We start from the raw sequence: 70,902 nt of genomic DNA, 5'->3' as shown, positions 1-70,902 counted from the left end.
GCTATGTGTAATCATCGAGTCTAACTGTTGCAGAGTGTGGGAATTAACTATTTGTGAAGAAACACCTTTGGGCTGGGATGCTCTTGATAAGGTCTCCTCTTTTGTTGCTTCATACCTTTTTTACAGACTGTTGGGAGCCTAACTGTACCCCCCCTCTGTCTAACTGTTACAGAGTGTGTGAATATGTGTTTTTTAGAAGTATCACAGTTTATTTCTAAAGGGATACATGTTGTTTGCGGTGCTCTATTTAAAACTATTGGCCTGTGAAACTTTTAGAAAAGTGAAATGCCCCTAAAGTAGTTAAATCATCTATGTGTAATCATCGAGTCTAACTGTTGCAGACTAGTAGATAATTATAAGACTAGTTGCATTAAAGCCACATTGAGGCTGATACAGCGCTAGTGCAAATATGTACTTTTAGAAGTATCACAGTTTATTTCTAAAGGGATACATGTTGTTTGTGGTGCTCTATTTAAAAACTATTAGCCTGTGAAACTATTAGAAAAGTGAAATCTTCCTAAACTAGCTAAATTAAATGCTGTGTGGGAATACAAGGTTTTTAGAAGTATCACTGTTTATTTCTAAAGGGATACCTGTTATTTGCGGCCCTCTGTTTGAAAACTATTTGCTCCTAAATACCACTGAAGAAAATGCAAAAGGCTCCTAACTAGTTAAAATACCCCTAAAGTGGTTAAATTAAATCATCTATGTCTAAATAACAGAACTCTGAGACCTATACAATCCTTTAAAAAGAGTTTAATTAAAACACATAATGGTTTCATTAAATAATACGCTATTAAACACATGTGAACTCATATGACCCCCTGGACCCACATGCACGTGCAAAAAGTCCGTTCTCGCGCACGTGCACACGCACATGGACGCGGAGGGGGATAGGGGAGGGGGGAAATGCCCGCGGGGGTGGGGGGCGAGGGGTGGGGGGGTGGGGGGGGGGGTGGAATGCCCTCGGGGTGGGGGGGGCAAAAAAAGCAATAGGTATTTTACTACTTTTATGTCTCATCTGGCCTGAGATCTCCTTGGGATCCTCTGGAGGATCAGGAAAGCGTTGCTGGGTAGAAGAAAACATGGTGGTAACAAAGTAATAAATCAAGCCAACTGCTACTGAAAACAAGAAGTAATTGAAACATGAAAAACAAATGCATGAACATGAATGAACTGATGAAGAAGCACTAACACTAAAAACCCCAAACAGAAAAATACATTTAGATAACTCCGTTAGTTCAAACTGTATTCATGTGTCTAACCTGAAATGAAACAGTGCCATGCCTTATTCATTACAAGGCAGTCCATTTTGGACTATCTTGTAATCCAATGAAACCAGAAGTCAGAGCGAGATTTCAAATTTAGAAGTTCTCTGCTCCAGTCCTCTTTGTCTTGTGCTAGTGCGCAATGCACAACGCTAGTTTTTGATCATTACTAATGTGGCCTTATTGCTTCGTAGCCGATATCAATCTGGGTCTGGGTACGTGTTTCATCAGGAGAACGTCCAGGAAACCATGGACAACTTCAAGTTCCTGGTCAAAGACAGCAAACCAAAGGTGGTCAGTGACAACGTCTTCCACGTCCAGTGGTCCCTCATCAGCTTTGAGCACAAAAGGTCTGCACCATTTCCCAAAAAATATACATATTTTATATTGATTACCTGTTGCCCATATTAGGAAAGAGACGTGTTTACCTTCACTGATTATGCAATTGTCTGGCCTCTTTCAGTGTGACAAATGAAGAAATAGGGTCTGCTCCTGAAACTGCAGGTTTTTCACAAAATTAGAAATTACAACAGAAAAAAAATAATCAGCTTCATTTTTTTACCCACCTCGTATTTAACTGATCAACTTTGCCTTCCATTATCTACAGTATGTTATTATATGTAAACAAGGAAAGCTTTTCCCTCATGAAGAGGCAGGTTATTAATGGATTACAATGAGAGTACAGGCTGTAGGCACTGATGTTTTGGCTGGTTCATTGTCCCATTAGAAGTACTCAATACTGTCACATTGAGTCTTGGGTGCTGCAGATCAGTCAGCTCGAGCTCTTCTCCATCACACGGGAGTTTTTCATAAACACGGAGGTGAACATATTCTTCATCTCCAACATAGAGCTGCAAGGAAGTACAAGAAAAGTTAAAGGAGATCATGTGCACATAGAAGTACTGCTGATCATTTTAACACAGCTGTGGTAAGTCACACTAGCCAAACGACATGCTAACATGTAGAAAAGGAGAATCTACACCTTCATATATATAGAGTGCCTGATGGCTCACAAACAGAACGTTTGTTGGGCTCTGTTCATGGCTGAAACAGTATGAAGTGCACATGAATTTTCATTTTATTTTGCAGGTTTCTCTCAAATTTTGCAGTGATAAGTAACATTTCAGGCTAAAAAGTCTAAAAGTTTTGTATGAGCCTCTGCATAAATGTAAAACCACATAAGCGCAGAGTGTAGAAGCAGTAGCTGAAAAAAAATCCAGTGATCATCGCTTTAGTTTCCCCTGAGAGATCAGATCATCTACCATCAATACTCTTATTGATGATATGTTTTTATATTGAAGAGATTTGTAAAGTTGCCACTGTTTACATTACAAACATTACCTTAATGAAGTAGTTGGTCCCAGCTACGACCTGTGTTTTGTAGCTCTGTGCAATGAAAACCTCGAAGTTTCTCTTGGCTTTCTGCTCTGCGAGAGGTTTCATCTAAATAAAAATGACAATAGCATCTACATGAAGCACAGGCCCCGTGTGTGCATAAAGATGTGAGTGTAAAATCTTTGTCTTCTACTCACTGCATCACAGATCTTCTGAACTTCTTCATCAGCCTCCTTTTCCTCGGTAAGCCCTCCGCACATCGGCATTTTGACACATGTGGATACCCCTTCGGCGCCAGCTGCGGTCGCAAGGCTGGAACCGACAAAAACACCCTGATAATGGACTGTGTTTAGACTGTTCCTTCCCATTCCATGCAAGGCCACCTGGGTTGGCTGGAAGACTGTTTACTTAGCCTAGCAGGGCGAAGGACACTGTCTCAGCTGAACTCTGGACATGCACACACATACATATACACTGATATGCACACACTCATCCCCCCTCCCTTTCCAAAAGCCTTCGATGCTTGTTCCCTCCTGGGAACACGGTGGGTCTGAGCCCGCGCTGGAATGGTAGCGCTGGGCAGGATGGCTGCTGTGTTTGCTTCGGGGGTTCCTAATTCACTGCAGGGCAACCTGCACGTGGCGAATAAAGCCTTGATTGATTGATTGATTGATTGATTGATTGATTGATTGATTGATTGATTGATTGATTGATTGATTGCTCAGAATTACTGTTATTCATGCCTTTATTTCATCATGTCTAACTTATTGTAATTCATTGTTCACTTGTCTTTAAAAAAACAAACAAACCTTGAGCTCTGGGTGTTTTTCCACTTATTTTCAGACCAGTCCTTATGCCTGAGCACTTTCAGAGGAATAGTTTTATTTGACAAAAAAGTACCATTTGACATACATAAATCAGTATTTTTGCACCAGAAGGTGATTTCCAATGAGCTGTTAGCCAAAAAGCTGGTATAACTTAGTATAATCTACAGTTCTTAAAAAAATGAAGAAACTGAACAACAAGTGAGTGGCAGACCTAAAGAAAAAACAACAACAACAAAACAAAAAACAACCTACAACGGATTAACTGTATCTGAAAGCATTGCCCTCAGAAATGAGAAAAAATATCTGACACAGTCGGTCCATCTACCGTTTACCATTTTCAAGGAAAGCTGAAATATGTAAAGTTACACAAGAACTGCACTGAATATCAGTGGCCACAGGTCTTATGGAGAGATGAAACCAGATTTGAAGTTTTTGGTTCAAATAATTCTCTCAACTTCTTACTGAACAATATTATAGTTATGTTATGGACACAATGTCTCTCATCTTTCATTTGAGGGTATCCACATTCAAATTGGATGAAGGGTTTAAGAGTTTCAGCTACTTAACATATGCCACCCTCTTTTTAAAAGAACTACAAGTAATTGGACAATTGACTCAAACGCTATGTGCTATGCAGATGTGGGCAATTCATTCATTATGTTATTATCAATTAAGCAGATAAATGGCCTTGAGCTGATTTGAGGCGTGGTGCTTGCATTTGGAATATTTTGCTGTGAACAGTAGTGTTGTGCAGATCAATATTGAAGTTTTTGGTTCAAATATCAATTCCTCCAGTTACAGTTATTAATGTTTTAGAATCGATTTTCATATTAAAATATCATTTTTTTAGTAATTTGGAGTAAATTTGTAGTTTATCACTAACAGGATATGGGTTAGGGTTAGGAAAGAAACTATATCATTCGGATCATCTAACTTGGAAGGAACTACTTCCTCTTCCGACTTACATAGTGTTACGAAATCAGTTTCACCCCGGTTCTTTTTTATTCAGGCATCCAGAGACGGCACCAGACTCAGTAGTCATTTTCACAAAACCTTTATTCATCTTCATTTAAGCATGCATCTTCTAGAAGGGGAGATGTGCAAGGCCGGTGCAAATCTTCCCTCCTTTGTCTGTGAAACACAGTTTTGTAGAAGCAACCTTATCATAAAACCCCCCATGGTGTCCTGCAAACTCTGTGTGTCTGTGTGTGTATGCATGAGTACATGAGTGAGTGTGCATGTAGGTGTGGGTGCGTCGTACATCCTGGGGGTCATAAAAGTAATCTCCTCACCCAAGCTACACCAAATTCCTCTAGACAACATACAAAACACAGTTAACATATTACAAACACTGAGACTCCCACTCTGCATCCACTGGGCCATTGGCCTCTTGTTGTCTTACCTTACAGATAAGGTGGAGAGTCTCCTGCAAACCTACTTCTAAGTTATAACAATTATGACCGTTTATTAGATTCAGGTTAAAGCATCAGCATCAGCAACCCCCAACTGTAGCTTCCTGTCTCCTTTTATGACAGCAGACCCCCAGTGTCCATAAATTCCTTTCCCTCTAAACAATTACACACACTCTCAGGCCTACAGCTAATAGTCTACAATAGTCATATGCAAAATAAAGCTGTATAAATGTCGCAGCCCTTTGGCGTGCACACTCAACAATGGCCAAGCGTAAATGGAGTCATGTATGGATGTATTTTGCTTCCACAAGCAGCCAAGACGTGGTTTGCGATACATGTGGCAAGACAATGAGGTGTTGTGGCAACACCACTAACCTCATCAAACACCTCAGAGTAAATCATATCACAGACTATGACGAGCTTATGTTGAGGGGAACTGAAAATGAGGAGAGGAAGGTGCAGCTAGGGCGAGACAGACATCTTGTAAGAGTCCTTTAGTGCTGCAGGCAGGCAAGTGTTCAAATAGCACACAACTTCAGGGTTGTTGTTTTTTTATTTCTATATAATTCTGCATTATTAAGCAATAAGAACAAGTAGTCTGATGTCCTGTAATCATTATGAAGCTATAATTTGAAATACAATAAAACATTACATTTTTGTACAAAGTATCGGATCAGTATTGTCGATGCCACCCTGAATTTTACTTAGTATTGGATCGGAAAGGAAATCAGTGGTATCGCACATCACTAGTGAATAGACAACATGCAGTCAAAGCAGCTCTCCGTGTAGGTGGAGCAAGCCATCCTCAAGCTGTGAAAATGGGAAAATCCCATCCAAGAAATTGCTACATTATTAGGAGTGGCAAAATTTACAGTTTGGTACATCACACACACAACCTGCTGCTTAACACCGAGAAGACCAAGGAGCTCATCGTGGACTACAGGAGGAATGCTGACCCACATCCACCCATCCACATTAAGGGGACGGCTGTGGAGCGTGTGAGCAGCTTCAAGTTCCTGGGAGTTCACATCTCTGAGGATCTCGCCTGGACGACCAACTGCTCCAAGCTGGTCAAGAAGGCTCACCAGCGCCTCTTCTTCTTGAGGACTCTGAGGAAGAACCACCTGTCCTCAGACATCCTGGTGAACTTCTATCGTTGCACCATCGAGAGCATCCTGACCAACTGTATAACAGTCTGGTAAGGGAACTGCTCTGAAGGCGTTGCAGAGGGTCGTGAAAACTGCCCATCGCGCCGCCGGAGCACCACTTCCTGCCATAAAAGACATCTACAGGAAGCGGTGTCTGAAAAGGGCTGGGAAAATCATCAAAGACCCCAGTCACCCATCACATGGACTCTTCACCCTCCTGCCCTCTGGGAGGCGCCACAGGAGCCTCCGGACTAAGACCACCAGGTACCGGAACAGCTTCTTCCCCACAGCTGTCAGACTCCTGAACTCTGCCTCCTGACATCTGACCCACGTTAACACACGGACTGAACATACACACACCCACAATGGACAACTGTACCCTCAAACACACAATAATAACATGGACTGAACCACCACTCACAACCACCAGCACTTTATATAGCCTCTGTAGGAATTATCCACACCCTCACTTATCTTAACTGCACTACTGTTTAGCTCTGTGTAAATAATCATTCTGTACATACGATAATTTTTAACCCTACAACTGTTTACAACTTGCACAGTTCCCATTTCTGTATAGCTGTATATCTCAGATTTCTGTAAAGTTATTTATTTCATATTCCGTATAGTTTTTCATATTTATATCCTGTTCATAGCCTGTACATAGCTTGTACTCACTACAGCCTGTACATACTTATAGTTATAGAATATTCACAACATACTTCATACCGTGTACATTATAACATACCATAATAGACCCATTTCTGTAATATACTTACATAACTATTGAAGGAAACTGTTTCCAGGGCCTACTCCGTGGATCGGCTTCCTCCGAGGCGTGGACGTCTATCAGCAGAGAATGTACCTTCACCTATCAGCAGAGAATGTCCCTTAGTCTGTAACACAGTCAAATATATTCTCAAGTAATATTCAAGCATGCCATTCAGCGTGTTAGTACGAGCAGCTCGGGAGCAGCTTGGGAGAACAAGAAAACAGAGACTGCTTTAGATTGTCTTCCCAAAGTGACTCAACTTTATTCACAAGTACAACAGTTTATATAGAGGGTAAAATTCATGAGACAGCAGATTTATCAGTTTAAACCAGTACAGACCAAGATAAGGCAGCGTCTTCCTGCCCTTGGGTGAAGAAGCATCCTTTGTGTAGTTTATCAGTTCAGCTACAATTGTGATTATCTCAGCGACATATTTTCAAGGCACAAAACGAAGAGTTCTTACATTAGTGAAATCTGAAACAAACCATTTGGCCTTCAACAGGCGTCTAAAAGATTAAGAAACTAATGTAGCTGAGGGAGTGATCTCTGTGGTATTTCAACCTTGTACCAGCCTGTGATTCTCACACATCAATTCTTGGGTCAAAGAGAAAAATAACTAAAACAAAGGGGCCTTATTGAATGACAGAGTTTTCCTGCATAATGTCACTATAAAACAATATCCAGTAAATGCTACCATGGTACTAAAATACCTAACAACTATATTATTGCTAATATATATTGTAATATATCTATATCACTAAAGCACTTCTGGATGGATGCAAACTGCATTTTGTTGCCCTGTACCCGTGCATGTGCAATGACAATAAAGTTGAATTCTATTCTATTCTATTCTATTCTATCCTGAGAAAGAAACAAAGGATTGGTGAAATCAGCAATGCAAAAAAGATCTGAATGTCAAAGAAAGACAACCGGGGTGGATGATCGCAGAATCATTTCCATGGTCATGAGAAAACCCCTTTACAACAACCAGATGGCTTCGTTTTTCAGTGAGACGATGATCCCAAACACACTGCCAGAGCGATGTCTCAATACTGCTGGGTTACAGCACAGACTATAGATGTCTCTGCCACGGCTAGACGGTCCTCACCGGTCGCCTTGCCAATTTTTGTTGTGTTTGTGTGTACTTTGTGGTGTTCTCCTCTCCATCCTGTGTGCGTGTTTGTATCCGGGAACATGTACTTCCGGAAGCCATGGCACGGAACGGCAGCTGACCCGGGGGGAGCATCCTGAGCTGGAATCGCCGCACCTGTGCTTAATCACTTCGCCGGCTGCTACTAATCCAAAGCAGACCTATTTAACAGTGCGGTCGGGTCACAACCAACGCTGGAACGTTGAGCTAAACCGGGTAGCGTAGTCGCGATTAGCGTACCTAGTTTGTGAAGGAGAGAGAACGTTTAAGTTACCGTGCGTGTGTTTTTCTCATCTGCCTCCAGGATCCAGGGATCGGAGGAGGAGCGGGCACAAGAACAAGTAGTTTTGGATAATCACTGCACTGTCACCGCGGGGACAAGTCACCGTATCACTGCACTGCCCTTTTGGATTACAGACTCGAACTGTTGCCTTATTTTTTTCACTGTGAATAAATTCACTGTCACTCTGCAAGAAGTCTCGCACCTGAGTCCTTCAACCCAATTCACCATGACAGTCTCACTATTTTACAGCTCTTTTTAAAGCATAATGTTTATTTCAAACGTATTATCTGTTTCACTATGGACAAAAGTAGATGTTTTATTTGTTTCTTTGAAACTGCGCTGGTTATCCTTGATGGCATCTCTGAAGTGAGTCACATAAGTGGTGAATTGTGAGGCAGTTCAATTCCCCAACCAATCAAATACTTTAAAAATAGCCCATATGACCACAGAATGTATCTTACAATAACACACACACAAAAAAAATTCTGCTTTATTTATTTACCCACCTCGTATTTAACTGATCTAGTCTTATTTCCATTATCTGCAGTATGTTATTATATGGAAACAAGGAAAGCTTTCCCCTCATGAAGAGGGAGGTTATTAATGGATTACAATGCGACTACTGTGGGCACTGATGCTTTGGCTGGTTCGTTCTCCCATTAGAAGTATGCAATAGTATCATGTTGACTCTTGGGGTGCTGCAGTCTGGTCAGCTGGAGCGTTCCTCCATAAGCCGGGAGTTTCTTGTAAACACGAAGGTGAACATATTCGCCTCCTCCCACATGGACCTGCAAGGAAATACAAGGAAACTTAAAGGAGATGCTTAATGTGCACATAGAAGTACTCCTGATCATTTTATCACAGCTGTGGTAATGTAAGCCACAGCTGTGGGCCAAACAACATGCTAACATGTGAAAAGGAGAATCCACGTCTTCATCTATATAGAGTGCACAATGTTTCTAGTGTTCACAAACTAAGATGACGGAGGGCATTACACAGCAGTAGTTTTGTTTGCTATCAATTTTGACATTTTGACCACCCTATTAAAGATTAATATCAGTTTGTACATGCTCCAGATAGCTTTTCTTCAAATTCTTTCATTCTCACTCACTTTTGCAACTTTGTACTTTTGTGTTACTCGCAGCAATAACTCCACCTCATTGTTAGTCCATTTAAAAAACTCGGTGCTTTTCCTCAACATTTTGCTGCGAAGTTTTAAAGAGCTGGAAAGTAAATAAACTATCTTACAATGTGGAAAAGGGGCATCCACTTCTTTGGCTACATAGTGCATGATGGCACTAGTGTTCACAAACAGAACATTTTTTGAGCTCTGTTATGGCTGTGACAGTTTTAACCATAACAGTTTAAGTTTTGTATGAACCTCCATATAAATTAACACATAAACGCTTGAATTACAAACATTACCTTAATGAAGTAGTTGGTCCCAGCTACGTGCTGCGTTTTGTAGCTCTCTGCAGTGAAAACCTCGAAGTTTCTCCCGGTTTTCTGCTCTGCGAGAGGCTTCATCTGAAGAACAATAACAGCAACACCAACATGAAGCACAGGCCCCGTGTGTGCGAGTGTCAAATCTCACTTTTCTACTCACTGCATCGCAGATCTTTTGAACTGCTTCATCAGCCTGCTTCTCCTCGCTCAACCCTCCCATCATTTTTACTCCGACAACATTTTGTTGGTAAAAAACGACCAAAAAGGTTATAAACACACGCCAATTCACAAGACTCCGCATTTTGGACCAGCGCACGGAAAAAGATGCGTTTCTTTGTAGGCTAAAAAAAAAAAAAACCCACATAAACACATTTTGGACCGTACCATCATCTTAGGGAGAAGGGGGTTGTGGGCGGGGCGGTATTTGCCAACATTATGAAAAAAAGAGAAGCACACTTACATACGGAAACAATTACTTTTGTCCATTTTTTGTCCGTTTTTTACTGCATGTGTGGGTTAGTCTGAGCTGACGCTCGAGTCTGTCGGTGTTGTACCAAAAAATGATCGTCTGCCAAAAACTGATTTCCAGTATTTACTAGAAACTGATTACTGTACTGCTATAAATAAATTGTTGCTCTATGCAAAACATATGTCACACGTATCCCTCACGCATCAGTGTAACTTTGTGCTGAACATTGCCTTCACGAATAATATCAAGTCATCTTGAGCCACAAACAACATTTCTGTAAGAAGGTAGAATCCGCAATCAGTTTTTGGCACTGACTTTTATATATCCTTTATTTATCCAGTTAAAAATAATCTCGCATTGACATTAAAAGTGTCTTTTTAAGAGTAATCTGGCCAAGAGGACAGCAGAAACTGCAACAAATATAACAATAGTTCTCTAAACATAGTTTAAGTGGACACATACAGACCGGATTGGTTACAATGTAAATACAATAACACAGAGTTATACAGATACCTGAAAAACAGGCCATTTTTACATTTTATATATAACCCCTATGTAAACCAGGTCTCTCTTGAAAATGAGATTTTTAATCTCAATGAGATTTTTTACCTGGATAAATAAAGGACTAATAAAACCCTGTTCACCAAAGTGTATTTACAAACATACAAATTACGCATTTTAAAAGCAAAACAAAACACGGAAACACTGGAAATTAGTTTTTGGCACAACAGGTAGTGAGTGGAAGTAAAGGGTGTGAGGTGTGATTGTATAATTTGGAGAGGATCAAACATGAATCATGGCCTAAAAAACTGCTTTCTGCTCTTCCTTTCAGGTTATCCTACTTCTGACACCCAAACCTCAGCATTTCCAAAAACTTTATCTAATGCAATTCAGTTATACCTACTGAACTTAAGGGGATAGTAAAAAAAAAAGATTGATCCAACATGCTAGTATCGATCCAATACAGATACCAGAGCTGGTATGGCAGGGCCAACCAGAGAGACACACACATGCCCACATTCACATTTATAGCCGACAAAAAAACACTGATAACCTAACATACAGGTCTTTGGGTCGTTGCACCACTGTGCCACACAAGTATCATTTACACCTATAAATGTATAGTTGTCATACTAAACTGTCAATTGGTGTGTTTATTATGAAGACTTGACTTATTTTAAACATATTTTCAGTTCAGCCATTCTGAAAGTCAGCTGAAATAAATAGAGGTGTCAATTTTCTGGTTTTGTGTGACTCAAACATACTGGTGCCTCTCCGAGTACATGTACTGGATAAGTGACCTGGAAACTTACTGGAAGGTGGCTCTAACACATGATAGGTGGAGCAACATGTGTAACCACAGACCCTAAATGTTTGCTTACGCTGTCTTCTCCAAATATCTACTTGTGTAATTGCGTCTTAAATTTTAAATGTCTTTAAAACAGATAAAACCTAAGCTTTTATATGAACTTTTCTTTAGATGACTAAAAAGGGCGATAACTAAGAGGTGTTTCTTGCAGTCCTGTCAGTCTGTAGTCTGATATAAATGTCTTACAAAACTCCATTATGTGGCACAGCTGTGTCTGTCAAAAAGTATCTTAAATAAACAAAATGAGCTTTGCAAATTCTTTAAGCTGACTGTTCGAGAGATAAGCTATCAAACTTGACTCAGATCAATATGCCAGGTCTGCAGGTTTTTTTTAACTGAAGGGGTGATTGCAGAGACTTGCAGTTTTGCAAAGAACTCCAAAAACAAGTAAAGAGATTGATAAAAAGAATAATGATAATTTGTCAAATCCTGTCTGCCACCAAAGAATCTTCTTCTTCTTCCTTCATTTTTAATGGCAGCTTGCATCCAAAGATGTTGCACTGCTGCCATCTCCTGGGTTTTACTGTTACATCGCTTCCAAAACCTTAGATCCTCTTGATGAGTCCAGTATTTCTCAAAAAACGAAAAACCACTCCTTTTCCTTCATCATGACTTAACCACTCAACTACCTTTCAAACTTTTCTGCTCTGTAGTACCACCCATTTCTACCCTCAACACTCTGCTTTGACTGGCATACTTCCTGCAAATAATAAGTACATGTTCAACCGTTTCCACCAGTTACATAAACCAGTCGAATGTTTCCTCATTCTAAGGAGAGTGCCATTCGGAAAACAATGACCTGTTCGTATTCCCCTTATTAATATCTCCTCCTGCCTATTTATTCCTCTACTTCTCTTAACTTCTATTGCGTGTTGTACCCTATATAAATCTCTCCCTTTTACTTTGCTATGACCAAGTCAGTTTCCATAAATTCTTACTTTCTTTCCAGACTATACTTTTGATATCTGCACATCGACATCTACTTTTTTAACAGCTTCTTTAGCCAACCTATCTGCTCTTTCATTACCCACAATACCTATATGTATACCTATACCTATAGTTTTATTTATACAGCGCCAAATCACAACAACAGTCGCCTCAAGGCACTTTATATTATAAGGTAGACCCTACAATAATACATTCAGACAAAAACAAATAAATAACCATTCCACCTATTCTAAAGCCAACAGTATGGCATATAACCCTACTGCATATATACTCAGAAGATTTGATGGTCTTTTTGCAATTTGATGCGGCGTAGGTCTGCTCCAAGCATACTACATTTAACTGATGTGGATAGGGCCTGTGCCACAGGGCAACTTCAAGCTGATGTTTCACAAAACCAATATGCAAAATTATTCTGAGTGAGCCTTAATACCATCTCCAGACTGAGTTCTATGTCAGAGACAAGCAGAGAAGTTGGTGTCCTAAGAAGACGGCACTACAAGCAGACCGTTACCGTACTGTCACTGTCAGCACTTAGAAACCGTAAGCAGTCTGCTACAGATTTGCAAAGTTTTGGTTGATGCCACTCTACCCAGACAATCTGCAATGATATTAGCAACACATGCACCGAACATGAACATGCTGAGAGATAATATGTTTTGCAGTGAATCCAGGTTCTGCCTATGGCAGCTGGGTCGTGGGATTAAAGACCAACAATTTCTACTTGTCACATTTCAACTCTGAGGAATGTAACTTCTGGTTGTGAAACAGAGACTCAACAGCAGTGCTCACATGTTTCAAAGAATAGTTTGGACATTTCTCAAAGAACGTTAAGACCTGAAGACGTTTTTTCTCTTTTTTAGAATGTTTGGAATCTGAGGACAGAGACGGACCTGCAGACGGTCTCAGGATCAGTGGAGGCTCTCTTTGCACTTTGCTGTTTCTTTGTCTCTTTAACTTGTGACTATTTTCTTTTGTGTAGCTTTTACCTAGCATTTGGGGGAACATCCATTTGCTTTGTCTTCGCTGTTGTTTTTTCACACACCTTGACTCTTTGCAAATAGTTCACAACAAAAATATATGTCGTTATGAACAAGAGAACTGAATTAACTTTATTATTGAAATCACAACGAGTCTGTTGTCAATGAATACACAATAAAAATACACTCTGATATGTCCAACGTTTCAGTGAGATCCAGTACTGTGACATCCTGCTGTGATTATTTTATTGCAGTGCCGCTTCTTTTGTCATATTTGTGCTTCTTTTAACAAGAAATCTTGCTGACTGTTCATGACTTAATGTAAATGTATAAAGTGTGAATAATCAGTGTTTTTTAATGTAAAATCCATCTGCACCTAGAGCTTTGTAATTAAACACCCTCTACACTTTTTTGCCAACAGCCCTCTGATTTCTTGCAAGAAATCCAACCAATGTGGCAAACAGTGTCACAAAGCATGTGCAAACCTTCTTTTGTATTTTCTAGTAGAGGAACAGTGTGATTTTAATGTTTTCCACAAGAAAATCAATCTAAAGCGTGTCATTTCAATCTGATGCATATTTACAATATGTTTGTAGACACAGACTGCATAGACTATGGTGAAATATCTGCAACTTGAGTCATCAATGGGATCACATTGCGTGTGATTAACAAAGATGAATGTCAGTCACAAGATAAAAACAATCACAGGCTGACTAATGCCAAAGTCTGCCAACAAAATACTGCTGACAACCCACTGACCACCTTTTTTTTTCCAAGTCAGAGTTGGGAAGTGTGATTTGAGGTTTGCCCGACAGTCTCGACATGTTCAAATACAGCATGTGACTTATTGTCATTTAAGATTGCTTAAATCATATTTTCCCTGTACACTGTTGTGTGTTATGTACAGTTCATTTGTGAACTTTGGACCACTGAAAACTTGAATAACTGGAAATCTTAAAGCGAAAGTTTTTCTTTACCTATGCTATGGAATAGCATGTCATGGTAGCATGGGTCGTCTTACATTTCAAATGTACGATGTTGGCTACCACACGTTGCCAGCACAGTTTCACCTTGATCATGAATCCTCAAACCTACAGAGCTCCATTGGAGGTTGAAACACCAGTCTTAGAAGATCATTTCAAATAATTTGGGGTTTTAACAATGTTTTTGGAAAGCACTGTCAAGATCCACTTAATGTATAACAAATGACTGATAGTATTTATGAACTTAAACCATTCAGTGACCCTTGAGCCTTCTAGATGTTTAGACTATTGCACAAGGATCACTCCCATCAGGACAGAAATGTTTCAGCGCTGGAGAAAATTGAGCAACTTTCTATTGATTAGTGTAAAAGAACAAAACGTATCCTAAGAGTAGAAAAAGTTGATTAAAATCAATGAGACCCCTGCCTCATATCAGACTCAACTGTGTATTATGTCTCTTTCATGTAAGCATTCAAAAAGGAGGGCAAGCTAGATGAAAGAACTCTCCAAAAGATGTCATTTTAAACAAAATTGTGTTCAGAGTTCAGTCTGACATGATTATTGCTACAAAAATGTTTTTGCAGGTCTGAACACAAACATTGTGTGCTAAAATCCATCAATCACTTGTGCAAGACATGTATATAGCTGCCACATTTACTAAATATACTGCAAATGTGTCTTATGTTAGGAAAGAGAAATGAGTTTGCTTTCAGATAATATGCAGGCATTTCACAAATCAGACACCACAATAGAAGAAAAATCTGCTTAATTTATTTATGCACCTTGTATAAAAGTGTTCCACTTTACCTTACATCTACCATCTACAGTATATTGTTACATATAAGCAAAGGAAACTGCACATGTTTGTCAAGAGGCAGGTTATTAATGGACTACTACAAGACTACAGCCTGAAGGCACTGATGCTTTGGCTGGTTCGTTCTCCCATTAGAAGTACTCAATACTGTCATCGTGACTCTTGGGGTGTTGCACACTGGACAGCTCGAGCTCTCCTCCATAACACGGGAGTTTCTTGTAAACACGGAGGTGAACGCATTCGTCTCCGCCCACATGGACCTGCAAGGAAGTACAAGAAAAAGTTAGAAGAGATACTTAATGTGCACATAGAAGTACTCGTGATAACATAAGCCACGCTGACCACACAACATGTTAACATGTAGGGAAGGAGGCGTTCATGTCTTCATTACAGAGTGGACTATGGCTCGAGTGATCAAAAACACGGATGAGTCATTTTAGACTAAGAAAATAAAGTAAATCTCTGCTTGTGAGACTTTATTGAAGCCCTGAGGGAGTGTTGTGCAAATGTGTTCCAAGCCATCATACACAAGTACTGGAAGCACTGGAATGGCTTGTTTTGCCCATTAACACCAGGAGTGTGAAGCACACATGTACTTTAATCTTCCTTTGCATATTTTTTCTCAAAATTTAAATACATTTAACCAAAACTTGGCTGGAAACTTAGATTAAAAGCATCAGCCGTGATGAATGACACTTAAGACTAGAAAATCATCAGTTTAAGGTTTGCATGAAATTCTATATATATGACCACATAACTACATAAGCCTAGAGATGGTAAAGAAAGAAAATCACTGATAATCGCGTTAGTTTTCACTTTATGGATCAGATTATCTACAGTTAATACTCTTATTGATGATATTTTATTATATGCAAGACATCGGAGCTTTGCAGTGTTTCCACTGAGCTCACTGCTTGCATTACGAACATTACCTTAATGAAGTAGTTGGTCCCAGCAACGACCTGTGTTTTGTAGTTCTTTGCAGTGAAAACCTCGAAGTTTCTCCCGGTTTTCTGCTCTGCGTGAGGCTTCATCTGAATAACAATGACAGCAACATCAATAAGAAGCACAGGCCCCGTGTGCACAAAATGTTAAGTGTAAAATCTCTCTTTTCTACTCACTGCATCACAGATCGTCTGAACTTCTTCATCGGCCTGCTTCACATCGGTAAGCCCTCCGCACATCGGCATTTTGACAAGTTTTTGGTAGTGAAAAACGACGAAATAGTGAATAAACGCATGTAGAGCCTTTTTTTATAGGTCCTTCGGTGAGTCAGCGAGTCATATGACGCCCATTTTGGACCGTACCATCGGCATAGGGGGAGAAGGGGGTGGTATTTGCAAACGATCGCGTAAAAAACCAAGAAAAAAAGCTCACATAATCAGATATCCTAAGACAAGAAAACAATGAGTAGCTTTTCACATTTTTATACATTGATTTTGTGTTTATAGGATAAATCTTCTAAATGTTTGTACACGTATTTTTAGTCCGTACGCCTTTTACTGCATGTGTCGGTTAGTGCGAGCGTATGACAGTTGACTGGCAAGTCTGCCGGGAAGTGAAAATACAGGGTGTGATCTGTGATGTTTGGAGAGGATTACGCATGAATCACGGCCTAAAAACTGCTTTCAGTTCTTCCTTTCCGGTTATCGTACTTCGGATATCTGAACCTCAGCAAACCACAGTTCCCCAAAGTACTGAGTGGGTACTGCTCTCTGTGGTTCAGAAATTATTATTGCTATTATTTGTTGTTTAAGGCTGAATTAGAATTAGATTTTACCCAGCTCATTGGTTTCTTAACCAGGGGAAATCTAATTATTACTTGTTTAAAGTTAATCTTTAAACCTTGAAATGTTAGATGAAAAAATAAAAACCAAAAAGGAGACTTGAATGACTGCAAACGGCAGCAAAAAAGTAAAACACGCAGATGAAAAACCAGCCACAAAGTGACACAAGCTAAAGAAAAAAAAATAAAACACAGACAGACAGCTGAAAATGACTTGAAAGGCTGCAATAAGGGCACTACATAGACAGACATAATCAAGGAGCGACAAATAACACAGAAAAGCCAAACTAGTGCACACATAGACCAAACAACCAAACATATGACATGTCTGGATTTTTAGTAGTTATGTGTCTCTTATAGTTTGGGTTTCTTGTATGTAGAAAAGACAGGAAGAGCCTGAAAGAACAGGATTACTCGGAAACCTCAAGCTGTGGTGCTAACAGTCCACGCCTCTGCATGTGATGTGGTTACCATGGCCAGCAGGTCAGACAGCATTGCTGAAGAAGCTTTGCCTGGTATTTGAACTGAATGAGTCCAATGAGTAAAAGGGGCAGCAGTGGATTTCTGGAATGGGTGCAACTCAACTCTAGGTCAGGTGACTGTGCAGGCCAGGCCATCTGGCCCACCATCTCATCACTCTCCTTCTTGGTCAAATAGCCCTTACACATCCTGGTTTTGGGGGTCATTGTCCTGCTGAAAAATAAATGATTGCCCAACTAAATACAAACTGGATGGGATGGCATGTTGCTGCAGGATGCTGTAGTAGCCATGCAAAGCACAGATTTCCACTGGTCTAATTTCCTTGTGTTTCTTGGCCCAACCAAATCTCTGCTGCTTATCGTTTTTCCTTAGTAGTGGTTTCCCAGCAGCTATCAGACCATAAAGACCTGATTCGCACCGTCTTCCCTGAACAGTTGATGTCAAGATGTGTCTGCTACAGGAACTTTGTGTGACATTTATCTGAGCTCTGATCTGAGGTGTTGTTAACTTGGGATTTCTGAGGCTAGTGACTCAGATGAATTTATCTTCATTATTTATCAAGCATTTTTTCAGAATTTGTCTTCAGCAGCAGAGGTGGGGCGGTCCTCATGTCAGCCAGTTTTGTTGTAGCGCTTAATGGTTTTTGCAACTGCACTTGGCGACACATGCAAGTTTTTTTTACGTTTTCCAGACTGGCTGACCTGTAGTTCTCAAAATAATAATGGACTGTGGTTTCCTTAGCTGATTAGGTCCTGCCATAATATGAATTCTGACAGCTGTCAGCTGTGTACCAACCTGACTTCTGCACAACACAACTGATGGTTTCAACCCCATTTAGAAGGCAAGAAATTCCACAAATGAAAACCATTTCAGGTGACTAAATCATGAAGCTCTTTGAGAGAAGGGCAAGGGTTTGCAGCGCTGTCAACAAAGCAAAGGGCTGCTACTTTGAGGAAGACATCCTGTTGCCTACATCAGCCGTAAGCTGCTACCAAGGGAGAGCCTCTACGCAACGGTGAAGAAGGAAGCCTTGGCCATTAAATGGCACTTGTCTCATTCAAATATTATTTGCAGGGAAGAGAATTCAACCTTCAAACTGACCAGAAAACCCTGACCCAAAACCCTGCTGTGGCTACAGAGAATGAAGGACAGTGATGAGAGAATCATCAGATGGTATCTTGCTTTGCAGCCATACCAGTTTAAGGTTCATTACATCCCTGGTAGAGACAACGCCCCTGCCGATAACCTCTATTGCTGCCTGAGGAAAGACCAAGAAGTGGGTGTGTGTCTGACTACATCATAAACTTCATTGAGAGAAGGCCAAGGGTTTGCAGTGCAGCAAACAGAGAGTATGAATGTCAGTATGTATCTACAATGTAGAAAGTATTAAAAAAAAAAAAAAACATTGTATGAGAAGGTTTGTCAAACTTTTGACTGATAGTGTATATGTGGACTTTTAATGAGGTAACATTTTTTACTGGTTTGTGGGCTGGTTATTGAGCAACATGAAAGACATATGCATATTTTTGAACCTACATTAACAGCCCATTACAAACCAATGTCTGTAGTAAGTGGTGGTGCAATTACACAAGCTAATGTAACATGGGGATAAAACTGGCTTGTTGAAACATGTCTGCTGCTTCGACATTAAGGAAACTTTTGGATGTTTACTTCTCTGTGGATTTTGTTTTTCTTCTTCTTCTTCTTCCATAAAGTATTTTTTTTATTACCATTAGTGTTGCTGCTCTGTTGGAAGTATATGTTTTCTCTGGAAGCTGTGTCAGCATTAACATTACCAGCATGTGACCTCAGATAATACAAAGTTTAGGATAGTAATGACCTGACCATCCTTTCATTTTGTGAGACAAACTGCATGCAAAGCTTCGGTTTATGGATACGCGTTTTGGAAACTACTGAACTTCTCTTCGGTAGATGGAGTCCTGGGGGTGTGTCACTCCTACAATACTGACTTCCCTAGACTCTGAGACATGCAGCTCATCCAGCTAAAGGACCTTTTAGCCCAGATTCTTACATGTTCCCCAACTTTGCGTTAAAGCAGAGCAGAAACTTGTGTAGCAGGTTTCAGTGGACTCATCTCACATCTGAGGATCCACTGAAAAGACCACAGTGAGATTGTTGAACACTCCAAACACAGATGCCCATGACAGATATATAGTGCCAGTGGTTGACCAGTAATAATGTTTTAACTAGGGATGTTAACGTTAACGCGGATGAATTTGTCATCACGATTAACGCGATTAACATTTTTAACGCAATTAACCAATCTGGAACGTAGAATGACTCAAAATCATGTCTCAACACCGTTTGTCCAAAGTTTGTTTATTCTGTGCTCCAGATGGGTTAAATGCAATAAAAATGTTAATCGCGTTAATCGTGATGACGGATTAATCCACGTTAATGTTGACAGCCCTAGTTTCAAAGCAAAAATGAGTTAATGACAATAAGAGTCCTGCTAGTGACAGCTTAGAGTCAGTTTATATTTGTGTATTTTTTGACTTGGTTTCTCTAATGTTTCTAATGCAAAGAACATTGCATTTTGTTGCTATATCGATATTGTAGTTGGTCCTAACATGAGAAGTTCCGAGTGGGTTTTGCTCTGATTTAGGTGCTGTATTGTGAGTATTACAGTTTTTCTCGATTGCTTAAACACTATAACCAGGCTTTTAAACTAAAATTTCAAAACCGTAACGCTATTTTTCAAAAAGCTCACCCATTTCCCTGAACTATAAACACTATTCCCTGCTTTGACACATGAGTCAAATTTGGTGAACTGTTACTGCAAAACTCTACACACAAATCCCTACATTTTTCAGTGCTTACACCATGTAGTCATTTAGAAAGCACTAGCATTCAATAATGTTAACTTACAGTTTTTTCTGAATGCTTAAACCCTAACTGTGATTCCTGTAGCACAATCTCTAAAACTATTCAGACTTATAGCAAAACCACTCACTGAGTTTGCAAAACTAAAAGCACAAAAACTGCTTTGCACTCAGTTTGCAATTTTGTAACACACACTTTGCAAACCTGTAGGCACAATTCACTGCACAACACTCAATTACCAAATTTCCAACACACTCCTAGCAAAAGTATACACATGTATGGCTATCATTAACACTAATTTGCCAACTGTCTGGCACACTTTCACATGTGAAAACTTCTTTAGATAATTAGTTCACTTTGCAATCAGCCTAAGCACTATAATACAGGTAAGCTGTGTGTGCGGAGTACAATGGAGGGAGCAGGAAGAGTGAGAAGTAGAGGAGGCCGAGGAAGAGGACGTGGAGGTGAAGAAGTAGGATGAAGAGGACGACAAGGACAAGGAGGAGCAAGAGGAAGACGAGGAGGGGGGAGAGGAAGACGAGGAGGGGGGAGAGGAAGGGTAGGAAGAGTAAGAAATAGAATTGCTGATGACATCAGAGCTACAATAGTGGACCATGTAATCAACCGTGGAATGACCCTGAGGGTAGCTGGCCAACAGGTCCAGCCTAACTCGAGCCGCTACACTGTAGCAAGTACCATAAGGACATCTTGAAATGAGAATCGGTTAGTACAGTCACTTCGCACAAAGATTTGTAGCACTGCCATATGCCAATGAGAAACACACCAATACCAGTGATGTAAAAATACGGAAATTGTTACTTTACAGAATTGCTAGATGACCAGATGCTGGGGCAGAGGAAGCATGTTCACTGCAGACCAAGTAACCCATATAGTCATTATGGCGATTGCAAATAATCCTATACTTGGAAATAAACACTTGTGTTTGTTTTGATGTGTTTGAATAAACACCAGTACTTGAAGTTTGGATCCCTCTATGCTTATGGATCTATGACAGAAGTATGAGCTCAAACTGACATAGCCTACCTTGTGCACAGAGAAAGCAAAAGCCAGATGTGTTTTGTATTCATACCATCAGTGTGCAGTTGGCGCATTGTGTGCTAAGTAGATGATGGCTTGTGTGTACTGTTTGATACGGAAACACCATTTTTACGATGGTGTGAAGAGTTACAGTTTTTACCGAATGCCTAAACACTAACTGTGATTCCTGTAGCACAATTTCTAAAACTAGTCAGACGTATAGCAAAACCACTCACTGAGTGTGCAAAACTAAAAGCACAAAAACTGCTTTGCACTCAGTTTGCAATTTTGTAACACACACTTTGCAAGACTGTAGGCACAATTCACTGCACAACACTCAATTTCCAAATTTCCAACACACTCCTAGCAAAAGTATACACATGTATGGCTATCATTAACACTAATTTGCCAACTGTCTGGCACACTTTCACATGTGAAAACTTTCTTAGATAATTCGTTCACTTTGCAATCAGCCTAAGCACTATAATACAGGTAAGCTGTGTGCGGAGTACAATGGTGGGAGCAGAAAGAGTGAGAAGTAGAGGAGGCCGAGGAAGAGGACGTGGAGGTGAAGAAGTAGGATGAAGAGGACGACAAGGACAAGGAGGAGCAAGAGGAAGACGAGGAGGGGGCAGAGGAAGCATGTTCACTGCAGACCACGTAACCCATATAGTCATTATGGCGATTGCAAATAATCCTATACTTGGAAATAAACACTTGTGTTTGTTTTGATGTGTTTGACTAAACACCAGTACTTGAAGTTTGGATCCCTCCATGCTTATGGATCTATGACAGAAGTATGAGCTCAAACTGACATAGCCTACCTTGTGCACAGGGAAGGCAAACGCCAGATGTGTTTTGTATTCATACCATCGGTGTGCAGTTGGCGCATTGTGTGCTTAGTAGATGATGGCTTGTGTGTACTGTTTGATACGGAAACACCATTTTTACAAAGGTGTGAAGAGTTAATCTAGCTGTGTTTGCTTTTGCAAGAGAACTAAAATGTTTGGATAATTGGGTGACAGGTTGTTTTATTTGTGTGTAGAGTTTTGCTAAATTAGCCAATAGTTACATAACATGTGCTTAAGCAATCAGAAAAAACTGTAATCTAGCTGTGTTTGCTTTTGCAAGAGAACTACAATGTTTTGATTATTGGGTGACAGGTTTTCTTATTTGTGTGAAGAGGTTTGCAAAATTAGCCAATAGTTACAAAAAATGTGCTTAAGCAATCAGAAAAAACTGTAAGTCAGCATAGCTTGAGCTCAATTAGCACACAATTAACCAGGTGGAAACACTAGGAGTCAAAATTTATCACACACCAATCAGAACCTTCGATGGATAGATAAAAGGGCCAAAGTCAGCTCATTCAGGTTTGAAACAATGGATCCAAAGAGATGCAAAGGAAGAGGACGTGGTGGAGAAAGAGGACGTGTTGAAGGAGGTGGACGTGGTGGAGGAAGAGGACATGGTGAAAGAGGAGGACATGGTGAAAGAGGAGGACGTGGTGAAAGAGGAGGACGTGGTGAAAGAGGAGGACATGGTGAAAGAGGAGGACGTGGTGGAGGAAGAGGACGTGGTGAAAGAGGAGGAGGAGGAGGTGGTCTAGGACAACAGGAAGGTAGTGGAGGAGGAGGGAGAGGTGGAGGAGGAGGAGGACGTGGTGAAGGAGGTGGAGGTGGAGAACGACGGCGACAAGGAAGGGGAAGAGCAAGGGCAAGAAGACAGTCAGTCTCGGATGAAATTCGAGCCACTTTAGTTGACCATGTCCTTGTCCATGGGATGACTATGAGGGAGGCTGGGCAACGAGTACAACCAAATTTGAGTCGCTTCACTGTTGCCTCCATCATCAGAACCTTCAGGGAGGAAAACAGGTAGGTGTACTTGCAGTAAGACTGCTTTGTACAGTAACTTTTAAGTTACTGAACTTATGTTTCTTGAGTTTCAGTATGTTTCCATTATTTTCCTGTAAAAAGAATGTGTGACAGTTACAGTAATGAGTGCTTCTATTTTTGTAGGACACAGAGACGACCACCTGGTGGAGGCAGGTTAAGGCTTTTGTCGGAGGGGCAAGAGAGGGAACTTGTAAATATGGTAATTGCAAATAATGTAATCCGCCTGCAAGAGATTCAAAGGAGAGTGATTGAGGATGATCATCTTTTTCGAGGCATAAATGCCATCAGCCTCTCCACAATTGACCGCATCCTCCGAAAGAATCAATTCCGGATGAAACAGGCATACCGAGTCCCTTTCGAACGAAACTCTGACAGAGTGAAAAACCAACGTGTGGAATATGTTCAGGTATGAGTTTGGATATTGTATAAAGTATTGTGTACCATCACAGCATGGCAGTTTATGCTGCCATTTCAGCACTCTTGAACTGTGGTTCAGGGTACCGATTGACTCTACTGTGTTATGTGTTTTGCAGAGAATCTTTGAGATTGAAGGACGGCCTGTTCCCCATGAAATAATCTTTGTGGATGAGGCAGGTTTTAACCTGACCAAAAGAAGGAAAAGGGGGAGGAACATAATTGGCCATCGGGCTATTGTAAATGTCCCTGGTCAGCGTGGAGGGAATGTCACTATGTGCGCAGCCATCAGCCAACGAGGGGTACTCCACCGCCATGGCGTACTAGGACCCTATAACACTATGCTTCTCCTTGCTTTTCTTGATGGTTTAAGACAACATATGTTCCAGCTGGACTACAGGGAACCAGCACAGCCAGAGCAGCCTCACTACGTTGTTGTGTGGGATAACGTCAGCTTCCATCGCGCTGCTCTGGTTCGTGACTGGTTTACCAATAACCCAAGGTTTTCTAATATCTTTCTGCCTGCATACTCTCCCTTTCTAAACCCGATAGAGGAGTTATTTTCGGCATGGCGGTGGAAAGTGTATGACCGAGAACCTTATGTCCGTGTTCACCTCCTTCAGGCCATGGAAGAAGCCTGCCTAGACATATCAGTAGATGCATGCCAGGGGTGGATCAGGCATGCAAGAGGATTTTACCCCCGCTGCCTGGCTGGGGCCAATATAGCCTGTGATGTGGATGAGATTCTCTGGCCTGACCCAGACCAAAGACAAGATGCTGAGGTGGGATAATGTTTCTGGTGTGTGTTGTACTGTATAGTACATGAATAAAAATGTGCCACTGTACATACATTGGTTGCGTCTTTTGTGTTTATCATGTGAAAAGGTTTTTGAAGGGGAGAACCATAAGCAACCTAATTGTTTTGGAACTATTGTTTTGAATTAATTGTACCAGTGTGCAAAACTCTGTTGTAGTGTGTGTGTTTTTGAGGGCTTGTGTTTGATGTCTGAGGGCAAAGTTTGGTTTTTCAGCAAGAGTGAATAGTTTTGAGTGTAGAGTTTCATTTTGACCTGAAAATAGGATATTTGGGAAATTGAGTGAGATGTTATGGATTTGTGTTTACTGTTGTGAGAATATGAGGCATAGTTTCAAGAAATGTGTTTTAGCAATCGAGAAAAACTGTAATTAATTTATGTATTTCATTGACACTGACAGTTAAAGAACATTTTAAGAAAAATCTTTAATTATAAATGATGCCATATGGACAAAACATAATTAACATCTTGCAATGATGTGTATGTCTGTGGATGTTTCTCGAAGCTTTTGAAGACTGGTTTGCTTTGACTGATCTACAAAGGATTTCAGTATTTGGTGAGTTTAATTCAGAATCCTTCATTTTCATTGATCTCCCTTTCATTTATTTGTTGACATTTTGATGCGCTGCCTTGAATATTACTGGTATATGATATGAAGTTTTACTAATTAAAAAAAAATTAATTCATACTTACCCGTAATTTCTGTGTCTGAAGAGACATGTATATTAGTTGTGTCACACAAACATGTATAGAATCACTTTATTTCTTTCATGCTTCATCATTAGGTTGGATGTCTGTTTATATTCAGAGATAAGAAAGAAATGTGCTGACTGTTTTCCCTTTCTTGAGTGAAAATGCAATGGCTTTAAGACTAATGCATAATTTTGATATTTTACAGATCTAATATTTCCCCAGTGAAAAGCAATTATCGGTCTTCATTTCACTCTGAGTGTCACTGTATCCAAACTGCATTTACTGTAGCTGCCACATTATCTGTGTGTCTGACAGAGATGGACAAAAACGGAAAATTTCAAAAGCACCAAATAAAATTCAAAACGGCTTTATTGAAAGCTCTAACTAAAATACAAAGATAAGCAGGTCCAGAAGAGAGAAGCAAATGTTGGGATTTATTTTTAAGAAAATAAAGGCTAATATCTTATAATTAGCATCACATATTTCTGTTTTATACTTTATTGCACGCCCTTCTCTAAGGAATTTGAGGGGAAGGGTCTGTCTCACTGGTGAAGGCATCACTAGTCGGAAATTTCTGGGGTTTGGGGAGCTCTGTTTCTGCTTATCTCTTTATACAGGTCTGGTGATGGGTGAAGTGGCGTCTCTAAATAAGGAGATGTCCAGAAAGTTGCAGAAAAAGACACGTGAGCCGACATCAGACCTAAGGCCTAAACTATCACACATATTAAAAAGTGTTTCCTGCCTGGGCGCGGGAGCCTTTTGCCTCTGAGCCAGAGAGAGGAAGCCCATGGCACCACGGAAAACAAATTTGAAATTCTAACCGTTTTGATAATCAATTGTGAAAACTTATAATTGGAGCACATTTGTCTTCTCGCTCATAAAAAAAAAAAACCTACACAAACTAAAAACACACATGAAACGAGGTACGAGGGCCAGCGGGTGTGTCACTCCTACCATACCGCCCTAGACTCTGAGACATGCAGCTCATCCAGCCAAAAGACCTTTTGGTCCAGATTCTTACATGTTCCTCAGCTTTGCTTTAATGCAGAGCAGAAATGTGTGAAGCAAGTACTTTTCTATGAGACATTTTAGTAATTTTAATATCATAAATTCACTGTTGCACCTTATCTTGCTTGAGTTCGAGCAATGTGTTTTCCTGTGCTGTTATGTTACAGTAAAAACACGTGTGTTACATGCTTACTGTGTTAAATGTAAGTTCAGTTTTGTAACTGTGCAATCCTGAGAAAATGCAGATATTGGTCAAAGAAGTATCTTTTTGTTTATTGCCTTAATGTTTTTAAAGTGTTTAGAAGAAAAAAAAGATATGGGTTTTTTTTAGATATGTTTAGTTAAACGATAAGAATGTGGAAAATCCATTTATCATTGGCAGATGTCAGCCTGCAGACCAACAAAAATTTCTAAGTGTAATTTGAGATTACCAAGACACATACATATCTTGCAAACATGTTAAAAAGCAGTTTAACAGACTTCCCAGGTTTATCTTGTATACAGTAGGCTACAATCACATTGGACTCAGTGGTGTGTCCATAGGGGGCATGGTGTGCCCCCGCACCCAATACACACGCACACACACGCACACACACACACACACACACACACACACACACACACCAAGTACCTTTAGATGATCGCATGAATAGGACCAGAAAGAGTGTAACTTGATACACCCTTACTTTAACATACATACTTTAACGTACATGTACATAATATAAATATTTGTATGCTTTGCGACTTTCTGCTTCTATACTGCTATATTTTTGAATGCAAATATCATATTTTTTTTACTCCATAATATTGATTTTACAGAATAATTATTTTGCACTTAAATTGCATTATTATAGATCATGCAACCGATCAGTATAAAAATAATTAAAATCAGCAGCAGCTGCAATGAAAACATGAATACGTTTTTTATTATTTTGAAACGGTCAGCTCTATATAGATACTTTGAATATACTTGTGCATCATTAAGCTACACTGGAATACAATTTGTGCTTGACTAAAAAGTTTTTTGGGTTTTTTTTAAATATGTTTTCCACTTTGCAAAATAGTTGTTTCATGTTTAAAGGCTTGTGCACTCCCACCTTTTCTGTAATAAATCTGTAAAACACAGGGCAGAAGATGAGCAGATTTTCTGCGGGCCCTCTTGTTCTTGTCCTCCTCTGGTACCCTCTTTTTAAAAAAAACGTGGAAACCCTCCTTCTCAGACTATCCCACATGCAGCAGCAAGAAAATCTTTCCCTGGTGTGGCGATAAACACAAACTCAGCAGTTACAGATTGTTTAAAAGTAATTAAACTAACAGTATTTAAGTTGTTGGAACTAAACAGGATCTCTAGGTCAGGGCTTTGTAGGTGTTTGCTGGAGTAATTGGAGGATGGAGATGTTGAGAGAAAGTGATATTGTGACGAGCAGTGAGGATAAACAGATAAACAAACCCTGTCATATTAATTTTCCTACAGTCACAGGAATTGTGTAATATTATAACATTCCGCCACCTGGGGGCGCTGTGTGATCATTTGAAAAACTCAGCCTACATTTAGTGTATTATTCACATCATTTATTACATCCGCTGAACAGTATCCGTATTTGTCACATATTGTGACAATTTTAAAAAGTAATGTTGCCAATTGTCTCCCCTTCATCTTTGGGATGCATTTTTCATTTCTCCTGACTATTTGTGATGATTTAGACCCACTGAAGTACTAGCATGAAGTATGAAAACTACATCTTTGTACAGGAAGTCATTACTTTGTTACACAGCTGTTGCTTGCATTTTGTTTTTGTTTTTGTTTTTTTAAAAAGTATGTCCTCATGTGGAGGCAATAGGTTTATTTCCCAGCATAGATCAATAAAGTCAACAATGTTTAACAAAATATACAAATTTTGCCATTCACAGTGAAGCATAAAGTTTTTAAAAAGTCCAAATCTACACGAGCATAGAACTTACAGAAATAAAGAATAAACCATACACGGCAAGAATATTCTTTTGAGTTATTGTTTATTTATTGAACAGGATAAAATTATTAAGTTAAAAACTAATATAAGATCAATTCAGTTCAATTCAATTCAACTAAAGAAAATCCATAAAATTCAATTCAATATAAATAGTGCCAATTGATAAAAACAGCTGTCTTATGTTGTCAGGTAAAGACCAAACACCGTACAATATAAGAGAGAAACCCCCAACAATCAACTGATCCTTGAGCAAGGGCAACAACGGGAAGGAAAAAGTCCCTTTTAGCAATAAGAAGCCTCCGGCAGACACATGGTGATTGGTTGGGGGTGAAGGGAAAGAGAAAATAATGTGGCACAGTAATGGTACATGATCACATTGGGAATTACACCAATGACAAGCCAATACAAGGGAAATATGATTGCTGTTAGTGCTGCACATACTCTTGCACAAACTTGTAAATACCAACTAAATTCTCTAATATTTAATACTTTTTTCCTCTCCTTTTTATTGTTGTTATTAATATTATTATTACTTTATTACTACCACTGCTATTTTCTGTTATTTTCTTCTCAATATAACTGCACAATCTCTATATGCTCATGTAAAGCTGAGGAGCACAAGCCAAAGAATTTCATTATGGATAAATGTGGCTACACTGTTTATCTGTACATGACAATAAAACTTGAAATTTGAAACTTGCTGTCCCTGTGACATTTTAAAACACTGGGATGCTTTTCAAGAAGCTTTTTTAAAACAGCTTTAGTGACATTACTCTGACATCACAACACAGTAGTGATTGTTACTAAAATGGGCTTCTGTATGCCAGTGCAGTTATTTGAGTTATTTCCTTAAAAAATAAGTTAAATGACTGTATTTCCTTATGCGCTGACTGTTACTGTGTAGCTGTGCAGTTATGTTGACATCCCCTAGAACTGAAACACACAAAAAACTGTTTTATTCTGAATAAATATGTGTAATGACCCTCACTCCTCTGTATTCCAGGTTTTGATGGTTACTGGTATTAGAGTAAAATTATTTAGAGTAGTGTTTGCAACTTTTCTGTGTTTCCCTTTCAGGTAATTTGAGTTTATTTGAACTTTGTTTGCTTTATATTCTGATTTATCTACAGCACAGGAACACACATCCACACACTACATACATTACTGATTAACTGATCGCATTATTAACTTTAGGGTTGTTTTTTTTAACAATTTTTACTTTTCATACAAATCATGTGTGGTCTCCATATTTTGTCCTTCCCTTTGAGCCAGAGCCATCACATATGGATGGTGGATGATACAACTAATGACACTTGCACATAATAAAGGGAAAAGGTTCTCCATGCACAGACCAATGAATTATGCCGTGCCAAAAATACACGTTCAAACCCTTCATGTCCCAGGAGTCACACGTCTATCCTCTTAAGCCCTGCAGTGAAGTGAGTGTGGCTACATACATCAGACCATCTGCAAATTGTCAGCTCTTGTCCTGCTGTCAGGTTTTCCGAGCCTGATTTAACAACTGACTTGTTTTCATGCTTTTTCCATCAGGATTTCAACCACAGCACTGACATCGTGTTATCCCAAACAAACATTGACCGAGTTCTCTGAACAGTTAAAAATAGTCTTAAATCAAAAGTAAGTGGAAAGCTTTGTAATGTTAAAAAAAATCACAAATTAACCAATAAAATAATTTTGCAAATCACAAAAATTCTTTTTTTTCCAAGAGTTTACTGTGTTGGTGTGTTGTTACTGAGCGGGAGAGTGGGACCACCAGGAATCACTGACAAAGTAAGGGAGGAGGCAAAAATCAGAGGGTGGGTGTGCTTTACATGTAAGTGTAACAAATCAACAGAAGAGAAGCATCAGAAAGATAACAGCGGGCTCACAAGTTGAAAGACTAAGGTGTAAGGAAGTAAAACAAAGCTGTCATAGACCAACCGTTAAGCACACTGGGGGGTAATTGTTCTCAGGCTTACTTGATTTGCAAGATAAACAACAACAGGATGTGCAGGTGTTCTTTCAGTAGCAAGGTCATGTGAATGAAACAGCATCATATGTGAGAGCTGTTTCTTCAACCCCCATTGCAGTGTCTCTGCAGGAAAGTGTAACTTTCTTACAAAGCACTGAATTCTTGAGGCTCACATTCCTGATGAACTCTCACTGCTGGTGTTATTACAGATGAACTTATTATAAACTGATGGTGAGTAACTGTCATCATGGCTACAAAGAAACACTACTGCTCAGTTTTTCACATCTATTTTTGTCCCTTTGAGAGCCACGTAGCAGCTGTCATTTATTTCCATTACCCTGAAAAGAAGGCAGACATTTCTAAGCAGATGTGTTAAATAAAGACATGATCAGAATACTTTACATATACTATACATAATACTATACAGCCATACTCCTGTGCGCTGTGTACATCCCTCCCTCCTCCAATGTCAACAACAGGAATGAGGCACTGAATGAACTGTACCAGCACATCAGTGAGCAGCAGACAGCCCATCCTGATGCTTTTCTCATCCTGGCTGGGGATTTCAATCATGCAGACTTAAAGTGCGTGTTTCCAAAAATACAACAACACATAGACTTTCCAACAAGGGGAAATAACACACTGGACTTTGTTTACACCACCCAGAGAGGAGCTTACAAAGCTTTTCCCCTCCCCTACCTCGGCGCCTCAGACCATATCACTGTCATGCTAATGCCTGCTTACAGACCGCTCGTTAAAGTGACCAAACCGGTTCGTAAGCGGATACAAGTGTGGCCAGAGGGGTCTTCAGAGGCTCTACAGGACTGCTTTAATACTACAGACTGGAACATGTTTAAGCAGGCTGCCACCTATAACAACACCACTGACCTCCAGGAGTACGCAGAGACTGTTACTGCCTACATCAACAAGTGTATTGAGGATGTAACAGTCACGAAAACCATAACTGTCCGGGCCAATCAAAAGCCATGGATGACAGGAGAGGTCTACAGGCTGCTGAAAGCTCGGAATGTTGCCTTCAGAGTTGGAGACGAGGCAAGCCTGAGGACAGCTAGGGCCAACCTTTCCCGTGGCATCAGAGAGGCTAAGAGACAGTACTCCAGGAAAATATCTCATCACTTCAAAGACAGCAGAGACTCACGGAGCCTGTGGCGGGGCATTCAGACCATCACAGATTACAAGCCCCCACCACAGACCTGTGATAGCACTATCCCCCTGCTGAACGAGCTGAACACTTTCTTTGCTCGCTTTGAAGTCCAAAACAGCACCACTGCACAGAAGACCCCACCCCCTCCTGGTGACCAGGTGATGACTCTGTCACCGGACAGCGTGAGGAGATCCCTCAGCAGGATCAATGCACGTAAAGCTCCGGGTCCTGACAACATTCCTGGTCGTGTACTGAGAGACTGTGCAGTGGAACTCACTGATGTCTTCACAGACATCTTCAACATATCACTCATCCAGGCTGTCGTCCCCACATGTTTTAAAGCCACCACAATCATTCCGGTTCCAAAAAAGTCATCTCCCTCCTGCTTTAATGACTACCGTCCTGTTGCACTTACTCCCATCCTGATGAAGTGCTTCGAACGACTAGTCATGCAACACATCAAGACTGTCCTGCCCCCCTCCCTGGATCCCTTCCAGTTTGCGTATCGGCCCAACCGCTCAACCGATGATGCCATCTCCACTGCACTCCACTCGGCACTCACACACCTGGACAAAAAAGACTCATATGTTCGAATGCTGTTCATAGACTTCAGTTCAGCATTCAACACTATAATCCCCCAACAGCTCATTCAAAAACTGGTCCAGCTGGGGCTCAACACCTCACTGTGCAACTGGCTGTTGGATTTCCTCACCGGAAGACCTCAAGCAGTACGGGTCGGCAGTAATACATCCAGCACCATCATTTTAAACACGGGGGCCCCGCAGGGATGTGTGCTGAGCCCCCTCCTCTTCACTCTGCTGACCCATGACTGCACTCCATCATACAGCTCCAACCTCTTCATCAAGTTTGCGGACGACACAACGGTGGTGGGTCTCATTAGCAACAGGGATGAGACAGACTACAGAAGTGAGGTGAGACGCCTGGCCACGTGGTGTGCTGACAACAATCTCTCTCTGAATGTGGAGAAGACGAAGGAGATTGTTGTGGACTTCAGGAGAATGCACACCCAACATGCTCCTCTGACCATTGACGGAGCGTCTGTGGAGAGAGTGAGCAGCACCAAGTTCTTGGGTGTGCACATCACAGAGGATCTCTCCTGGACGTACAACACCACAGCACTGGCCAAGAAATCACAGCAGCGTCTCTTCTTTCTCCGCAAACTAAGAAGAGCAGGAGCACCAGCCCCCATCATGTACACTTTCTACAGAGGCACCATCGAGAGCATCCTGTCGAGCTGCATCACTGTGTGGTTTGGAGCCTGCAATGCGTCCTGTCATAGAACCCTCCAACGCATAGTGAGAGCTGCAGAGAGGATCATTGGTGTCTCTCTCCCCTCCCTCCAGGACATTTACAGCACCCGTCTCACTAAAAAAGCCCTTTGCATAGCGGCTGATCCCACGCACCCAATGCAAAGCTTCTTCAAGCTGCTGCCGTCGGGGAGGAGACTGCGGAGTCTCCAGGCCAGGACCAGCAGGCTGAAGGACAGCTTCATCCATCAGGCTGTCAGGAAGCTTAACTCCCTCCCGATTCTGCCCCCTCTCCCCTCTCTCCTCCACGGTCTCACTGAACTCTGTCACACACACACAAACACACACACTCTCTGACTCACTCACTGGCCTGCACCAGTTACCAGTCACTTTGTGGAGCATTGGACTGCCATTACCTCATAAGACTTTGTTGTTACACTTTCTCTTACTGTACATTACTAAATCTCCATTTGCACTATTTGCCTATTTGCACTACTCTGCCTGGTTTACACTCAATGTCACTTACCCATTATATTGTATATTGTATAGCTTTTTTGTTATATGTAAAATTGTATTTATTAAAATTTTTACTTTTTAATTATTTTACTTGCATTTTTAATCACTTTTATATTTAAATATATTTAAATGTTCATTTGCTATTTATCTAGGGATTGAGAGTAACGCAATTTCTATTCTCTGTATGTCCTGTACATGTGGCAGAATCGACAAATAAAGTTGACTTTGACTTTGACTTTGACTTGACTTATTAGTTCCATTCTAAACTGTTATTGTTAGTTTTTTTAACAGACACTCATATAAAATATAATCATGAAAGTTACTAAATGTAAAGTTTCTGCATAAAAAAAATAAGTCAGACTAAGACTCTCAAAGTGTGACGTTGAATTAAAATTAAGTATTGCAAACTCACCCTCCCTATCCAACGCCAACTCCAACGCTTACCTCCCCCATGATGTGGACATCGGGTCAGCTGGAGGCGCAGCCGAAGATTGCAGCGGTCCCAGATCAGATGTCCACACTGGAACACTTTCCCATGTTGCTTGTCTGTGTTTATTGTGTTATGGTGTGTTGATACTTGTGCATTCCTGTATTATCCTTTTGTGTTGCACATTTCGATGTTTTTTTTCCTCGCTACCTGGCCTGACCTGTCTCCCCAATGTGATGTTTGTATTGTATGTACGGTCGGCAACGTCTGTCATCTCGGTTGTGGGCAAAAGACCTGCAACTGACAAATAAAGGCTATCTCAACTCTCATCATCATCACTTAAAAAAATAATGTGCACTATAGATAAGATATTACAGGTGAATACAGTCCAGGCATCATGAAGAAGAGTAATGAAGTTTGACGGCCACGGGTAGGAATGCTTTACTGTAGCCTTCAGTGATGCATCGTGGCTTAATGAGTCTTTTGCTGAACATGCTCCTGCATCCTGTGTGAAGGATTTCTCTAGTATTGACTGTAACCTGGACAGCATCCTCCTTTCTGAAACATCCGTCAGAAAGTCAAGCTCCACATCAACGACGTTGCTGGCCACATGAATCGGATTATTGAGCAGTGCTGTTATGCACTACCCTCAGTCTGCTGCTGCAGCACACCAATAACATAGAGGATTCGACTGGACACCACAGACTCATAAAACATCCTGAGCACCGTCCAGCAGATGTTTTAACTATTCCTTTGAAAAGATAGAAAAGTCACTCTATAAGAGACGTGGTGCTATAATAATAAAAAAAATCTTTTTATTCAGGGTAGAATATCACCTGAAAACATTTTTTTAACCCTTTCTTAGCTGTTGTCCAAATCTTACGCATTTCTTTCCTTTACCAGAGGACAGGCATCAATGTTTTTAACTAAGTTTAACTGTTTGTAAAGTTGTATGGAGCTAGTTAGCAAAAAGAAAATGGCAACAAACCTGCTTGATTTCACTGCCCTCTATCGGCAGAGAATGAAAGCCCTTTTACCAGCGGTTGGTGCTATAACTGCTACATCCTGAGATCGGCGCCAAACGCACCATTATTTAAGGAGCACCCCCTCCCAAAAAGAAGGAGAAGAAGCATTAAACAGGCTGAGTGAATGTAGTCATTTGGTGATAACAATAAAGTAGCAGTATGTATTTAGGTCGTGTCAGTTCGTGCGGTCCAGTAGTGTGCATAATGCTGTCCTTCGTGCTGTCCCGGAGTTTTTGCCAAGGTGTTACGGAGGCGCACCGGAGGTGTTACTCGACCTTTGGGTCGATATGTCGGACTTTTTCAACATCGAGTCCGAAATGCGAAGAAGCATCAGACAACGGTAAAACCGTCGTTGTGTCCTGTCGAAATCCTCTTACAGGAATAAAATAATAATCTTATAATACTAGTCCAGCATGTCACTTTGAGTCTACAGATATATTTCTTAGTAACTAATATTAATAGTTTGATCTCATAGTATTTTGTGTTAAACTGCTGGAATGCTGTTTTAAATCGTCAATTGCCCTGACTGTGTGTGTCACAGTCTGTGTTTATGGCTACCTATACTCAGCATTTTCACAGCTGAATGGACTGCAGGTGTACACAAGCAGTTTCTCTCAATATTTCAAAGAGAGGATAATACTGTAGCTTAGCTGTGGCACTTTGATTTCACCCCCACAGTGTTTACCATCAGCAGGGGTTCAGATAACACGTACTCTAATTAAATCAGGAAATGGTAGTTTCACATAATTTTCAACGAATATAAGCAACAATAAATTAAAACTCTTTCTTCCTGTTTCCTTTCTTTGTTGCTTTTCAGGTTCAGTGGTGACCTACTCAGAGCTGAAGACCATGCTGGCAAGCCATAACATTCAGCTCTTTGATGTGAGAAATCCTGATGAGTACCAGGCTGGACAAATTCCCCAGGCCATCAACGTCCCACGTAAGCAGGGTTCTGAAACTTGTAGGGACTTGTCTGTTTTCCTGCATTTGTAGTTAACATGTGTGTTCTTTGTTGGTATGCATGTCAGTGGACAACCTGGAGGAGTCTCTGCAACTGTCCCCTGAGCTCTTTGAGCAAAGGTTTGAAGTGAAGGCTCCCACGAAAGCTGACGACAACATTGTGTTTCACTGCAGAAGTGGCATCAGGAGCACCAGAGCACTGAGCATCGCTCATCAGCTGGGATTTAGCAAGTAAGTAGTAATACATGTGCTTGTTTCTATGCAAAACAAACCTAGAGATTAAGCACACTACTAGTGGAAATTGACTGTGGGAATGCGATGTGCGTGTTTCCAGGGTAAATTTATGGAGAGGTGATGTCTAATACTGTATGGCGTCACTGAGAGATTTACAAAGTCTGAAAACATTGGGGCATTGCCAAAAACCTGTGTTGCTAGCTCTGTAGATTATGCTGTGGAGTGTTTTCTCTTTCTCCAGAACCAGTTCTAAGGGTATAGGCTAATGGTACAGAGCGATGGTGGAGAAATGTGGCCATTTACAAGTTAAGTTGGCAAATTGGACAGGGATCAGCAACAAAATGGGCAGTTAGGTCACAGACGAGCGTCCTGCAGATCAGGTTATGCCGAGTGAAGATCAGATACACTGTGAGGAGATTAGACTGGATGGCAGGTTTTATACTGCATGCAGTCTCACTGGCTCTGATAGACGGGTTGAAAGAAAATTATTTACTTAGTTTTGTGAATGTGCGATTTCCATACAGATATTTTTCTACTGACAAATCTACATGAAGTCTCATTTGGCCTATAAGGAAAAAAATGTATGTGCATATAAAAACAAAAACTCAGACATTAATCATCAATCAATTGAGATAATTAGTTATTTTTACAGCACTTCTGCTACATTTAGATGTCTCCCAAGAAGTCAATCCATGAGATATAAATAGTGCATTCCTGCTGCAGCTGGAGAAGTGTCCTCAGGTGATACTTTGACTTGCTGAACTGTGGGCGACCTTTGAATATAAAGCAAACAACAGTGTTAAGAGATTAAGCTCCTCTATCTGTGCTTTTGTTTTTGTTTTTCCCCCCTCAGGGCGAGACATTTTAAAGGAGGCTACTCAGAGTGGGTCGAGCGAGAAGGAAAGTGAATCGGGTGAAATCTGCACTGAAGTTCTTCAAAGTACTGTTCCTTTTATTCAATGCACTGTGACTGGGATATATTTCTTATTTTGTTCAAGAGTACTGTCAAAAGAAGTTTTTAACAGTTTTGCTGTAACTTTACTAAAAATATTACAAGTGCCCTTTTTATCCTGCTTCAAGATATGACATGAATTGGCAGCTGATGAATGTGAAGGTTCTTTAAATAAAAGCTATAAAACATTAAACATTGTGTTAAAATCTTTTTTTTTCCTTTGTCATTATAAATATCTAATTAGTATAGAAAAAACAACCCACCTGTCCATTTTATATTCAAGTTTTTGGTTGTTTTGTTTTTCTTTTTTCTTTTTACCACGTTGATGTTTCCATGAAAACACTGAAAAAAAGGACAGCACAGAAGTAAAAATACAGGAGACAAGTTCATTAAAATGTTCATTTAAATAAGTGGTGAGAAAAATTTACTTCCATTGGCCCAAATGAGCATGTGGCTGTTTCGCCCGCACTTTGAGCTTATAATAATGGATTGCATTTATATAGCGCTTTTCTAGGCCACCAAAGCACTTTACAATTCCACTATTATTATTATTATTATTATAGGTTTTTTGTTGTTGTCAGCAGCAGCTGAAGACTACACTGGGTGTCACTCCTCTGAGCTAAGGACATTTGCGTAATAAAACATTGAGAAAACATTTCTTGGTCTGATTAACCCTTATTTCCTGTTGCAACATTTGGTAGAGTTGGTGTAATGAGATCCCTTCCCAGACGCCTTAACCCCCACGCATATCCTGGGCCATTTGACCTCAGTAAATGACATGAAGGGTGGGGCTAGGTTTCACAATCAATCAATACAACAAGGGAAAACAAATAAAATAAAGCTCTTTAGAATACCTAATAAATAAGCAATCCATAGGCTTTTATTATTATGTTTTACGTAATTATTCAACTGTGTCTATTTCCATTTAACATGTCTCCTAATATGTTCTCCTGAGTTTCATTTTTTTTTGTCCTTTTGCAGTGTGAACATACCCGCACATGCACTGAATTATTTCAATTTGGAATAACAGCAGTTCAGCCTGAATGCCAGCAGATAGCAGCAAAATGCCAGCCAACTCTAAGTGCTTATTTCCATTTAATCTCCAACACTGTTCTTTTTATTATTGTACCATGCCCTATAAGGACTGACCTTCACAGTGGTATTAGTCTGCGCTGATATTACATATATATATATATATATATATATATATTATGGAATGCCCTTTAGGAAAATATTATATATATATTCCAACCAAAGTCTGAATATATAGAATGATCTTTTGAATATATAGAATGAAACTTGAATATATAGAATGAAACTTGAATATATAGAATGATCTTTTGAAAATATAGAATGAAGCTTGAATATATAGAATGAAGCTTGAATATATAGAATGAAACTTGAATATATAGAATGAAGCTTGAATATATAGAATGAAACTTGAATATATAGAATGAAGCTTGAATATATAGAATGAAACTTGAATATATAGAATGAAGCTTGAATATATAGAATGAAGCTTGAATATATAGAATGAAACTTGAATATATAGAATGAAACTTGAATATATAGAATGAAACTTGAATATATAGAATGAAACTTGAATATATAGAATGATCTCTTGAATATATAGAATGAAACTTGAATATATAGAATGAAACTTGAATATATAGAATGATCTTTTGAATATATAGAATGAAACTTGAATATATAGAATGAAACTTGAATACATAGAATGATCTTTTGAATATATAGAATGAAACTTGAATATATAGAATGATCTTTTGAATATATAGAATGAAACTTGAATATATAGAATGATCTTTTGAATATATAGAATGAAACTTGAATATATAGAATGATCTTTTGAATATATAGAATGAAACTTGAATATATAGAATGCCCTTTTTATCCTGCTTCAAGATATGACATGAATTGGCAGCTGATGAATGTGAAGGTTCTTTAAATAAAAGCTATAAAACATTAAACATTGTGTTAAAATCTTTTTTTTTCCTTTGTCATTATAAATATCTAATTAGTATAGAAAAAACAACCCACCTGTCCATTTTATATTCAAGTTTTTGGTTGTTTTGTTTTTCTTTTTTCTTTTTACCACGTTGATGTTTCCATGAAAACACTGAAAAAAAGGACAGCACAGAAGTAAAAATACAGGAGACAAGCTCATTAAAATGTTCATTTAAATAAGTGGTGAGAAAAATTTACTTCCATTGGCCCAAATGAGCATGTGGCTGTTTCGCCCGCACTTTGAGCTTATAATAATGGATTGCATTTATATAGCGCTTTTCTAGGCCACCAAAGCACTTTACAATTCCACTATTATTATTATTATTATTATTATTATAGGTTTTTTGTTGTTGTCAGCAGCAGCTGAAGACTACACTGGGTGTCACTCCTCTGAGCTAAGGACATTTGCGTAATAAAACATTGAGAAAACATTTCTTGGTCTGATTAACCCTTATTTCCTGTTGCAACATTTGGTAGAGTTGGTGTAATGAGATCCCTTCCCAGACGCCTTAACCCCCACGCATATCCTGGGCCATTTGACCTCAGTAAATGACATGAAGGGTGGGGCTAGGTTTCACAATCAATCAATACAACAAGGGAAAACAAATAAAATAAAGCTCTTTAGAATACCTAATAAATAAGCAATCCATAGGCTTTTATTATTATGTTTTACGTAATTATTCAACTGTGTCTATTTCCATTTAACATGTCTCCTAATATGTTCTCCTGAGTGTTAGGTATTTTAGTACCATGGGAGCATTTACTGGATATTGTTTTATAGTGACATTATACAGGAAAACTCTGTCATTCAACAAGGTTGAAATACCACAGAGATCACTCCCTCAGCTACATTAGTTTCTTAATCTTTTAGACGCCTGTTGAAGGCCAAATGGTTTGTTTCAGATTTCACTAATGAAAGAACTCTTCGTTTTGTGCCTTGAAAATATGTCGCTGAGATAATCACAATTGTAGCTGAACTAATAAACTACACAAAGGATGCTTCTTCACCCAAGGGCAGGAAGACGCTCCCTTATCTTGGTCTGTACTGGTTTAAACTGATAAATCTGCTGTCTCATGAATTTTACCCTCTATATAAACTGTTGTACTTGTGAATAAAGTTGAGTCACTTTGGGAAGACAATCTAAAGCAGTCTCTGTTTTCTTGTTCTCCCAAGCTGCTCCCGAGCTGCTCGTACTAACACGCTGAATGGCATGCTTGAATATTACTTGAGAATATATTTGACTGTGTTACAGACTAAGGGACATTCTCTGCTGATAGGTGAAGGTACATTCTCTGCTGATAGACGTCCACGCCTCGGAGGAAGCCGATCCACGGAGTAGGCCCTGGAAACAGTTTCCTTCACTGAGTTTCATTTTTTTTTGTCCTTTTGCAGTGTGAACATACCCGCACATGCACTGAATTATTTCAATTTGGAATAACAGCAGTTCAGCCTGAATGCCAGCAGATAGCAGCAAAATGCCAGCCAACTCTAAGTGCTTATTTCCATTTAATCTCCAACACTGTTCTTTTTATTATTGTACCATGCCCTATAAGGACTGACCTTCACAGTGGTATTAGTCTGCGCTGATATTATATATATATATATATATATATATATATATATATATATATATATATATATATATATATATATATATATATATATATATATATATATATGCCAGAAAGCTTCTGCAGACAAGAAGGATGGGTCAGATTTCCAGTGGGCACCAAGGACATTTAGGCACTTTTACATGAGTTAAAACACAAACTGACAGGTGGTTCAGGGTGAAAAATGATCAGTGGGCGATTGTTTGTCAGCGGCTGCACAGGACAGGCCATTAACTTCCTGCTGCTCGCTGCTTTTTAAAATGCACTCTACCAAGGCTTTGTAATAAAGTCGACTACATGGCTCTGTTTTGAATTTTTTTTAATTCTGGAAATGTAAACCACGTGGCCTTTATTTGTCTCCAAAACGGCTGTTGTGCTAAACCTCCCTCACAGGACTTTAACTGAATTTTCTCCGGTTTTTTTTTTTCTTCCTTCTTTGCAAGCTGGAATGTGTACATAAATGGGAAAAATGGCACCCTCGTGTTGTTTCTTCCAGATCCCACTTATTTGGTGCGCGCTGTAGGGGCTCGTGCAGTACTGATTCCTCTTATCTTAAAATGTCATGAGAGAGGATGGGGGGGACGCATTGGATGAGAGCAGAGAGATATAAGGCAAAAAGCTCCTGGTATTCTTTATCTGCATAGAGTTTCTTTTTTCTTTTTGGTATTTCTTATGTCGCAGGGTTATAAAGTGGCCCATAAAGATAATGGCGCAATGGTTTACACATGTTTTTAAGCACCCAGGTTGGCCTAATGCCCCACAGGTCTTTCATTTAGTTGTTTTATGAGGCCAGCATCTGGCTATTTTTATTCCAATATCACTTCCAGCAAAGCACGACCCAGACTGCGAGACTGTGTCAGGGTCATACTGATGAGGGAGGGGATTCTAACTCACAACGCAGATATACAAAAACTTCTATCATAGCACTGACACGCAATCATTTTATCCTCAGATTAAAACATGTTCCGCGCCCCCCTCTCGTAATAATTAGCCACGGCGTCACTAAGCACACCTGATGTAGCCACAACAACTCCGGTGTGGCCGCAGAAAGCTCACCGTAGAAAGCCTCATAGCCACCGAGAGCCGGTGGGGGGTAAATGAAGTGAGCGAGCGAGATTGGAGCTTCATCTGTGAGCTCTCAACATCCACATTCGCCCGTGCGCAATGTCACCGAGCGCTTCCCCGGCTCCTCCCGCTCGCCTCGCAGGGCTGGACGCAACGACCGGGCAACTTTTAACTCAGCACGGATGATGCTTTTCCTCGATGGCATCCGATGAATTCTTCACTGCGAAACACTAACAGGTATGTAAGCGTGTGTGCGTACTTTTTGTTTGGGGTTTTTAAAAGAAAAAGCAGTAATGTATTATTAATTGAAATGTTTTATGTGTTGTCTCTCCAGCTAAATCCTCATCCGCTGCTCGTTTAACAGTTTGATTGCGCATTTACTTGGATAACTGATCATGTGGCACAATCATTTTTGTCCCTAATTGGGCCATTCATGTGTGTGACTGGACCACAACTGACCTCAACCTTTGCAGAAAGCTGATTTCGACGCACGATAGGGCGCTGCAATTATGGGCTTTAACTGAATTCTGCGATAAATGTTTGACGATCGAGTAATAAGATGAACTTGGCAGGTATTTGTAATAAATTCCAGCTACCAAAATGAATTTATTACGCACAGCTAGACTGGGGGGGATCCTTGACAGGGTGTCAGCCAAGTCTGCTGTGGCAGCAGCCCACCCCTTAGTCTATGCGCAGTTTACGGTATTATTGGGTTAACATAACTGTCTTTACGAAAAAGCATAAAGTTAAGCACCGTCACGATCGCCGCCACTGTGCAGGCTTCACTGTGACTTCAGAGCATGTCCGCTGAGTCAGATGCGATGCCACCATGCATGTGCATTGAAGGGTCTGTTAGATGCCTACTTCACAGGCACTTATGAGAGGTCAGACCCCTGGATAGGAGCAGTGAGAGGCCGGAATAAGCGGTTAACATTAAAGCGAGGTCGTAAAACAAAAGTGTGCACAGGGCAATCAGGTCCAATTAGCACTTGTTACAAGTATAAACAAACCCTTCAGCAGAGCAATATGCGACCTTGTGCTCCTGTTCAGACTGAACACACACTGTGTGTGTGTGTGTGTGTGTGTGTGTGTGTGTGTGTGTGTGTGTGTGTGTGTGTGTGTGTGTGTGTGTGTGTGTGTGTACAGATGTGGTTTTCCTCAAATATTTTTTGATTGGCATCCCTGCAACCTGCCACACCTCATTCTGTGATAAATCCACTGCTGCACTCCCCTGAGGAGACTTCAAGGTGATCGGTATTGGTGCCTGGCTTTCCCCTGCTTCTTCAGGTTCTCCTGTGGACAATAATACGATACAGGAGCTATTGAAGAGCTTGGTAGCATTATAGACTGAAAAAATCTTTAAAAGCCTCCTGGGTCTGAGCCAGTTCTAAAAAGGATCTGATTTTCTCTGTGTCTTTCTCCCTGTTTCTGTCACTGAAAGAATGGGGGAAGCTGGATTAGATGGATCAGTATGTTTACCATCTAGACACAGGTGTGAGTATTACCACAGTGGGCTGATATCTGGACTAGGGAGGTTTGATGATAAATGAGAAGAAGGGCTGAGTGCAAGGAGCACGGAGCCAAGCAGACCTCTCAGGGTGGCAGCACAGACTTATTACCCCTCCCTGATGAGCTAACCTTCCAGACACTGCTTAAGGCTTCTCTTCCAGGCCCTAATTAAAGCTACCATTTCTGTTTTATAGCTCCTGTTTTTATCAGTTGTTTTAGATGCCATTTACAGGAACGATCGCAGTGCTTTTGAAAGGCTGACTGGAACAATCATAAATGCATTGCACAGTCGAAGCATACATTGTCTGCTGAGTCTTTATGGAGATGATTGTCTCTATAGGAGCCATGGAGCCGTATCGTGAAGAGGCGTCAATACGCTCCCCCATTTTTTATTCAGCAGGAGAAATGAAACTCTCGTGCCAGCAAAAAGCAGCGATGCTCTGCAAAGAGAGTGTTACTGCTGGGATTTATCTCCTTACGTTTCATTTATCAGTGCATCTGACTTGTGTTGGGAGTCAGCATCTGTTTTCCAGCAGGCCTTTCTATGGGTAAATTCACCTAATGACTAAAGTGTGGGAATCCAAAAGGAAACAGAAGGTTGTGTGTTTATTCCAATACTCTTTTCTTTGGGCAGGTCTGCCAAACATCTCACCTCCCATGTCACTGGGACGTCTCAATGGCGATGTTTAGCAGCTCGGAGCGGCTCTGGAATGAGTCAGAGCGCCTCAGATGGGATGAGAGGAATGAGACCTTGGAGGCACCATGGCAGGATGAAGGGGAGCGCAATTACTATGCCATGCTGTACTCCCTGCTTATCCTAGCCATCGTGTTTGGGAACGTGTTGGTGTGTCTGGCCGTGCTGAGGGAACGTTCCCTCCAGACAACCACCAACTACCTGGTGGTGAGCCTGGCTGTGTCTGACCTGCTCGTGGCCTCTCTGGTCATGCCCTGGGCTGTCTACCTGGAGGTGAGTGTCTGCATTTACATCCTTCAGTATCTCACGCATGTTCTTTTCAATAGCGTTTTAAAAATGTATTGTAATTACATCCATATAGAAGGATTTTCTTTACATATTTTGGAGGTTGAATGGTCATATTTTGCACTGTTTGGCAGAGGTTTCATTCCTGCTGCTAATGTTTAGAGTAGCAGAAGCTGAATCAAACTTTTATCCATGCTGAGGTGGGATCTGACAGAAATGGAACTCATTTGCGTTGGTCTGTTTTTCCCTTTGAATTTTCTTGTGATGCACTACACCGCTTCCAGCTCTCCGCTTATTCTTCTCCACCATGCCCGCACTTCAACTCTTTAACCTGAATTCCAGAGAACATCACAGAGTTGCAGGGGGCAAAATGAGACAAGAAGATGCAAGACATGATTAGAAATATGGAGGATGTAGACGGGATAAAATACCGTTATTTAGGAGTGAATGAGTTGAGATTATGAAGAGAACAGAGGAAAGTTGTGTGGAAGACAAAATAAAAAAGCTAAACTCAAAGAGGGAAAGGATGAGGGTCATTTGAGCTTATTACATGGTGACAGCTGTGTGGGTGATCCAAAGACAGTAATGATGATGAAAGTATTTTAGGTAGTGATTCAGTATTTATGTAGATTATGCATAATTGCTTAAGGATATATTGAATATTAAATAAGGGCGTCATCTGCTCTGTAATTGGCTGAGCCGCAGATGATAAAGAGGCTTCTGCAAACTTGTGAATTTCATTCTTATCCAACCTTCGCAGCAAAAAGCTTTTTATAGTTTCTGTTCACTTTTATTTACTACTTGAAGATTACTCACTAGTGTAACATAGTTTTTCTGGTAATTATCGCTTTCCTTCGTGTTACTTGCTGTTCACCAGCTCCATTAAGTATGCAGGTGCACATGACCATCAGACAACCACACTTCACTAAGGTCACTGAACGCTGCAAATTTACTTCAGGCAGGCTCATAGGTGTGTATAGAACAACCTCCTTGAAGCTCGCAGAGAAAGAGAGTGTTCCTGCAGGACAGGTGTTTGCCAACATGAGTCCTGAAGTCCGGTTGTGTTTAATAAGCAGCCAACCTTTCGTGCAAGAATTTTGCACAGTGTCAGCAGAAAGTGCTTTTTCTCCTGCAGTGCAGAAGATTCAACAGCAGACCGACCCAAAAAAAAGTAATTACACACCCAGTGAGCAGAAGTTGACAAATTAAAGATGATTACATCCTCCGAAAGGTAAATTTAGGGCGCCATAAACCTCGACAGGGTTCAGTCATGGGTTTAACTTCCTAGCGAGCAGCTATGTTGTAAAAGCATGTGCTACTTTTTTTTAAATTTGGAGTTGGATCTCCTCATTTCAGATTCAAAGGGGAGCTTATTAAACACTGTAAAAACTGGTTATTAAAAGATAATATGACACAAAAGTCCAATATTCATTATTTTAGAGTAAATTTAAAAGAATATTGTTTTAAAAAAAGGCTGGGGAGAAACTTATTCAGCATCAGAGGTAAAGACTTTCAGCTCCCAAGACTAAGCACCATCACCCTGGGAGCTGTAATCTGAAGGTCTGCGGATTAACCTGATGTAGAGGGATGCTGGTGAGCTTCAGCAGGTGTGTTCTTACGAGAAAAGTCAGTGAGCGTCGCTCTTCCTGTCCTCAGCGGGAGCCAATCATGTGCCCTTGAGCAAGTCATATTATCCTTGAATGGAGCAGCTGATCTATGACTTGTACTTGAGCAAAGTGGTTGCAATGGCAGTAATGAATGAGCGCTCACGTCTAGCACCTCCAAAAATATGCAACATGACTGTATAGAAACGGCTCCATTTATAAAGTGGAGGCTATATTCTCTTTTTAGGGTAGTCAGGTGTTAAATGAGCCGGTTCATATATAGCACTTTTATACTCGAGCACTTGGAGCGCTTTGTACGACTTGCCTCATTCACACGAGCACTTTTTATACACCTTTATATCTAACATTGACACGCCAATGAATGCATCGGAGCAACTTTGGCATGCAGATTAGCAGTCAGGAATTGAACTACCAACGTCTGATCTAGTCTTATAATTAGCTTGTGCATTCTCAGTAAAAAACATACAGTACTTTACGAGTCAAATCTGTTAGGGTACCTGGGTTGTTGACCCAGTGTTTTGAGTTTTTTATTATTATTGAACTTTGATTTTGTCATTATTTATATTTCTAGTATTTTGGTTTCTATGTTAGCATTCTTAGTCTCCTGGTTTCTGTCTCTGCTTCATGGTTCCTCTGTCTCCCCTGTCACCTGTATCCCCTTGTTGGGGCTCTGTGTTATGTTTCCTGTTTTACTTTGAAAGTCCGTGTCAGTGTTTCTAGTTTTGTTTTCCTTGTCTCTTGAGGTCTGATTTGTCCCAGCTCTGTTTCCCTCCCATCTCCCATTCCCTAATTGCACCCTCTGTGTATTTAAGTCCTGTGTTTTCCTCGGTCTCTGTCGTGATCTCCATCATCTCTTACTGTGTGTTCTGTCTGTCAGCCTGCATACCTTGTTTAGTTTATTTTTATTTTCAGTTCAGTTATTTTTTGCCATCCTGCAGTAATGCTGTGTTTGAGTTCACCTTTTTGCCTCCATGAGTCTGCACTTTGGGTCCACCATTACTGCCTGCCGCACACAGACATGACAACATCATCCCTGGATCGATGACTTGTAATCGATGACACCTGTTCAGCTGCTCATTAGTACAAATATGTAATCAGCCAATCACATGTATTACTTTCAAAGCATTTAGGTACGTAGACATGGTCAAGACGACCTGCTGAAGTTTGAGCATTAGAATGGGGAAGAAAAGTAATTTAAGTAACTTTGAATGTGGCATAGTTGTTGGTTCGTGTCTCAGAAACTGCTCATCTGCTGGGATCTTCACACACGACCATCCCTGAGGTTTACCAACCTTGAAGCAGATGAACTACAGCAGCAAAAGACCACACCAGGTGAAAGTGAAGCTACAATTCACGTGGGATCAATAGGCGAGATAATAGTTGACTGGAAAAACATAACATTGGCTGGCCTGATGAATCTCAGTTTCTGCTGCAACATTTCAGATGGGAGGATCAGAATCTGTCTTAAACAACATGAAGACATGGATCCATCCTGTCTTGTATCAACCGTTCAGGGTGCTGCTGGTGTATATTTGGTGGATATTTTCTCGGCATACTTTGGACCACTCTGTGCCAATTCAGCATAACTTCATTACCACAGCCTACCTGAGTATTGTTGCTGAGCATGTTCATGCCATTATGACCACAGTGTACCCATCTTCTGATGGCAGCATTAAGCAGCATAACATATTATTACACAAAGCTCAGATCATCACAAACTGGTTTCTCGAACATGACCATGACTTCACTGTCTTCAACTGGCCTCCACAGTCACCAGGTCTCAATCCAATAAAAGAGCTTTAGTATGTGGTGGAACAGGAGATTCATATCAAGCTCACAGTCAATAGTTCAAAACATGATTTCTACTTCTCCCTGGGTGGTGGCTTTATTTGCCTGACTTTTTGTATTGGTCTCACACACTTATTAAAATAATTTAAAGTCCTCTTCCATTATGTTGCAGTGCTGTTTACATGCATGAACATAATGTGTGTAGAGCCCTTATTTATTGGAAATGTATTTAATTGGGGCCACAAAGATTTAAAGCATGATCTAGGTTCTTTATTTCTTTAAACATCTAGTTCTTGGTTAGTGTTTGGGCTTAAAATCAAGATGAGAGAGGTGCCACAGCAATTTGCTTGAATAGATGCAGGCATTCATGACTCAGTATGATGAGGCCCAATTCCTTCCATTTTACTGAAAGCATAAAGAGTTTCACTGTCAATGAAGCTGGTACATAAAACACTGCATTGCAATGTTGTATTTCAAGCAACAACTGTGGAAAACACTGACTTCCAGGAAACGGTGTCTCATGTGAGCACACTAAATACTTACAAATTGAAGAGAAACAGTATGTAGTTTCAAACTGGTACACAACGCAAAGCTGTTCTTCAATTTTCACACCTTTAGTTTGTGGAAGAATTTGTGTTGAAACTTTGTTATCTTAGTAGCAATCATAACCACAATGGCATCATTGTGCCGTCGTCATTAGATAATTATCTGAGACCTGCCAAAATTCCCCCCGAGCCTCCTGAGAGAAGACTTTATTCAACAGAAAGCAACTGATTTTTGTGTGTGAAGTTGGCAGAATCCCTTCTTTGGGATGAAATTTGGATTTCCACGTGTCGAAAAAGGTTATGACGATGTTAGGTTAAGCAGGTTAGGCATGTGAAATTTTTCTGAATTCGAACGTGTAACACCTCTGGTGTAGAAAAAAAATAGCAAAAAGAAGCTAATTTTACCTATTTACATACTTGTATGTGTATGTGCATATTCCCATGTGTGCCTGCTGCCTCTCTGTGTAGGTAGGCATATATTCACATGCTGGATTTGAGAGATTCAGTAGTGAGGCAATGCTGCTTGGATCCCATTTATCTCTGTCAGACAGTTATTACCAGGTATTATAGTGCCTAAATGAAAGCCTGTCGACTTGAGTAAGACTCTGCTGGGGAGGAGGAGGTGAGAGTACTGGTGTGTTAACTGGAGGCTTATGCCCTTTGTGAAAAAAAGTCTGACAAACACCTTCAGTGTAATTAAACCTTGCATTTAGATGGGCACCCTCCTTCGGCTTATTTCCATGCCACTCATCACAGCACTGGAATAACAGGACTTTTTGCACTTGAGTACTTCAGATTACCTCGCTACAAATCTGAAACACTATATCATAACATAAACACACATTAATAAACCAAAGTGATATCCCGGTAGTGTGTCAGGGTTAATATGTGACTCATGCTGGCAGCTCAGACTTGATTTTCTTTATGTAATTTGGGCCAAAGTGCCTCTTGTGTGCCCTTTTTTTCCCTTCTTCACGAAACCTTTTTGTCACCTGCGCTGCACTTCACACTTGACTGTGAAGAAGGGGAAGAAAAGGAGGGGGAAACGTGAGTGTCGTTAATCTGCCTGTCTGTCCTTTGCAGGTGGTCGGCGGAGCCTGGCTTTTCAGCCGCCTCTACTGTAACGTCTTTGTCACGCTGGATGTGATGATGTGCACCGCCAGTATTCTCAACCTGTGCGCTATCAGCATTGACAGGTGAGTGCGAGTGTGTGTGTGTGTGTGTGTGTGTGTGTGTGTGTGTGTGTGTGTGTGTGTGTGTGTGTGTGTGTGTGTGTGTGTGTGTGTGTCTTTATCTTTTTGCTGCAGTTACTATGTATGACTACAGATGTTGCCATGACAGCTCCAGTGTAAATGTCATCTCTGTTAGACTTTTTTTCCGTCACCTCGCCACGTAGACATTTCAAAGCTCGCTGAAGGATTAAAATATTTTCCCCATCTTGCTCGTATCTTCTTGATAGTTGTGTGTCTGTGTGTGCATCTCAGCGTGCAAGTTTCTCACAACGAGAGACAGTGAGAAAGTAACAGGAGTGAGCATGTGCATGCAGGCTAGGTGTTTTTAGGTTTTTGGCTAATTGCTGAGAAGATGTTTGTGCCATTGCACAGGAAAATGTCAAGCATGAGGACCTCGAACCTCTCCTGCAGCATCTGGTGTTTACATCATTATTTGCGTAGGTTTTGTTCTTGTATCAAAGTGAACATTTAATATCTCTAAAGGGTCTTTGAACTTGGAACCCCACAGGCATCAGGGGTTCAACTGCACAGGATGAATACACTGATGCATAAGAACTCTCGGGGGGATATATTTGCTCAGCCTGTATGGAGAAGGGAGTGTTTGCCTTTCTCTGCAGCGAATACGACTGCAGGGGAAAATGAGCGCTTTCATGAGTTTGCATGACAGTAAATGTTTTATAAGTCCCAGTTTCACTTTGTGTGACTCTGAGTTTTTGGTATTATTTCAAATACATTCATTTGCCGCAATAACAAACAAGGTTCTCCTGCAGTATTTGTTGTGGGGTTTTAACACATTGCTATTACTCTTGATTTGTTACTCATTATATTACTTTATATTGCATCATTGCCTAAGATACAGCTACAGCTAACTTAGAATTGCCAATAAATTAACATGGATGTATTCGGACCATGGAAGAAAGCTGCTAGAGAAAACTCACATGGGCACAGGATGAACATGCCAACTCCACAGAAAAAGACCCAACAAACGAGCAGATCTGAACCACTCTGCCAGATAAGGAGGAAACGTGAAACCAGAGTGGTGGCCACATATCAACAAGAATCTCTGTCCAAGCAAGAGCCGTCAAAGACCACATTTCCTCCAGAGCTGAGAACTCCCTCCACAAAGCGAGTCCCTGGACGAAGGATCTTTGGCTCCAGCTTAGATTTCCTCAAGAACATCAAAACGATATCTGCCAATTTTTGTTACATCAATATGATAAGCATTTGTGAGGATATAATGGGAAACGGCCCTACCTCACAGTGGTGAAGACTACTTCCAAAGAGTCCTCCTTTGGATCGACTCCAAAAGTGAATCACTTCTAAGTTGGGCCAGGGCCCAAAACGTCAATGCAAATCTGTTCAGAAATTATTATTTTTTGAGTAAATTGGACAAAATATAAACATTAAAAAAACCAATCCCACAACCCCCTTGGTGGAGGTTATAAAAAGTAAAATATAACATTCCTACACTTAATTTTAGTAGTGATATTTTTATAATGCCAGCGAGAAAATGCTCACAGTGTGGTGGGAGTTTCTTCTAGTCAAAAACCTACAGAGACATCTGCAGCTTCGATCACTTAGAGAGCTTATCGTGAGAGTTTGTTACTTGTTCACTATTCCAAAGACACTTGCTACTGGTTCTTGGTTTATTAACAATGAAATAATCAGATATAAATAACCAAACTTCCATAATGAAGCGTCGAGTGTAAAGAATAATAACAATGCAAATGCAAATAATGCAAATGCTCGAGGTAGATAGTAACGAATTCTATTGAACTGCAGGTGCAGTTGAAACTGCACTGAGCTAAACAAACACTAGTTAGACTTCAGAAATAACTCAAGTCCAAAAGCAAAAGAACAATGAAAACAGCACACGAAATAGAAAACAAGAATCTAAAAAAAACCTCAAACTCATAACCCTGAATCCAAAATCCAGAACAACAGCAAAAAATAAATAAATCTTGCTATGTCAATGCTGTGTTCATGAAATGTGTCTCCTGTCAGAAGTGGCCAAGAAATCATTATAAATGAATTAATAAACAACAAAACCAACAATGAGAATCCGGGTTTAATGAGGCAACATGGCACAACAGAAATGCCATGGAGCTCTGAGGCCAAAACAGGGCAGTGGCCCCAATTCCAGAGCATATAAACATGTTAATCTGGCAGCGATTGTATCCTGTAAAACTTTCCTGACATCATTTTTTTGTACGAATCCAACTGGTTAAATACTTTATGGGGCTGTCTTCACAATTAAATTAGCAAATTAGATATCCTGAAACCCTTCTTTTATTTGTTGGACTGCTTGATTCTTTTGGATGTTTCATAATTTGCACCTGAGCAATGAAGTCGTCCTGAACGCTGCTCTTCTTCCTGTTTAATACAGAAGTCAAAAGCACCTCTGCAGCATCAGATGTTTGTGTGCTTCTAAATTAATGCAAAGCCCCTGGGACATTGCGTGTCACTGAGATCATTTTTACCTTCGCAGCAGCGCCGTTAGTTTATCGCATTGATCTCTTTGAAAACAGAGGATTTGTCAGCTTTCAACGGCTCTTCAGAAGCAGCGTAAATACGCGATAACCCAAGTTCTACCGTGAAACTTCAAGGAGAATTGTCCCGGTGAAAGTACTTACAGTTTAAGTCGTGCTTTGAGTGGTGATTTTAAGAGTTGATGAAACTAAAGGTGTAACGTAAAGCAGCGCTTGATCAATAAAGGTTGCCTATAATTTTTTTTATCATTCAACTTTTTTCCTTTCTTTTCCTTAATTTTTTTTTAAATCTTTGCATTTATTCTAACCCAGCAGCGCCGTGGCAGGAGGTTAAAGGCAAAGGGAAGCAGCGTGGGAAGAATATTTTTAGTGGATGTCCGCGTTTGGCTCCGGGTTTCACTCTGCATTTTGCCCAGAGAAGAACAGGAGTAATTAGCCTGATGAGGATAAACAATCATGGCAGTTGTCTGGCTCTAAACAACATTACATCACATCTATTTTGGGTTGGGTTCCAGCATAATTGCAGCTTCTTCTAGGCTATTGCTGGACAGTTTTTCCGGGCTCATTATACACTCTTGGCATATAGTGTGCTGATTAACTCTTAAATCAAAGCCTCACTAGAGTTACTGCTGAATACCCATTTGTTTCTAAATAATAGTGCCTGGTACGCCTTCCCATTGTTGGTCTTTATACCATCCACTTTTTCTCTGCATTGCATTTCTTGGCATCCCCAAAGCCCAACATTCTTTTTCTCCCTCTAATTATTCCCTTTTGCAGGACCGCATCAGCACTTTTTCCTTCATTCAAATGTCACCACCTGTCCTCTGTACAAATACGTCTGCAAAGCAAACTCTAATCCTTGTCTGTGTCTGCAGGTATACAGCAGTAGTGATGCCCGTCTTGTACAACACCACTCATCGCTCCAGAAAAAGAGTGTTTGTCATGATTGCTACCGTGTGGGTCTTGGCCTTCGCAGTGTCCTGCCCCCTGTTGTTTGGATTCAACACCACAGGTCAGCTCAGCAACATTTCGACTTTGGCTTGTTTTCTGGTTAACGTTAATTACGTAATTTAGAATTAAAGTTTAGTGTTCTTAGCATTTAGGATGGCCGTGGCGAGTAACTCAAGTGCTGTAAACATTTCATGTGTCGTCTGAGTTTTGTCAAGTCTGTGAAAGTAACAGCAAATGATATTATTGGCATTAAGAGCTGAAGCATGTCGAATCTGAAGGATGTGGGCAGATCAGGGAAGCAGAGTCTAATGCAGTATTCCTGTCATGTTGTGAGGATGTAATCACAGAGAAAATGACCATTCATGTCACACATTTGCAGCGTTTTCACAGAGTTTGAGATTTTGTGCAATTTCTGACAGCTACAATATTTCCTGTTAAAAAATAAGTAAATTTATAAACCAACAAGTGGAAGATTCACTGCAATGCCACAACTGCTGCTGTTGGTTATTAATAAAACCCAGCGTTACAGCTTTTCTCATTTGGATGTTGTTACTTGCACAAGTAAGAGCGTTTACCATCAACAGATGGTGAATCTGCTCAGATGAACATTTTACAGGTGTAGAAGCCTGACTAAGGAGAAGAAGAGCGAGGGAGGATTGTAGTGTAGCAAGGAGATTACAACAGGAGGGAGGTGCAGAGGGTGGATGCAGTGTTGATGGTGGGTTTTCTCCTGTTACAGTGCAACGGGAGCATTAGGTGAGGTTGATAAGTATGCATGACCAAAAGACACAGCAGGATGTGCAGTGATTCCTGTACTGTGCACAGTAGGGCTATTTTTTATTTTGCATGTGTTTTTATACAGATACTTTTCTATGCTGTTCTGTATTTATTCTAACAGCGTTTTACTCTATTGTGGGATCAGTGCAGGAACAAAAATCCCCTCATTCTTGTCTGCAAGTAGAACATAAAATCTTGAACTCAGCATCTGAAGTATTCAGCTCATCCAAGTATCCACTTTCATACACAATCGTGGTCAGAAAACCTATAGTTTTATACTCGAGGCATTCACTGTCAGTGAAACCAGGTAGGACAGAGAGTCTTTTGCTTTTTAACACTACATCATTTTTGATTTGGGTTGCTTATTGCTTGTTTACAAATGTGTTGTAGCGTGGCATTACATCTGCTACGGCCCTGCCTCTGAAATAGACAAGCTTATATTGAGCAAACAAAGAGAGCATTCACACAATGAATTTCAGAGCATAAAACAGCTATCCGCTCAAGGAACATGGAGCCAAACACTGTCATGAGGCCAAAAATGGCTCCACTGTTATGTCCTTTGGAGTGAATGATGATTATAGTTCAAAATGCTTTCCCCTGAGCAAGTTTACATAAAATATAGAAACATTAGATGTTCGCTACAAACCCGTAACCTCAGCCAGAATCATCCCGCTTTGATTTTAATCATTACTCTTTTGTGAATCTTTTAGCCAAACTGCTGTATTTGAACAACATGACGTCCGTTTTGGCTCCGATGAAAGCCGCAGAGATGGCACGTTAGCAAGTTTGTTGGCTTGTCCAGAATAAATTGTGGACTTTTTCCTTATATTTGCAAAAGTGGTTCTGTTTACCTTTGTGCACTCAACACTGGATTTTCACATAGAGCCTTCTTTATTGTCAAAACTTTAAATCATCAGCCCCCAAATTTCTATCTGCCTGTTGGATAGACAGTTGTTTTTATGCTGAGCCTTATTTGTCACTCATGTGCTTGTGTGCATTTCTGTCTGCCCCTAATTAGGTCATAGATGCCTTTAAATTTCATATTTTTACTTCTTCCAGTTAAAATTACACTTACAATAAATTGCCGCTTGCTATTTTCCTCATTTTAAAATGTTGCTATTAAAGCATTAATTAGACATGTTCTAAATTACTATAAGCACTCATTAACCCCGATCATGCCTGGGTGCTCACTGACACACTCACTTGCTTCTTCATTAGTTACACATTGCTAGTACTGGGTTGGTTCCTCCTTCTGCCTTCAGAAGTGCTTTAAGTCATCATGGCACAGATTCAGATTCGGCATCACATCCATGATGTCAAACTCCTGTTCGAGCAAATCCCAAAGGTGCTCTACTGGAGAGATTGAGATCTGGTGAATGTGGAGTACATATGAATCGATATTTGGTAAAATAAATAAATAAATAAAAATGGGACAAGAATATTACACCACCATTGTTTGGATGCTTTCAGGTGGTTGAAACTCATCAGAGCAGGCAACATTTTTCAAATCTTCTGCTGTTCAATTTTGGTGACCCGATGTGAATTGTCGTCTCAAGGCGCTTTATATTGTGTGGTAGACCCTACAACAATACAACAGAGAAAACCCTAACAATCATATGACCCCCTGTGAGTAAGTGCTTTGGCAACAGAGGGAAGGAAAAACTCCCTTTTAACAGGATGACACCTCCAGCACAGCAGGTTCAGGGAGGGGCGGCCATCTGCCGCAGTTATATGAGCAATTATTTGAGTTACTGTTGCCTTGCTATCAACTCAAAGCAGTCTGGCCATTCTCCTCTGACCTCTGGGATAAACAAGGCATTTTCACCCTGAGAACTGCAGCTCACTGATATTTTCTCTTTTTCGGCCCATTCTCAGGAAACCCTAGAGATGGTAGTACACTAGCACAGCAGATCAGCACTTTCTGCAATACCACGCCACAATCAAAGTCACTGAAATCACTTTCTTATTTCAACACTTTCTTCTCTACTTCAAAGATTGCACTTGATTGATTGAATCATTTATGTCCATTAAACCTCCTCTTAATACACTGTTTCATTGGAGGCCTTTTTTGTATCTTTGGTAAGTGGCTGTTTTATATATTTAATACTTGTTTATTTATCCCTGTCTTCTTTGCTTTTGATCCTTTTAGATTTTTGTATTGATTTATTCATGATCCGTGCTCCTTTTATGGTTGGTTTTTATTTTTGTTCTTTTGTTGTTTTTAATTATTGTAGGAAGTCCTTCAAAGAAAAAACTTTGCAACTTTGTTTGCTCTGTCACACATTTTTCTAGTTAACAAGAAAAGTAAAGCAAATATTTCTTTTGTCCTTTCAAAATATTGTTTGCATTGCAGTCTGATTGGATGAGGTTACGTCAAGTGGAAAACAGATGCCGTCTTGTTTATTGTTAAAAATCATTTGTGTTTTCCAACACTGAAGATGTGCTGTAAAGCCAAATCACATATAGTTTGAAGCTAAATAACGAAATATGAACAATGTCACCAGCAGCTATTTTAATTTCAATAGCCAGCAGCAACACAGATGCATGAGTGAACACACACAATTAAGACCATTAGTGAAACACAATGTAAAGCAAATCACAGACGTGCAAGCACTAAGTTTAGTCTACCTATAGCCAGAGTGAAACAACGGCTGTTTATTGCAGGAATCTGACCACTCAGGGGCGGAGAACGGGGTGGGGTGGGGGGGGTCCTGTTAGGTCTGAAATCCTTCGTCTTTCTTTTGAAGTAATCGACTGACACGGATCAGCTCAAACAGACAAATCTGTTTTGTTCCCAAACAAAAAAGAAATAATCAGTACTCTGAGTCTAGCAGCTGAAGGTAGTTTGGAGAGTGGCACCAAATAGATTGTATCTATCCATCCTTCATCCCACTCTCTGTGTGACATGATTTTGGATGAGGAATTTGTCAGCCTTTATTATATGAAGTGGTCTCTTATCCTGAATTTATTGCTCAGTTCTTGTCAGATCAGTTATGTCTCTATCGTGCAGTGATCTCTGTTGGGGTATAGCATGTGTTCGATATATAGGCATTATATGAAAAGAGGACAAACGATCAAGGCTATTTTCAAGATTGACAGCATACTCTGGGGTCAGAGAGCCAGCTTTAAATGATGATGTTTGTCTCTTTTATTATCCTATAATTTTAAGGCTGTTTTCCATAATGATATTTTCCTTTTATTGCAGACGACCCTTTGGTGTGCTCCATCTCCAACCCTGACTTTGTGATCTACTCTTCTGTGGTGTCCTTCTATTTGCCGTTTATTGTCACTCTGCTGGTTTACATCCGCATCTACGTCTTCCTCAGGATGAGGCGGAAGAGGATCACTTTTGGACAGGCCAGTGGGAAGGTGCAGCCAGGCTCCACCCCACCGTCTGTGGTGAGTCGGTTTCCATTATTAGTTTTTTTAGTGGTGCACGGTATAGTAAAAGATGCTTTATGAGATAGTTAGTTTAACAATAATTATCTATTGATTCTAAAAATCTATTTAGAGGAGCAGCTTTGGGGGTCATCATGAAGAAGTTTTTGACCTTGTCATAAAAAGCCACAAAATCTTCCAAACATTTATGAATAACAATAAGATTCACTTGATTACTTACACTGAGATTGCCTTGACTCTTTTATAATGAGCTCATGATGTTTAGAACTGTAGATGTGCTGTTATAATGATTTAATAATCATCTGACCAGGGTGTGATTTGCCGATGGGGTTGTGAGGGATTCCGCTTCTCTGGTCTACGTGTTCCTGCTTCCACAAAATCATTTAATTATTCTATAAATGTCACATTAAAGAACAGATATTCTGACAGACGTCAGAGTATAAAGGGGCCACGGTGGTGCCCGAATTATTTTTGCTGAGGGCAAAATAAACACATCATCCTTTCTTTTTATTTTTCTTTCATATATCAAACCTAAGATGTCAAAAATAATAACTGGGCAGCTAGACCAGTTATTATACTATTATAACACCTTTCACATTCACTGTGCTCCATTTCTGAAAAACTGTTATTTAGCTCCTGATTTATTGTAAGTGTATTTTCCTCACAGCAAATTCATCTTTCTCAGATTCTGTCTCACTCACTTATTTGCATTCACCAATTTTATGCACTGATAATGAATTACAACTCACCTTTATTTTGGACCCTTTTACAATTAGATAGATTCCCGGTGTGCACAGGGGGGGGAAAAACTCTATTAGACTCTAATAATTGTTTAATTTTAGAGTACAAAATGTAGACAAAGTGATCAACAAGAAAACCGCTGCCAGAAATACTGTAAAAGTGCCCGGGAAAAGGTGTCTTCTTCTGATATGCTGAATATTATATTATGATATGCTGAATATATTAAAAAAATCTGAATGAAAAAGTAAATAAACAAAAACAAAAAAAATGCATAATTATTTGTTGACAGTCAGAAAAAAGGTTTTCACTGGACTCCCTGAAGTGCTGTAAAAATCCAAGTACTTCAATGATTCAGTAGTTTGTGAAACCACCTTTAGTAGCAATAACTTGAGGTGTTGCTTTTCTCTATGACTGTCACGGAGGTGGAACGGACTCAGGCGCAGACTGAGAAAGCACGGTTCAACAATACTTTATTAATCACACTGGTGCGCTATGTACACTGGGGAAACACACTTCTTCGCACTTGCTCCGCTCCTTGTCCAAACAATCTCCACACAAGCTGCCCACTCACACTCACGGGGTCCAGGGGTCACAAAAGGGCTGATCCAGGTAAACCTATTAACACAGACGAGGGTAAGTCGAAGGCAAGCACGGGAACAACAGAATCGCAATGAAGCCAGGCAATACTAACGAGAGTTACTCAATATTCCAGCAACGAGTAGCTCAGAGCCCCTGACCTAAGAAGAGCTGCAAATCACCGGAGATCAGCTGCAGGTGCGTGGGCCAAGGGCGAGAGCCCAATCAGAGCTCCGCCCACGCAGACAGGTAGGGGAGAGAGAGAGAGCAAGGCGAGGGAAGCAGAGAGAGTAAAACAACAAACACTTGTGGCCACACTGGGCTGGCCGGGGAGGCACAGGGACCATGACAATGCTTTTATCAGTCTCTTGTGTCATTGTCAAGGAGTTTTGGCCCATTCTGCCTTACGATGTTGCTCCACTTCATTTCCAGACATTCATTTCTTTACAGCTCTCTTAAGGTCCCACCACTGCATTTCAATCAGGTTGAGGTCTGGATTTTGACTCTGCAATTACAACACTTTGATTCTTCTTTTTCAGCCACTCTGTTGTGGGTTTGCTCCTGTGCTTGGGATCATTGTCCTGCTGCACAGCTGTTAGACAGATGCCCTCACATTTGACTCTAGAATACTTTGGTATACAGAGGAGCTCATAGATGACTCAATGATTGTAAGGTGCCCTGGTCTGTGTCTGCAAAACAAGACAAATCATCGTCCCGCCACCACCGTGCTTGACAGTTGGCGTATGGTGGTTTTTTTCACCAAATTTGGCACTTTGCATTATGACCCAACATCTCCAATTTGGCGTCATCTATCCAAAGGAGATCGCTCCAGATGTTTTGTGGTTTGTTTAGATGCAAATTTGCAAAGCTAAGCTCTGCCGCGTGTTCTTTTTGAAGACTTTTTCCTGGCAATTCTTCCAAACAACCCATACCGGTTTAGTCATTTTCTAATTGCACTGTGATGACCTTTAAGGTTTATAAGCTAACTGAGGCCTATAGAGCCTGACATGTTGGTCTTGAGCTTGAATGGGAAATATGGTTGGATGTCCACTCCTAGGAAGATTGTAAGATCATGTTTTCACCACACCATCAGCTTATCACTACCCCTGCTTTTATAGAGGAACACTTTAATCAAGTGCATTTGATTAGCATCACCTGGCTGCTGCTTAATTTCTATAAAGACAGTGAGGGTCTATTTAGTTTTTCACAGGACTGCAAATAGACATCATTGTTGACACATGTGGACATTTCCATGTTTTGTTGCATAGCAAAACCAGCTGAGAATTAATAAGAAGTTAAAGTAACTTCAGTGAAAATGTTTTACTTTGATTAATGTGCGCTGATGGGGTCATGTGACCTTTATTCAAGTAAAATTGGATGGATGGATGGATCTGACAAACAAAGCAAGCTTAAGTTATATTTTAGTCCTCATAATAATAATGTCGGCACAAGGGTCACATTGTTCTTTAATCTCTATTATGAGACAATTTCTTTCTCTCAACAAGCTGTCAGTTTTTCAATCGTGTCCCAGTTACATCTATCATACAGATGATGGATGTCAATAACCACAGGCAAGGATACATTAGGTCACGTTTAATACATCTGCACCCTATTATTAAAATATGGTCTATAAAAAGACAAGTCAACCCAGTGACTTGAATAGCTTTGCCACACCTAGAAGCTTCCTGAGTATTCTGGCTGTGTTCATTGCACCCTTTGTTTCCCTTTGTTCCCTCCGTTTTTACACTAGATAACAGTGCAGTCCCATTTTGGAATCTCATCCAGGAGTGGAGGCCTCCAGCTGTAAGATGCCAGCTCTGCAGGGGTTCAGGTTGAGAGAACTACGGTGGAATGATGTTTTTAAACAAGATAATAGGACTCTTACTGAGTCAAGAGAATTAACGTTTCCTATGAAGGAGGAGTATGTCTTTTTTGTGTGTTTCAAAGGCACCTATCTCTATTTTCGCAGCAAGCTTTAATTGGACTGCACAGCGTTCGGCTCGGGAGGGAGTGACTGAAGGCACAACAGGCGTAAATCCTATTCTTTTGATTTTTAGTCCGCGTCGGGGACGCTCAATGAGAATTGGTTGAATTTTAATGAAAGCATTCTGGAGATGAAAAGAGATGGATCAATGAGTTTGAAGTGAACAGCACAAATATGTTCCACTTGTGGACTGATGGGGTTGAGGTGACGGGGTTTTGTTCATTTCTCTGGAAACCATTTTCTCTGTTGAACTTTCCTCTGATCCCCGTAGGAGACCTGTCTGCAAGAAGAGACTCCAAAGGCGAAGCACGACTTGTCACCTATAAGGATTAAAGTGGTGGGTGTTATGTTAAACCAGATTTTATTTTTTTCTATTGCTCTACTTTTGTTTTTTAACTTATATATCACTGTTTAATGCTTAGGTAACTTATATTGACTGTGTTGGAGTTTTGTAATGTGGTTGCATGAATTTTAGCTTTTCATCTCGGTGTCTCTATGACGTATTCAGATAAATTCGATTTTTTTTCTCATTTGGCTGTGTGGTCGCAGCCTGGGGGGGTCACAGAAGGAGCCAGGAATTGTGATTGTGAAGCGTGGCTCAGCAAAGACTGCGTGAGATGCGCTTGCAAAATTCAGCACCTGCAAAATTCACACAGCATTCAACGGCAGAGGATTCATATCAGCAACGAAATAAAAAAGCGCGATGGGCTGAGAATATCATGCAAATTCATGTTTGTGGTCTTACTGCAAATTGTACAGTGCTTAAAAACGTGTTATTGCTGGAGAGGGAAAATTGAGATTGAATTTGTCACAGGTTTGGAAAGTTAAAGTAATTGCTGGCACAAGAGATAAATGAAACAGCTCCTAAAATGTAGCAGGATTTCCTGGCGTGTGCTGAATGTCAACTATTGAACTTGGAGTCGGGCACACTTTTAGTCCATCTGAAGAGCCCTTCAGATATGTATTGACCATAACTTTACATTTTTCTGAGTCTTATTTGCCACTTTGTTGGCTTAGCAGAGCAGCCCAGCTCTCAGCTCCACATATTTTCCGCATGAGGTTAAGGAGGATAAGCTAAAGGCAATTTCTCAATAGATATTACGAGGGGTGAGGGAAAATAGAAGGTAGAGCAGTGAAGTGTGATGACTTAATTTAAACATTAAAACCGGAATAATGTTGTTTTCAATACTCTGGGGTGGCAACACAAGCTGAAAACACAAAATTGGCACATAGTCACCTTAGTCAAGACAGGTGAAGCAAACAAATAGATATTTAGGCATTCAGCAGGCACACGGAAACGTTTAAACTTGTATTTCAATTCAGTTTGATTTATATAGCACCAAATCCCAACAGCAGTCACCCCAAAGCACTGTATATTGTAAGATAAAGACCCTACAAGAGAAAGCCATTCAATAAATTAGAGCAATCACTTGGTGACAGTGGGAAGGAAAACTGCCTTTAAACAGGAAGAAATCTCTGGCCTATCCAGGCTCAGGGAGGGGCAGCCATCTGCTGCTTGGGGGTGTTTATTGTGGATCTTTAACCTCTGTTTTGGTTTTTACCCTCTACAGAGGAAAATGTCTTTTTTTAATCCTTTTTTAAACCAGGTAGTGAAACTTTTGTGATGAAAAATCTCCTTTACAACAGTGTCCTAGAATGAGATAAGAAGTATTAATATATATCTCAATGGCAGGACAAACCAGGCCCTCTTGCTGTCTGGCTACAGTGCTAACCACTGAGCCTTCATCCTGCCTAGCTGGTTTTGTTTCATCTGTCTCTGTTGCAAATAAATGGTTGAATATGTTCACCAGATGGAAACTTTGTCTGCCAGCTGATGCTCAGATACTAGTGGCTCTGTGGTGCAGTGGTTAGCACATTTGCCTTACATGTAAAATATCCCCAGCTTGATCCTGGGAGAAGACACAAACCCAGCATCAGGGTCATACTGCACTCTGGCAGCTGGTCCCAAGTACAGATAAATGGGAGGGTTGTGTCGGGGAGTGCATCTGGCATAAAATCTGTAGATCCATCTGCTGAGGTGACCGCTTGTTTTTATTCCATTTTATATGATTTTGGTTTGTCTCTGATCTCCTACATGCGTCTTTACTGGTCTTGAATGTACCGCAGCGTGCCCTCCTATCTGTGAACACACTATTAGGATGTCTGGTTATTTACTGTTACTATTCTGCTGTGGAATTGTTCAAATTGTTCAAAATTTAGGAATCGTTGTGGCCATAATAAGATAAATTAATTATTGTTTTATTTAGCAAAGTTTCCATCACACAATTAAATCCAAATTTGTAAAAAGCACAGAGTTAATAAATGTCTTTTCTCAATTCCCTGGTGCCAGTCACACAATAAAACATCACATAATCTAAAATACACCTTGCTAATATTGTCATGGACTCCTTTTTGCCTTTAAAGCTCCCTTAATTAATAGTGGAATAGACTCAATGAGGTGCTGAAAACACATCCATGAAACAAATGTCCAGTTTCACCAGGAACTGTTACACAAAGTAACTTTAATCACCCGCGATGCTCACTTTGAAGTTCAGCAGGTTTGTTTTGGCCATGTCTCCATCCTCTAAAGCAGTTGTAGTCATGTGACTGGCTGATTCAATATTTACATTAAGGAGCAGTTCAGCTGTTTCGGTGTCCCTGAAAAAGGGACCGGTGACAGTATGTAAACCCCTTGAAAAATCACATCAGTTTGTCTGTTGGAAGCATTGGTGTGGAAGCACTTGAAAAATTAATTTCAGGCTCGAAACTGTTGTCCTGATACGTCCAGCACACCAACCCAGCATTAAGCCTTTATTGATTTCAAGCTGTCAATAACTGTGTCGTGTCTCGTGTCAGCAGAGTGAAGAACCCTCGGGTCCTTCCAAGCCTAACCTGCTCTCAGGATGCCTGTGGGGCAAACGCCCAAAGACTGGGCCGGTGGAGAACTCAGTGCTGCCCCCGGTGGACATGCAGAACTACTGTAGCATCAGCCATGCCTCGTGTGGCCGCACCGAGATGGATGTAGAGGAGGAGCGGGGGGAACGGGACCCCGACGAGAACAGCCAGATCCAACGTCCTCCTGTCAGGATGAGCTGTGAGGTGAAAGATCTGTCCAACGGGCAGACGCACACATCACTGGGGCCGATGTCTCACATCAGCAATCCCCGATTCAGGAGCATGCACGCGAGGGAGAAAAAAGCCACTCAGATGCTGGCCATTGTGCTCGGTGAGTGGAGACTGAGATAAGCTGAGGAAATGAAAGTGTAAATGTCACAGTAACACACTCTATAAGACAGGCAGCTTTTAGAGAGGCGATATATGACCGAGTTGCTTATTCTGCTTCGACTTCTTTCACATTTGTAGGATTAACTCTTCTGCCACATATACCCACGACAGTACCAACACGTTTTTTTCTCACTGTGTGCATTTCCTGCATATTTTTCTTATCTATACTACAATAAATCAAGCTGAAATGTCAGGCCTCGGGTTCACTGTGTCGGCCCAGACAACGCACACACTGTAGCTCCTGACACAGCTTTCACACGCTCCAATTATCAGCCAGGTTGCTTATTTAGGCCTGGTCCAGTTAGCTCTGACACAGCATAGATCTCACTGACAAAATGTAATCAGAGGTGCCCGATTACATTACACTGGTGTCAGTGAAAGCCAGTGGCGCATGCACAGAAGACAATCCCAGCCTTGCTTTTTCATCCAAACTGACCACAACTTTACCGCAATGTCAAGACACCAATTATAGCGCTTGAATTTAATGATTGCTCAAGCTACAATGCAGCATTTACAGTCTTGTTTATACACAATAAAATGTATCCTGATGGCCGCTGATGGGTAAGACTTCAATATGACTACCGCACAAACCACAGGTTAAAACTGGTCTAATTGGCCCATTAAAAGTGTCCTCATAGGTCTGCTCACTAGCAACAGGGCAATAGTGGAAGATTTATCCATGTCTGTATTTATCTGCAGGTGGTAAACTATGTAGTTAGACACTGTAACATTTGAAGCTTACGTTAGAGCAGACAAAAGTAGGGCTTAATCCGTTCTTTATTTTATTTTATTCTTCTTTTTTTTTCAAAACTGTCAGAGAAACACTACTTTGTGTTCACACCAAACATGAAGGGACACTTTAATGCAGCTTAACTGCATAGAAAGTGCAAATGGACTGGGTTTTATATTCCACTTTTTCATTTAATGACAAATCAAAGCACTTTAGGCTGCACGCCACATTTATGTAGCTCATATCTATGGCCAACATGCATATCTTTGGACTTTGGGAGGAAGCTGGAGTACCTGGAGGAAACCAACCGAGGCACATGGAGAATATGCAAACTCCACATAGAAAGGCGATGAGGGCGTTAAAGCAAGGACCTTGTTGCTGCGAGGTAGTGGTGCTAACCGCCACCGTGCCCACCCATCTGTGCAAAGAGGGAAATAAATTTAAATTGTTATCGTAAATCTGCGTCACAAAGCGTAACCTCGCTTTGTGTTTGTTGTGAACAAACCATTACTGTTCCTGCAGATGCAGGTTTCAACCCAGTGTAGTTATTATAGGGTTGTTAAGAAGGCTTTGGTAGATAACATTTCATTTCATTCATTTCATTCATTTATTTGTTCATTTTCAGGCACAACAACTGTTTGAGGGAGGTTTTAGCCAGCATGTGCTGTGACCATGATTAACACGAATTCTGTTTTCTTTCTCTCCTTTTCTCTTCCTTTTTATTTTAAATGTTATTACTATACCCACCACTCTGTCCGGCGTACACCTTCAATTCCGTTTTGTCCTTTCTCCATACCTCTCTGCTGTCTGCCCGCTCCAGGGGTGTTTCTCATCTGCTGGCTGCCTTTCTTTGTGACTCACATTCTGAACACTCACTGCAGGACATGCTACGTGCCTCCTGAACTTTACAGTGCTTTCACCTGGCTCGGGTATGTCAACAGCGCCCTCAACCCTGTTATCTACACCACCTTCAACATCGAGTTCAGACGGGCCTTCATCAAGATCCTCAGCTGCTGAGGAAGGAGCCACGTCAGGAAATTTAAATGGAAATGAGGCTGCGCACCCGCGCTACAAGTCCGGCGCGGAGCATTTAGTAAACAGTGGCCAGAGAGGTGCATGCTTTGTGTGCTGCATAAGTTACACAGCGGCACCAAGGTGAAGCACAGAAATGGACAAACACTGCAGGGTACAATAAATGCAAATACAGATGGAAGTTTACTTTTCGGACTCCGACGAGGGCTAAAGCTTTCATTTCTCGACATGGCTGGGATTGTATTTGAACAGTATGACTCCTCAAATGACACTTAAACATGCATACAGTCTTATTTATAGCACAAGCTTTGGGCTTTCTTGTGGATGTGGGTTGTGCATTATGTGTACTGCTCATTGGCACGCTTCATCCATTCAGTACTTTCAGATTGATGGAAGTGTGAGAGACTGAAAAACTGACTGTAGAGCTGCAGGCCGCTTCGTTCAGAAGCCTGCTGCTAACGTAATGTGTTGACTAATTGATGGTACTCGTGTGCTCCGCTCACGCTCTTTCAATTCGATGTAGCTGTGAAGGCTCTGGGGTAAAAAAAATAAAAATAAAGGATCCTTAAAGCTGAAAAATTGATCGCAAAGATGCAGGCCTCAGTTGTCTGGGGGCAAATGCCACCGCACTGTGTGGACTAACTCCTCTCAGCTCTCTGTCATCACGCCGGTCCTTGAAGATTGTCCTGGTCTGGAGACATTGTGCTCAGTGTGGATTCATCCATTCATTAGAAATGTGTGATGTTTTAATGTGATGCAGAGTGGAGACATTCAGTTTTTTTGTTTGTTTGTTTGTTTTTTAAAGCGACTGTCTATTTATCCGCAACCCTCCCTATGACTTCATCAGAGCTGCCTGCTTGGCTGCTCTGATTGGCTGCGCAACTGAATATTTACTGCATTATGTTGTCAATAAAATAAAATAAAAATAGATGAAACATTTTTGAGGCTCATGTATGCGTGCATACATCTAAATGTTACTTGTCATGAAAGATGCCATTAGAGTTTGGTGCATAAAAGAGTTCTGCAGAGGACCGTGGAGGAGCCAAGCTGAGTGACCATGATACTTTGAAGATTTAAGAAACAGAGAGAGGATGAGTCTGAGGAGCAAAACAGAGATAAGGGATGATGAAGGGGGGGCTGAGTGGGAATGAGTGAAGCCAAAAATGAAAGAAATGAAGTGAGAGAACAGGGATCAAAGATGACTGTAGGAGGAGGAATAGAGGGGAGAAAAAGAAGATGGATGGAAAGCTGCAGGAAGGAGAAGGGGGTCGGTGTTTCTCAGCCCACATCTCAGGCTCTCTCTACTCCTCTGACAGGCATAAACACCTGCTCCCCTGACGCTTTGTGCCATCGAGTCGTTCCGCTGAAACCGGTTATGATGATGACGCACAAGGTGTGTAAACGGGCGCGTGAGTGTGTGTGCATGTTTTTATTTATGGATGTACGCTGGGACATGAGCGGAACATACAGTTTGTAATCATCATAATGCAAACATCAATAGCTCGTGGCATTCCTTCCTTCTGTTAAAAAAGTACATAATTTGGTGCTGAGACATTTGTTGAGCTGTTGTCAGGATTTAAAACAGGCTGTGATTCCTCTGTGATCAGATGAGGGATTTGCTCTTCTGTTCTTTAATTGAATTTGAATTTAATTAAAGGTTATGCTGTAAAGGCTGCCCAGCTGCGTGCATGTACCTCCAGATTATTCCTTGTAATTCAGTGACAATTAACAAAAAACAGACTTCTGCAAATAAACCTAAAGCCCCAAAGGCCTGACGCTACTCTAGAGGCTTAACGTTCATTACATGTAACAATGTGAAACTCCTGGAGGGATGAAATATATTAAGCTAATGGGTTTTCATCTTTATCTGTAGTGATGCTAAAAATATTGATGTTGTCCCTTAAAATGCAGCCAGAGGAAAGGTTACAGGGTCACAGAAAACAAGAGTCTACCACTTTGGGGTATTGTACGTGCTCATCCAATTTCATGGTAATCTGATTTTACTTTGAAAGATGTCGGTGTGAGCTGACTTTTTTTCCCCTGAGGTCAAAGTAAGCTCATGAAGAGCTCACTGAGTATCTACAATTATGTGGAGGATCCAGATGCTCTAATTAGAATATTTCTGCCAAAAAACCCGCCAAATTCTAAACATTAAAAGAAAATTTGTAATTTGTTACAAATGTTCTCAATAATTAGGAAAAAATTGCTTTTTTAGTCCCAGGAAACAACTTGATATTAAATTATTTAAAAAATAGACCAGTAAAATATTTTTTATTTTATATACCATACAGAGAATAAAAGATGGAAATAACCAGGATGATGTCACCCATTGGTTAGTGAAGACGATTATGAAGCATGGTGATCATTCAGTTAGCATTAGCTAAGAAGTTAGCTAAAAATATCACAAGCCAACCAACATGAGTAACGCTAACAGCAAACATAATCTAATAAGATATTTATTATTTTGAAGAAATTAATAAAGAAAGCACTGAAAATGCTTACCAGATTAGTGGGGAAAGACCTAGATTATCGAATCATGTGGCCGCCTGCACATGCTGAACTAGCTTTTATAAAAACAAACCCAGCTTCTAAAGTGACACTCATAAAGATTTGGCTAATAGTAATATTACCATCAACAACATAAACTATTGTTTTAACAGTCAGGCAGTTGCTGCTCCCATCACTCTGTAATGTGATTTTATGTGAATGGCATCAGTGTGGAATAGTAGGACCCAGAGAGAGTAGTTGACTAAGCATTCGGAGGTCTCCTGACTCCAAAGCACTCTCAGCATTATTTCAGACTGATCATCTGTCAAAAAGTGCAGAGTAAAGTCTGTAAATATGGATTCTAAGTGCTAGGCTTACTGACAAACACGATGCATTTCCTGTGAACTCCTGTGAATAAAACTCGATGTAAAGTGAAGCTCCAAAGATGGAAATGTTTGCATTAGTAGTAACTTCATGCAGCCACATCTGTAATACTGCAAATGTTGCTGTGCTTTGGCTCAATTGCTCTGTGTGGTTTTATTTATCAATAGTTAGTGATTGTTTTATTTATTTAAATGAAATAAAAGTGAGAGAGAGAAAGAGAGAGAGAGAGAGATGGCTACTTGAAGTGCTGACAGCATTCAAAGTCCTCGCTGCTGCTTTCGTTCTGGATCGTGTGAGCTGCCTCGTGGAGCCTTTACTTAATTCGTATACTTCACGGTGAGCACTGAACCAGCCTGGTGAAGCTCCACACCATCTAATGTAAAGACTTCTCTGTCAGCTTTCTTTGTAGTTTTCCTTTAAGATTAACCCCAAAAAACTGGCACTGCAGAGGGCAAAGAGAGGTGGAGGAAATGGAGCAAAGCCATAGTGGAATCAATCTCATCAAAGATGAGAGATTTCACGGTAGATTTGGGTAATATCTTAAACTGCATTTACATTTTTGGCAAGAAGGAAAGGAAAAAGCAGGCAGTGCTAATTGACAAAACAGAAAAGTAATATAGAGACAGTCTTGTGGAGCAAAAACACTTGCAAAAAGTTTTTTTTCTTTTTTGTAATTATGCAAAAATTTTAACTAAATGTCCCGACTGAATGAACAGCCAGCAAATATGCACGTCTCCTCAGAGTCCTGCTGCAAGTGTGGAAAAACAGCAGTTCCACCCTAGACCTGTTATGCAAACTAACTGTTACTGGGTTCACTCTCCACTTCATGCTGCATGCGCAAACATGATCCCTGTATGTATGCTTCCCAGCTGCATGCATAATTATGCCTGGGTGGACACATACAGGGTTTTTGGGGAGTTTTGAATGTCTTTGAAAGCACTAACCAGTGCTCGATTTCTTTCCGTCTGCATGCATTTATGTGATGCACACGACAGAACATAAGTGAGTTGGGAGGGCCACAGATGAAGGAGCCATCCATAAGTAAAAGACGGAGGAAGAGTTGAGCTGCGCTGCTCATGAAAAGATGAATGCTGTGCAGCTTTTGGCATGTTTATCAGTAAGTCTCAGAGGGAAGAGGATGCTTGCTTGATTGATGGCTGCTCAGTTTCTAATTACTCTGACGTGGTTGGACTCCTGTTAATCCTGTCAAAACTCCAAATCTGACTCTCAATACTGCCTGCTGCATTGCCACTGAGGAGGTGAAAGGACATAAATAAGTTGATGCCTTCGGTTGCTTTACTAACAGAAAGACTCTTCCTGCTCCTTCCTCCTCTCCTAATGGATTTGAGAGGCTTTGTGCATTTCTGTGGGCGTGTAAATGGATGTGATCGGCAGTTGCCGCATTTAACAGTGGCTAATGATGATGGATAAAGATGCTGATTACAGTGGCTACACGTCTTGGGTCTGTCCCTGTCTTCTTTCACCACAGCCTCTGAGGTTTTTTTCCTCACACCAGTGTGTCAAAGCGGCATGATAATTATCCTCCCCTCACTGTCTCTCCATGTCAGTTGAATGCTGCCTTTACTGTTAATTTGACACCATTTTGAGGTTAAGGAGTCGTGTGTGATGAGGAAATGAGTTCTGTTTCTCTGTTTGACTGGTCAAGATGTAATAACGCAGTGGTTTTTCAGCTCCTTTTGATTAGGCCATACCATTTCACAATCCCTTTAGTGACACACTTACACCTGAAAAAAGGGCACATTACAAGGGCTCAACTGCAGTCTGGGCACTTTCTACAAGGGTAAAGGAGGTGTTTGACATAATTTATGCTCACTAAAAGTTCATTTGCTGGGTCTCTCATCACTGGGAAATCAGGTGCAGGGATTTATTCATACACGGCAACATACGAGACAAAAGCAGCTTGAGTCACTATTTGGTATGACCACTTTTATTCTTCAACACCGTGTGAACTCTCTAAGGCAGCTTTCTTTTAATTTCCTGAAGTAATCTTCAGAAAAGTTCTCCAGGCTTCTTGAAGGACATTCAAAGCTCTTCTTTGCATGCTGGCTGTCTTTTGTTCTGTTCTCTGTAAAGATGATTCCACACGGCTAATGTTGAGGTTCAGGCTCCGGGGATGCCAGTCCTTGACTGATAGTGCTCCATTGTGTGTTTTTCGATCCAGGTATGCTTTTACTGTACTGACAGTGTTTTTTTGTTCTCAGTTGTCCTTGTCCTTTTTCTTTTGTTCTCCATTTGTTCACTTTCCTCAAATCAAAATAAGGACACACTACACATCATGTCAAGATATGCCAAGTTTTCAGCTAATATATTTTTGGAAATCATCTTTTTTATCCAAAAATACCATTATATGTCTGTGAAACTGTGTTATCTTTGGCATTTTTGTAGATTCAAGTAAAGAAATGGGAACCAATAATAATTTTTGTGACAGGCTGCTTGTAATAAAGCGCCTATTGTTATGTGGAGACACACCACTGACTTTTTGTCCTTGTTAAGTGGCTAAACAAATAAACAAATAAACAAAAAAACATTCCTTTAGGTAAAGGTCGGGATTGAAAACAAGCAAAAAAAAAAAAAAGTAGCCAGTGTCCAACAGAAAAATCTGAAAGACCTTCAAAAAGCCTGGAAAACTATCGCTCAAGACCACTTTTGAAACATTACAACAAGTCTGGCTGACAGTATAAACAAATGAGAGGTGGCTCAAAGATTAGCGCTAAGCATCAAGTTTTGTAAAAACACATACTGGGGGGAAGTTTGGACTGTATTAAACCTAATCACGATGCTTTTTCATATAGTGTCCTGCTAGCATCACAAATCAAATCAAAATCAAATCAAATCACTTTTATTGTCACATCACATGTGCAGGTACATTGGTACAGCACATGTGAGTGAAATTCTTGTGTGCGAGCTTCACAAGCAACAGAGTTGTGCAAAATACAATAATGTAAACAAGCAAAATACAAGAATGGCTACATCTGAAAAAATAAATATATGTACAATATATAATAGT

General features: G+C 40.5%; 5 protein-coding genes and 1 pseudogene across 7 annotated transcripts; 3 read left to right on the top strand and 3 right to left on the bottom strand.

The window, feature by feature from the left end:
* Positions 1 to 1,029: 1,029 nt before the first annotated feature.
* LOC147322011 (cystatin-B-like) lies at positions 1,030 to 2,997 on the bottom strand (annotated as a pseudogene). Its single transcript, XR_015131044.1, has 3 exons — positions 2,801 to 2,997; positions 2,610 to 2,711; positions 1,030 to 2,119 (listed from the first exon to the last, which is right to left on the bottom strand). The product of XR_015131044.1 is annotated as a cystatin-B-like (transcript).
* Positions 2,998 to 8,663: 5,666 nt separating this feature from the next.
* Positions 8,664 to 10,002, bottom strand: LOC147322010 (cystatin-B-like). Its single transcript, XM_086306292.1, has 3 exons — positions 9,802 to 10,002; positions 9,621 to 9,722; positions 8,664 to 8,983 (listed from the first exon to the last, which is right to left on the bottom strand). The coding sequence occupies exons 1-3, from the start codon at positions 9,940 to 9,942 to the stop codon at positions 8,855 to 8,857; spliced, it is 372 nt and encodes a 123-aa protein (XP_086162418.1). The 5' UTR covers positions 9,943 to 10,002; the 3' UTR covers positions 8,664 to 8,854.
* A 5,134-nt stretch (positions 10,003 to 15,136) lies between these two features.
* Positions 15,137 to 16,484, bottom strand: LOC147322009 (cystatin-B-like). The gene is made up of 3 exons (XM_086305146.1): positions 16,323 to 16,484; positions 16,134 to 16,235; positions 15,137 to 15,461 (listed from the first exon to the last, which is right to left on the bottom strand). The coding sequence occupies exons 1-3, from the start codon at positions 16,389 to 16,391 to the stop codon at positions 15,333 to 15,335; spliced, it is 300 nt and encodes a 99-aa protein (XP_086161272.1). The 5' UTR covers positions 16,392 to 16,484; the 3' UTR covers positions 15,137 to 15,332.
* Positions 16,485 to 21,886: 5,402 nt separating this feature from the next.
* On the top strand, positions 21,887 to 27,287 carry LOC147322008 (uncharacterized). Its single transcript, XM_086306290.1, has 4 exons — positions 21,887 to 23,220; positions 23,365 to 23,647; positions 23,775 to 24,437; positions 24,976 to 27,287. The coding sequence occupies exons 1-4, from the start codon at positions 22,730 to 22,732 to the stop codon at positions 24,997 to 24,999; spliced, it is 1,461 nt and encodes a 486-aa protein (XP_086162416.1). The 5' UTR covers positions 21,887 to 22,729; the 3' UTR covers positions 25,000 to 27,287.
* A 7,300-nt stretch (positions 27,288 to 34,587) lies between these two features.
* LOC147322007 (thiosulfate:glutathione sulfurtransferase) lies at positions 34,588 to 36,853 on the top strand. Its single transcript, XM_086305145.1, has 4 exons — positions 34,588 to 34,854; positions 35,332 to 35,454; positions 35,543 to 35,705; positions 36,562 to 36,853. Exons 1-4 carry the CDS (start codon positions 34,674 to 34,676, stop codon positions 36,614 to 36,616), a joined length of 522 nt encoding a protein of 173 aa, XP_086161271.1. The 5' UTR covers positions 34,588 to 34,673; the 3' UTR covers positions 36,617 to 36,853.
* A 3,565-nt stretch (positions 36,854 to 40,418) lies between these two features.
* On the top strand, positions 40,419 to 65,107 carry drd3 (dopamine receptor D3). Of its 2 annotated transcripts, none has more exons than XM_086306289.1 (8): positions 40,419 to 41,598; positions 43,505 to 43,837; positions 48,891 to 49,003; positions 52,404 to 52,540; positions 56,462 to 56,655; positions 60,228 to 60,293; positions 62,816 to 63,182; positions 64,792 to 65,107. In XM_086306289.1, exons 2-8 carry the CDS (start codon positions 43,547 to 43,549, stop codon positions 64,986 to 64,988), a joined length of 1,365 nt encoding a protein of 454 aa, XP_086162415.1. In that variant the 5' UTR covers positions 40,419 to 41,598; positions 43,505 to 43,546; the 3' UTR covers positions 64,989 to 65,107. The 2 variants fall into 2 exon arrangements, with proteins under 2 accessions (XP_086162415.1, XP_086162414.1); XM_086306288.1 differs by having other exon boundaries at positions 62,813 to 63,182.
* Positions 65,108 to 70,902: the final 5,795 nt, after the last annotated feature.

Source organism: Aulonocara sp. 'chitande type north' Nkhata Bay, linkage group LG9 (assembly GCF_057382095.1).
Source record: "Aulonocara sp. 'chitande type north' Nkhata Bay isolate Kocher_YH1m ecotype deep benthic linkage group LG9, A_spYH_male_GT1.1, whole genome shotgun sequence".
Taxonomy (NCBI): domain Eukaryota; kingdom Metazoa; phylum Chordata; class Actinopteri; order Cichliformes; family Cichlidae; genus Aulonocara; species Aulonocara sp. 'chitande type north' Nkhata Bay.
Note: the sequence above shows the minus strand (reverse complement) of the source record. Positions and strands in the feature narration are given on the sequence as shown.

Coding starts and splice junctions, on each gene's coding strand:
- LOC147322010 (XM_086306292.1), bottom strand. CDS start 9,942: ATGCGGAGTCTTGTGAATTGGCGTGTGTTTATAACCTTTTTGGTCGTT. Junction 9,723..9,801: donor TTCAAAAGATCTGCGATGCA/GTGAGTAGAAAA, acceptor ATTGTTCTTCAG/ATGAAGCCTCTCGCAGAGCA. Junction 8,984..9,620: donor GGACCAACTACTTCATTAAG/GTAATGTTTGTA, acceptor ATTTCCTTGCAG/GTCCATGTGGGAGGAGGCGA.
- LOC147322009 (XM_086305146.1), bottom strand. CDS start 16,391: ATGCCGATGTGCGGAGGGCTTACCGATGTGAAGCAGGCCGATGAAGAA. Junction 16,236..16,322: donor TTCAGACGATCTGTGATGCA/GTGAGTAGAAAA, acceptor ATTGTTATTCAG/ATGAAGCCTCACGCAGAGCA. Junction 15,462..16,133: donor GGACCAACTACTTCATTAAG/GTAATGTTCGTA, acceptor ACTTCCTTGCAG/GTCCATGTGGGCGGAGACGA.
- LOC147322008 (XM_086306290.1), top strand. CDS start 22,730: ATGGATCCAAAGAGATGCAAAGGAAGAGGACGTGGTGGAGAAAGAGGA. Junction 23,221..23,364: donor ACCTTCAGGGAGGAAAACAG/GTAGGTGTACTT, acceptor CTATTTTTGTAG/GACACAGAGACGACCACCTG. Junction 23,648..23,774: donor AACGTGTGGAATATGTTCAG/GTATGAGTTTGG, acceptor TGTGTTTTGCAG/AGAATCTTTGAGATTGAAGG.
- LOC147322007 (XM_086305145.1), top strand. CDS start 34,674: ATGTATTTAGGTCGTGTCAGTTCGTGCGGTCCAGTAGTGTGCATAATG. Junction 35,455..35,542: donor CCAGGCCATCAACGTCCCAC/GTAAGCAGGGTT, acceptor TATGCATGTCAG/TGGACAACCTGGAGGAGTCT. Junction 35,706..36,561: donor CATCAGCTGGGATTTAGCAA/GTAAGTAGTAAT, acceptor TTCCCCCCTCAG/GGCGAGACATTTTAAAGGAG.
- drd3 (XM_086306288.1), top strand. CDS start 43,547: ATGGCGATGTTTAGCAGCTCGGAGCGGCTCTGGAATGAGTCAGAGCGC. Junction 43,838..48,890: donor CCTGGGCTGTCTACCTGGAG/GTGAGTGTCTGC, acceptor TGTCCTTTGCAG/GTGGTCGGCGGAGCCTGGCT. Junction 60,294..62,812: donor CACCTATAAGGATTAAAGTG/GTGGGTGTTATG, acceptor GTCTCGTGTCAG/CAGAGTGAAGAACCCTCGGG.